The sequence below is a fragment of the Desmodus rotundus genome, chromosome 9 (genome assembly GCF_022682495.2).
Source record: "Desmodus rotundus isolate HL8 chromosome 9, HLdesRot8A.1, whole genome shotgun sequence".
Classification (NCBI taxonomy): domain Eukaryota; kingdom Metazoa; phylum Chordata; class Mammalia; order Chiroptera; family Phyllostomidae; genus Desmodus; species Desmodus rotundus.
In genome coordinates, this window is record NC_071395.1 from 2,801,703 (window position 1) to 2,860,287 (window position 58,585).

Sequence of the window (58,585 nt, forward strand, 5' to 3'; positions counted from 1 at the left end):
TCTTCTGGAGTGTGCCCATCCCAGAGTTTGTGGCGGCTGATGCCGGGGAGTGGGCCCGTCCTTGCGATCGATCCCTGATCAAATGGGAAGATCGTCTTTCACATAAACTGCCTGTCCCAGATCTGGGCAAGCAGGGTGGCGGTCAGCCCGGGATCTAGTGAGCGGTCATCTGCTTTCCCCACTTTTAAAGTAAATGCCCTCTGGACTCTCTGACTCCCTGGAAGAATGTATTATTCTTTAGTGCAGTCGCATTTTTGTGCAGCTCAATTCATGCAGGGTATTTCAAATACAATTTTTTCTCAGTTTAAGGGGTCTTCTATCTTTTTCTCTTCCTGCTCCTTCCTACAGGAAGTTTAGAATATTAGATAAATTACTTAAAACGTGTTCTGATGAATCAACCCACCACCAAGACATCCAGACACACTGCCCTGTGCCTGAAATCACACTGCGTCAACCAAGGATGTGGCAGGTTTTCTCCAGCAAGCTCAACATAGTGAAATAATGCAAAATCCAACGGAAAAGAGAAGCTGCTTTCAGCTTTCGTGACTAACAGTAGCCCTGAGCTTTTATTACGATGTTTATTGTTTACGTGAATAATGGGATGCACTCGACCCCCTACCTGAGTGCTCTATTACACATGGGAAATGAAAGACAGCCACTCCTGTTGAGGGAAAGAGCTAGCTGGTTCACGGATAAGGAGCGTGGCAGGTGTGGCCCCCTCACTCACTCTGGGCCTTCCTCTCTTGGGAACAGGCAGCTGTCCACGCATGGCGAGGCGCTCAGGACGGCGGCCTTGGGAAGGGGGAGGCCCTGTCTGTGCATTGGAGTCAGACGTGAGTTCAAGGCTCGGGTGTTTGACGCGACTCGTACTAGGCGACCGGCGTTAGAAACACTTTCTTTGAACTCAGGTTGGAACGGCGTTGTCTGGTCCCTGGAATCCTATGTGCCCTAATCCCTAAGCAAAATTCCATATCTTGGGGTGAACCCTCTGGCATGGAGATGGAGGAGGCAGCAGGCAAAGCCTAGAAGCTTCTGGCTGTGTGAGAGAGAGGCCGTTCTAACGCCTGTCACCATGGCGAGGCGACTGAGTGAGCACGGGGGCTGAAGGGTGGGGACCTGGGGTGGGCTCTGCAGCCCAGGGCCCTGCGGGCTTAACTCCAGACACAGCAAAGGACAGCGGGGATTTGGGCCACAGAGCAGGTGGGGACAGGGAGAATTCAGTGTCCTCGCTAAACGGGCCTCACTCCTTCTTGCTCAAGGCGGGTGGGGAGGGAAGAAATGACCCGGGGATGGAGGGCACGCGGAGCTCGGTCGGATGTGGGGTTATCACCTCACAGGGTGGGTGGTGCTGGCTGAACCGACCACTCAGGTCGGGCTGTGGCCCAATCGGTGGCTGCGGACGGTCGAGGAGGAGACGGTGTGCAGGTGCTGACGTGAGATGGGCCAGGGACAGAAAGCTCGTACGCAGAGGTGCGTGCAGGGCGGGCGGGGCTCGGCCCAGCCCGGAACCTGAGGACAGTGTCACGTGTGACCAATGCAGGCGTCCCCAGCCCCCACGCCGACACACGCTTTGCACAGCTGAGGGGCATGAAGAGGGAGGACCGAGGTTTAAATCGAAAAAGACATCAAGCTCTCCTGCCACGGGGGCCACACTAGCCAGTTCAATAGGAAAAAAAAAAGCCAGTTGCAAAACTGTGTACTTAGTATAATTCCATATTTGATCAAGATGAATAACAATAAATATGAGTTCACGCGCAGGGAAGAGGCATGGGAATGTAAACAGAGTTGCTAAGAAGAGTTTGCTTTGGGGAATGGAGTTAAAGCGAAGGTTCACGTTTCATGTTATGTGTTTCACTAATGCCGTTTTTAAGTTAACGTTATTTTAGGAATTAGGATAAACTATTTTTAAATGGAGGAGGGGCACCAGAGCCCTGTTCCCCGCTTCCCACAGTCCAGGAAAGAGTTCCCCAAAGGGGCCGTGGCCGCGGGCACGTCCTAATGCCAAGGACATAGAAGGAACAGATACGGGAACAAAGGCGTGGTCAAGGGCATCAGAAGAGTATCAAGAGCAAGTTCTCAACATGGGAAGTTTTGGGCGCACGTCCAACAAACTTTCGAAGTAAATTCCCCCGATTCCGTGGGGAGCATGGCCAGGGGACCTTTCCCAAAGGCAGGGCGTGAGGACCATCCCACCTCTGGTTTGACCTTTAACCCTGTGCTGGACACTGCGCTGTGCCTCTGACTAGCTGTGTGATTTGGGGGATGTTACCTAACCTCTCTGATATTTGGCTTCTTCATCGGTAACATGTGGGAAAATGACAGCATCTCCCTCACAAGGTCGTCACGTAACCCACACAATGCCTCAGTGTGGGGTGTGACTCCCAGCTCAGAGCCTGGCATGATGAAGGCTCAGGCATGATTTAGCACCATCTGCTGCTAAAATTAAAAAAAAAAAAAAAAAAACCTGTGACAAAAGAAGGTAAAAGAGAAACAAAACCAGAAATAACCACCAACAACCCTTAATATGCTAAAACACGAAAGCGTTAAATAAAGGTTTATTGGCATCATATCACAGACACATCTTATTACATGTAAACATCACAGCAAATTCTATATGATAAGCAAGGACCAAGCACGGTTGTCGTAATGTAGTGGGAGACACCATTCGAATCAAAACTCTACGTGATCAGAGGAATTGGCGATACTTTGTGAATTACTTCTCTTCTGTTTCTGCCCCTCCATATTTGTCCATGCCAACGGTAATTTGTTTATAAATGTCAAGGCCAAGCTTTGAAAATATTTTTAACTTCCCCCCACTTTCATCAATCTACTCTCCTGTGTGCTATTGCGGTGAAATTCTGCTTCACTTGCAAGCATCAGGCTCACACCACTCACGTGCAAGTGGAAAGATGGCACCCTGGAGCCAGACGCACCCACTTCATGCCCACCTGGTGGCACCTGGGATTTCTCTGTTCTTCGGGTTCTGCATCTGTTCAGTAAGAATAACGTGATGTCTTCATTTCAGAGTCGCTAGGATTGGGCAGCTGTATTTCTCGTGCCGGGCGCTCACTAGCTGCTGGAAGTCATTAGTTCCCTACTTTCCCATAAAGAATCTTAGTGCTCATCACCTTCCTCATTTTACAAATGCGGCCACTCAAGTCGCAGGAGTTAAAACCATCACCGGCCCACGGCCTGGGTCTACACTGTCCACTGCTGTCCTTGCTTGTTGAACTTCAGTGGAGAAAACTCAGTGCAATCAAACAGTATTCTTTTCCTCGTTCTAATATAGGTAAGTCACCAAGACACCTTGAAAGAAGGAGTGAGTTTCATGAGAGCTGTTAAGCAGTCTGCAAACTGCTTGAGGTCCTCAGGGATACTGAAAACTGAAGTTCTGTTCTCCCAAGATCTCCATGGCAGAACCTCAGCGTTCTGTGTGCTTTGGCCCCTGGCGCTCCTGCTGGGAGTATTTATCTGCACGGACACTCGGCCAGGAACAGGCACTTGGAGCGGCCAAGTTGGCTCAGCACCCAGCTCCCCGCCATTAGTCAACGAATGTGACAAAACCCAAGTCATTTAAATGGGGACGCTGTGGTCCTGCCCTGCTTTCCCATCTGTGTCATCTTTGTCCGTACCTGAAGATCACCCACGGGTTACCCATGAGAGACCATGACCGCGTGCGTGATGGAAAAAAGCAAAATGCGGCAACCCGTCATTTAGATGTTGGCCTCTTCAGCTGAGGAAAGTTCTTAAGCTCTACCTACTAACAGGAAGCGGGTTTTCCATACTACCACATAAAGCAGTCAGCCAAGAGTCTGTGCTCTCTTTAAAAACGTGTTTTTAAATGACATTTTAAAACTGGTTGGATATTATTTGGTTATTTAAGAACTACACATTTACTTGGTTTTTGCCCTCATTTGTCCACTCGCCTCCTTACCTGGCTTCAGGAGAGTTCTTACCACACTGAGAAAGAGCCAGAAACATTGAGTGTCGCTCCGGCGACTGTGGCCGCCATGAACCCGTACACCCACGTTGGAAACGGGCTGTCATGGTGACGGGTGGCCCTGGGCTGTCAGCAAATGCCCTGTCTGCTTGTCACTATGAAGTGGGCCGGCTGCAGTCTGCTAATTCTAGCCCCCGGAGTCTGCAGTGGGCCACGGGCTGGGCGGGGCAGACGCAGAGGTCTCTGGGACATTTCTGTGGTTCTCAGGGATAAGTGGCTGCTTCTGGAAACTGCCTGATGACCGGGTGTGTGCAACTCTCTCAGCCTGCGCGATGAAGGCGCTAACGTAGTCATTTCACTTCAGAGGGCTGAGCTGTTTCACAGAGAGGCCTGAGACTGAACAGCCAACCCTCTAACCCTACTATTGCTCACATACTTGATTCTGCTGATTACAAACAACTTTTCTCAGACGCAAAACCCTGTCAGAGTTGTAACTGAATATGGACATTCGGAGGTCTTGTCAAGTACATATACCTTAAACAACTGTGGACATACGCTGTGCTGCCCTGTTTATATAAGTTGGACGAACTACACAAAGAACTAACTCTCGACAAGACATGGATGTCTGCTTATTTCCAAACGAGGGCCATTTGATTGGGTGTTAATTTTGGCAGGTTATTTACACAAGAAGAGAGAGGTGGCAAATATTTTCTAATTGCTGCTTAAAAGCCACCATTCCGGGCAATAATTTTGGACTCGCAAACAAAGCAGCACATCCGTCCCATCTTAGCTGTATGATGGTTGTTTCTAGATGGTTCTGACTGGACCTCATCACCCACAGCAAGGACCCATCTGCTCTGCCTCCTCTGTTTTACACCTTCGTTGCCAAGTAATCGTTCCAAAGCCTGAAGTCTTGGGACACCCCGTGTGCAAGGAGGCTCCCGTGTCCCTTGCTCAAAGACTTTGTGCTCTCTCTTTCTACCAAGTTCCAAGAAATCCTTCCACTTCCTGAAAGTTCTTCCCTGTGGCCCACTGGATGATGAGCTATGTTTATCCGTTTCTGGCTTTGATGGGTCTTTTTCTGGGACCAACCACCTGTGCACCAAGCTCCTCCCCCCAGCACCGTGGGGAAGCAGCTGCCCCTCGTCTTCCTCAGCCACTGAGCAATGACAGTGTGGCCGTGGGCTCCAACCAGGGCCTGGCACTGGCCAGCCTCGGAGCCGGTTATTTTTCTGTGGCGGTGACCTCTAGCCTCCTGCGAGCGAAGAGTTTAAAACATCTCTGAGAGCGGCATAAGGGAGCTTATGACAAGCCATTCTAGTTAGCTTCCTCTCTCACCCTTGGTGACTGATTTTGTTTCTCAAAGGTCGAGGAGGAGGAAGGTACAATGTTAATAGACAGTGATCACGGTGACGTTTTCCAGGGTAAGGTCACAAGTAGGACAGATTCCCAAAGCTTCGTAAGATTAAGCCACGTTTGATCTCGCTGGCCCCTTAGTGAAAGAAATGAGATAAAACTAAACTTTTCCCCATCTACCCTCTGTGCCCTTCTTTCTTCCACTTTTTACCTTCAAACTAACAAAAAAAGCCCCAAGTCCTAAACTACAGTTTAGTTTTCTGGCCGGCACTCTCCGGGGGCAACATAGTGGTGAGTATGCTCTAGCACCACGCAGGTCCTGCAGACGAGCCCCCAGGATGGCCGAGGCCTGCCAGGAGTCACTTCGCTGGCCTGGGGACAGACCCCAAGGCCAGCTCCCAGCTGACCTCTCTTTGCCTGATGGCTCCGTATCAAAGAGGGAAGGCCATGTGGCAGGAGCTCCATAGGACCGAGTCCTTCAAGTTTGGTGCTGGTTTTGTTTGCTCTGCGTTGGCACCAACCCCTGAACAGACACAGAGAGGTACACTCGGGGTGACTCACTGTGGCTTCCTGAAGTGAACTGGGAGCCAGAAATCTGGGTTCTGGTCTTACTGGGCCTCAGTTCCCCACCTCAGAAAGGAAGCCATGGCCTGGCTGGTCCCTGAGAGGAGCTGGTTCGTACTGATAGAAGCAAGATGTTGTCCAGTCCCCTGAGCTGTACCCGAAACTGTGTATTCATCTCATGAAGGTGCCCGGACCTCCCACACTGCTAAGAACCATTCAGCTGATTTTAGACCCTGAAGGTCATCTGAGTGATGATTTTACTGAAGTCAGTTCACTTGGCTTTGCAGGTTTCCCAGATCATAATGGTTTCAAATGTATTCTGAGTTCCAAAAACACGGGGTGTTTACATCTTTCCAGCACTGATCCTCCGAGGCATGCTTAAAAATTAATCTGCATATTGATTATAAAGCAACTTAACCAAGAGAATTATCTGCTAGAATTTTTATAGATTCTGAATAGTTTGATTTAACAAATGCAGGGCTATCATTTCAGCAACTGACTACTGATCTTATAGCCTCAGGTTTGCACACACAAAGCTAGACTAGAATATTTTGTGTCTCTAAAAATAGCCATACGGTTTTTTCCCTACACGTTTGGAGTTATCAGTTGTAGCTCACACACATTTTCTTAAGGAAATCCAAAATGGTCTTTAAGAATGAGTTGCTATAAAGTCACCAATGAAAGTTTATTTCCTTTTGGAAAATGATCCACAAGTAACTCCCCCGCCCCTCCCCCGAGAACTGGGGATTTATACTCAGGTGAGGGTTTTGGAGTCCAGGCATTTCCACCACTTAATCTGTTTCAACTATGAGAACTCTGTTTTTACTTCTCTGGTCTTCCATTGATTTTTGCACCTGAAAAATGAAGATCGTGAACTTGAACTACGTGGGCTCAGACTGCTGCTCCTCAGTGATGCTCTGGGGGTCCCGACAGAGGTTCCCAACACCCTGCTGTCATCAGCTCAGACCCCTGGAGCCTGAAGGACACGAAGTGGTACTTCTTCACAGTTGCTGGCTCTGGGCCTTTTGTTAATTAACGACAAATCTTCTCTCTTGTCCTCAGTTCACCTGAATGCCCCAAAAACCTGAACACAGTAGTAAATGAGGGAGACTTATTTTCATAGGCTTTTTTCTCTTTTTGAGTGACAGAAGTTTCACAATGTGTCTTCAATTTCCCTATAATTTTTAAAAGCCAAATTTCACTGGTACACCTTGAAAGGGTTCTTGGATTTATCCAGACTGTGGAAGCCACCGTCGCGGCCAGCTCAAAAGTAAAGGCTCAGCGACAAGGACTTGGCCTGGCCCCCAGGATTCCTGAGTGTGCAGCCCGTGCCCTGCGGACGCTGCAACAAGTGACTCGCCCTGAGCCCTCGCGATCTGCACTCCGTGGGAACACGGCCTGTGCTCGCCCCAGGTGAAGGGTGGAGCCAGCACGTGGGGGACTGTGGAGAGGTTAAGGGCTACACCTGTCCCTACTTGTAGTTCCAGAAACACTTTCTAACCGAGGATCACAGAATTCTACCGAGAACAATGTCTTCTGGTAGAAGGCACGCTATAAAGCCATCTTACCCAAATGTGTCATCTCCTCATTTTACAAAAAGGGAAGGGAGACAGCAGACGGTAACAGGTCTTCCTGAAGTCACACTGCTTTGGCGACTGTAAGTTCCGGACACTTCCAAATCCTGGTCCAGGGCTCCGTGACACCGCGCATACGGAACCTGCAGGGAACGACAGCCCCAGAGACAGCCCTTCCTGAACAGCCTCTGAGACGCGGTCTGGGTTCTTCTTGGCCTCTGTTTTAGCTTTCGCCCAAATCAGTTTTTAAAAATTCATGAAAAAAAATCAAAGTTAAAAGAACCAGACTGTTAATGTTACGAAACAGCAGCTTCTGTTGTTTTCTCACTACTAATTACAGTCAGAGGGAAAACATTTGGAATTTCCCCTATTTTGTACCTAAAACAGGTCCTCGCTATTAAAGTGCGGGCTGTTCCAGACGAACTGTCGCACACTCACGGAGTGACACAGTCGGCCTGTCCTAGTCCGTCCGAACCAGCCCCCCGGGGGAGAAATGGGGGAGAAATTGGGGGAGAAATGGCTCCCCCAATTCTCACAGCAGCGAGCTGCTGGCTGTCGAAACGCAAACGGAATACCCGTCTCCAGTGCCACAGGGACTTCAGGGAGAGGGAGCGTGGCTTTTAACCATTAAAAAAGGGTCAGTGTCGGTGCCAACGTACATAATGGTGCAGTTTGGGGGACAGAATATGAATTGAATACACCAAGGTAGCTGCTTGGGAAAACAAGCCATATGTCATCTAATATCTTTAATTTTATGTACATGAATATCATGTGTTGACTTTGTACATGAGACACATACCGCACTTCAACATTTTACTCGACAGGTAAGAGTTCACAACATCACTGACTAGAGAGCTGCCCACTTAATATACTTAGATTAAATCTGCACTTGGACAGGAAAAGGATTTAATAGTTTACGATCATAGAAACACAGACATTTAAAACAAGACTTTATAAAATAATTTATATATATATATATCTTCTAGCATCTATAGAGAAGAATGATTTGCATTTTGTGGATGTGTGCAATGAATGGCATATTTTAAATTTTTAGGTAATAAAATAATTTAGAAGCGGTTCATGCAGTGGTCAAAGCAAGGGACGGCGGTTCCTTCAAGATGTCCTCTGTCCTCGACGTCAGCACACTGGGGCACGCTGGAACAAGTTCCCTCCGACCGGGACACGCCAACTCCCATGGACATGCTGACACCCTTCCTTCCACAGCATGGGCAAGGGCCCCGAGGCCTCCCAGCGTGGGGGGCTCGGGCCCACTCTCCACCTCTGCTGGCGGTCTGCGTCCTGCACCTCTGCCGCAGGCCCCTAACAGAACCTCCTGGTTTTCACGACCTTGCTCTGATACTTCACCGAGTGCCCCCCGTGCCCTACGACATACACGTCCAGCAGGTAAGCTCTGCCCGGCTGGAGGCCTGTGATTGTCTCTGTGGTCACCGCTTTCTGCAGGTTCTGACTGTGGAAGTACTTACAGAGGACCTTCTCCGACTTCTTCCTCGTGTCTGGCCCTAGACACTGGTTTTGTTCTCTTTTCTTCTGGTCTTCGTTGTAGCTGTCATCCACCTCCTTCTTGTAGATGCAGAACTTGTTCCTGTCCTGAGTGCCCAGCCAGGCCACGGTGGCCGACGTGCAGGTGCGCAGCTTGTCGAAGGCTTTGACCCTGGTGTCTTCGGGCAGCGACGGGAAGGCGTGCTTGCCCGGCCGCGTGCTCGCCAGGACTTTCAACATGGACGCCCCTTTCTTATTTCCTTTCAGGCGGACGAGATACTTGGCTTTGGGCTTCCCCCTGAGCAGGAACTGCCGGATGCCTTCCACGTTCTGGGACAGGATCAGTTTCCCATCTCTCCTCACCTGGACCTGCACCGCGTCCAGACAGGAGTGGACGAAGAAGGTGACCTTCTGGTGAGAGGAGACGGGAGCGAACCGCAGGAACTTGGAGCCCTTCCTTTTCACAAACACGTCCGTCACCCTCCCGTCTTTCAGCTCGACCGTCTTCTGCTCGGCCTCCTCCTTGGTCCTGGCGAAGGTGCCCACGTAGGCCGTGCTCAGGTTGCTGCGGCCGTTGGCCACGAAGACGTCGAAGTAGTACTGCGTGTCGGGCTTCAGGTCCGAGACGGTGAAGACGTTCTTGTTCCCTATGCAGATCTTCTGAATGTCGGCCTTGGGCCGCGCGTGGGCCGGGCGGCCCAGTTTGGGAGACGGCTTGGCCAGGAAGCCACGCTCTTTACCCAAATTATCGGACGGGAATCCGAAGTGGGCGAAGTCAAAGGGGCTGAAGTCCAGGCCGGGTTTCGGGGCCACCATAAAGGCGTCGTCCAGGCTCAGCTTCGCCTCCACGGCGCAGAGACTCTTGAAGTTGTGCTCCTTGTTGATGACCACGCAGTACTGAGTGGGCTGCCTCAGCAGGGAGGCCGTGGGGCTCGGCTTCCAGGCCAGCGTGACCGTGGTGCGCCCCAGGGACGTAACGTCCACTCTGGGGTCGTACGGTAGCTCTGGGTAGGGCTGGTCGGACTCCGGCGTGGTGGTGGCGTAGACTTTGAAGTGTGTGTCTTTCTCTGTGGACAGAAGCTCCAACTGGTACAGGCCGGAGGGGGAGCTGGAAGAGAGGAAGGCCTCCACATCGTTGCCTTTGTAGGAGAAGAGCTCCGCACCCTTCTCGCTCGTCACCTGCTGCCTCTGCTGGTCCAGGGGCTCGGGCTCACCTGCAAGACAGAGACGGGAGAGGCGGCGCGTCAGGGCAGAGGCCGCGGTGGCCAGGCTCAACCACGTGTGGGCTGCCCCTCCACTGTGGATACGACACCTGTGCCCGGCAGACGTGGGAAACGGAGAGGAAGAACCACCCACATTCATGGCCCACAGACTTATGAAGATTTGGGGTTATTTCCACCTAGTCTTTTTTTTTTCTTTTTGACATATTTTTACACAATTGATAGTATTCTCTCTCATTTTTCTTTGTAACTTAGTAGCATTCCTATTCATGAATATATGTATCTAGACAAGCCTCTACTTTTGAATCGTGCTTTTCTCCCTTAAGATGATAGCACAGAAATGAAACTACGGTGAGTTTTTGACCATTATAAATCGTGCAGTTCCTCTGTGTGGAAGGCTTTTCTGGTTTCAAATTATTTCCTCAGGACGGACGCCAGTGAGTGGACTTTTTAGGTCAAAATGGCAATCCCGTTAGAGAGTTAACCACCCCCTCCCACCGCCCCGTCAATCTGCCTACAGAAAGGATTGCATCTGTTGCATTTTGATGGCCAAGCATTTCGCTAACCTCGATTCTGCCGGTAGGACCAGACAGTCTCCTACAAAGAGCACCCCGTCTTCTATGGATGGAACAGGGGGAGTAGGGGTTGTATTGAGAACAAGCTCTCCCCATCTGTTGGTAGTGTGGCTATCAGCCATCACCCAGAGATCAGTGAGTGGGGACCCAGAGAAGGACCGGGTGCCGAGAGGGAGCCCACCTTTCCCAGCTCGTCCCTGCAGGTGGACAGGGAGGTACAGAGGATCTCATATTTCAGCCGTGAGACCAACACAGCCACCCCATGACTGTTCCTTTTCTCCCTCAGCCTCATCCCGCCCCCTACGCACTGTCAGTCTCTCCCTAAATACTCCAGTCCCTTGTCCCCTTCAAGCTATGATGCCTTTGCCCCCACAGGGAACGGCAGCTTTCCAGGGCGCCCTGCAGACCCCTCCCATTTCCAGGCATCTCGTCGTCTGCTTTCCATCACTGGCACCGTCTCTGAACGCCTGCCCACGCCTGCCGTGCCTTCCTTCTCATCCCGGCCCACAGTGGTCTCCCTCCTTGTTTCCACCCTTTACGCCCCAGCGATCAGAGGCCCTCAACCTTGGCCACCCGTCAGAATCACTGGGGCTGAGCCGGTACCAGCCCCGAGTGCAGACCACCCTGGGGCAATCAGTGAGGCCCTGGGAGGGCAGAACCCAGACGTCAGCGTTCTGTAAAGCCCCCAGCAGGGATTCCCACGCACGGGCAGGACTGCAAACCACAGCCAGAGGCACGAGTCCAAACTGCAACCTGTCTCCATTCCTTCAGCGCCCACAGCTGCCTCTCCTCACCTTTTCTTTTACCACGGTCACCCCCATCTGATGCCTCCCCCGTTTCTCTCATCGGCAGGGCAGGATCTCCAGCTGCACCTGGGCGCCCTGCTGACTCGAGGCTGTTCCCCCAGCTTTCCGCCACCCACGCGGAGGCCCGGACCCACACTGGCCACTGCTCACCTGAGCCCTCCGCGCTGGCCTCCTCCGGCAGCTCCTGTAGGCTCAGCTTCCACTCCAGGGGCGTGTCGCAGGGCGTCACCGTCACCGAGAGCGGGGTGTTGTCTTCCTCCACCACGAAGAAGTACCTGTGGGGAAGCACGCCCCCTGAGACCGAGACAACTCACCCTAGCACGCCCAGCCGAGGTGGACTGGGAAAATCACGTGGTTCAATGTCCATTCCTGTCACAGAGAATAAAACCGGCCATTCCACACACATCAGGGTGCTTCCCACATTCACCGAGCAAGTCCAGAAGCCCATGGCTCTGCGACCAGATTTGCCCACCACGCAAATAGGATGAACTGAAACGAGTCTCGGGGTGGTACAGGACTGAGGAGTCGGCACTGGCCTCTTTGGGTGCCATTTAGCACGGGCCTGCCACTGCTCAGTCCTCACAGCCGAGTGAAGTGTCCAGGCACGTGGCCCAAGAGGCCCTGCGTTTTCCGTCAACGTGGCGGTACCTTTGTCAGTTACCCCAAGGCCACTCCGACAGAGTCAGCAACTGTTTTAAAGGGTCCCTTTCCGGACAGCGGACGTCTAAAAGGCGTTAATGACTTCCGTTCACAGCGGTCCTAGTCCCTGTCTTTTTGGATAGAGGCACCTAATCCCATTTGAGAAGCATTTTTTTAAAGTAAAGATTCGGGTTTCAATCAGTGGAAAGACACATTTCTCTGTCACTAAGACTTCCCATTGAATTAAATAACCTAGTGATTTTAAAACAAATCCTTTTTTAAAAAATCAAAACATCCTGCTCTATGCTTTCCCTTCAGATTTTTTTACGGTGCCTCAAAAGACTTCCTAAGGAGGCTTAAAATGTTGCCTAACTATACATATTCTCCCTCTGAATAACCTAGATGGTTTCGTGGAATCGTCTTGCAAAGCCTGCGTCCTGCGAGCGAGGAGCCAGCGATTCAGTTCCGGGGAGCCCGGGGCAGCTCGCTGGCTCCGCGGCAGAGCATAGGGAGGCTCTACCTCCCGTAGGTCTCACCTCCGGGCATCTCTCCACACTGTGTTCTCGCCACAGCCACCCCACCACCCTCTCCAGAGGGACGACCCCCGTCTTCGACTCCATCCAGCTCCTCTGCGGCTCTTTCTCACCTTTGAGCACTGTGCACCCCGGGACGGAACAGGCGCCTCTGCCTGTGCACCTCTTCTCTGCCGGTGCTCACACCTGTGCGGCCTCGCCCAGGCTCCCTGCTCTCACCTCTTCTAGGCTACCTACTCTCAAATCTCAACCATCAGCCCGAACCCTGACCTCGACTTTAGATACAACTACCTTCTGCCATCTCCATCTAGATATTACTGGGAATTTAAACTTAAGGTATCGAATCCAAACCTCTGACTCTCACCCCAGATCCCCCTCTCCTGCAGTCTGCCTCTGCTCAGTGAATGGCAGCCGCCCGGCCTCCCAGCTGCACAGCACAAACTTCTTAGAGTCACTGCTGACTTCTTCTTTCTCCCCTGCTCCAAGTAAACACTGTTGGCTCTGCCTTTCAGATGTACCCAGAGCCCATCACTCTGCCCCCTCCTCCCTGCCCCCCCCCATCCAAGCTGCCGTCAACTCTTGAATCCATCTTCTGCTATTTGCTGCTACTCAACTTTCTCTGGAATTGTGTCTTTAGTTGCAGTATCAACAATGACTGTATAAATGTTTCACTCTATATATGTGTTCGTTTCTATATATGAACATAGAAATGATGTTTCTATCTTCACTGCAACTCTTTACTTAACCAGTGTACATTAACGTTCCACCTCAATGTAGATATCAAAGCCCTCAGTTACCAGCTGCGGGAAAAATGACAGAACGAAAGAATAAATAAAAGAAAGAAAAACCGAGGGAGCAGAGGAGCACATCTCACTGTTTTAAATGTCCTGTAATAAGAACATGTTGTTTTAAAGAAAAAATATGTAACCTAATTTTTAAGACCACTCTTAGAACCGAAACTTACTTAATGTTGAGAGACTGGAAGTTCACGGCTAAGCTACTTATTCGATTCGGTGGGACAGGTAAGCTGTATTTAAATAATACTGCAGAGTGGGACAGAGGCGCATGTGGGACATCAGAGTCATTTAAAAAAAATTTTTGATTCACTCAAAAATTTCAAGAGACAAAATAGTAAGAAAGCAAGTGTGTCCGGAAGCGGCAAGAAGTCAGCTGATAATAGGTCAGCTCCATGATCAGATTGCGTCCTATGGACAGGCCAGGACTCAGTCGCAGTGGGACTCGAGTCCTCCCAAGGTCACCGTCCTTGTATTGAGTGACTTCATTCTTACCAATGTCACTGAAAGATACATAATTAAGACTCTTCAAACATTTGAAGAATCACGTGTATTTGATGAATTTCATTTTAATCCTAGAGAGAGTCCTTCTTAGAGATTTCCCCCCGTCCTGAAGAAAAGGAAGTGGACATTCCAAAATGCAAGAAATGTAAAAATTGCCCTTCTCTACCCAAAAGGTCCTGGTGAGCAAGAAACAGAGCCCCCAGGTGAGGCTTGGGAGTGGCACCCCCATTTTCTCCTGTTGAGAGGGGACCTTCCTTTCGGAGAGGGGGGCATCCTGGACAGGGTTACTGATAAGGGAAGGGCTGAAGGGAGCGTACCTTTTGGGCGTGTCTCTGAAGAGGTAGCTGCTAATTTCGGCCCCGTCTGGAATCACTGAGGAGTCGTGGAAAAGCGCCTTGTCCCGGATCTGCATCTGGAAGAGCCCCTCATCGCGGGTGGGCAGCTTCTGGGTCTGCACGCCGAGCGCCAGCACCAGCCACAGCAGCCACCACCGCAGAGGCTCCATCCTGGGGGACACAGACAGGTGGGTGAGCGGCCCGTCTTCTAAAGGGGACACCCTGGCTTTGTTTTCACAGAAGGGAGAGCTGTGCTATGTATTTTGGATTGTGCGCATGATCCCGAAAACTTTGTGTTTTTTCTTTCCTTCAAGGTATGTCACGGAGTTGATAACGAATTCACTAGGACCTCGGATAAGGTAAAAGACTGTGAGAGAAAAGCCTCCTGGGGCATGGGCCTCCCTGGGTGCTCAGAGAGGAAATGCGCCCCGCAGAGCGGCCCCTGTGGGCACCTGAACACAAACGCTCCGAGTCTGAGCCCCCAGGTGAGGCAGAGAGCCACAGAGGGCGGGGACAGGATGCTGCACAGTCGTTTTCCTTCGTTCTCGAAATCTGACGGGAGCGTTATACCTGCACAGGAGGACCCTGAGCCCCACACTCAGACTTTCACAAATCAGGGATTTCTGGAGGTTACACAAGGGATAACGTTCTCATCGGTTAGCCCACATGTCCAAAACCACAAGGTGAGTTACTGGCCGAGGGCTACCTATCACCAGACTCTTGGCCACCAGGTTCACATGGAAGCCCCCACTGTACTGGGAATGGGCTTGGATTCCCCATCTGAGATCCAGGGAGACCACTGGGTGGCCATCGTGCCATTGGCCATTCATTGTCACTGACGCCCATCACAGAGCCCCGACACCCTTACGGGTCACTGTCCCCTGCACAGCACTGGAGAGATGTTGTCAGGGACTGACTTCTGCGTGCGGCAGTGTCCCCAAGAGAAGCCTCATGCCTCTCGCCGGCAAGTTCTTTTGCGTCAGGCTGCGCTTGCCCGGCGGACTGGGTGCCACTCCCCCACCCCCACCCCCACCCCCGACAGAGCCAGGCCAGCACGGGTCTCGCAGCACTTCACCGACAGCGCCCACCGGCAGCAAGCTGGGGCTCGGGGGGAAGGCACCGATTTCAGTTTTAAGAGCTTTAAATAGAAAGTCAAATGCAAATACTTGTGATAGTTTGTAATGAAGCGGAAGCCAGTTTTATTTCTGAAGTCCTGGCTCTGAGGTCACCTCCACTTAACCCGTCCTTTGACTTTACTTTCATCTTTCTCTCAGGGCTATTAAAAACACTTTTGAAGTGAATAAACTTTTCTTTTTGATGACAGGTGCAAAGTACTTTTTTCACAGCAAGCTTGCTCAACATGGGCTTTAACTTCTCTTTCCCAAACGGTTTTCTCGGCCACGTGCTCTGCAGTCTCTAGATCAACATCTCTGCAGTAATGGGGAGTTGCCCATGCAGGAGGAGGTGCTAAGTTCATTCACTGCATTGGTACGTCTAGGGCTCAGAATGGCCTTGAGAAGTAGGTATGTTCTCATACAGCAGTAAACCTCCCCCCGGGCCCAGAGTCCAGTTGGTCAGAGCACCTTCCCGACACGCCAAGGTTGCGGTTCGATCCCCAGTCAGGGAGCACACAAGAATCAACCAATGAATGGATAAGTGGAGCAACAAATTGATGTTTCTCTCTCCCTCTGCCCCCACCTTCCTCTCTCTTTGAAATTAATCAGTAAATAAAAATTTAAAACCTCCTTGTACGTAAGCACAGAGCAGATGGAAATGCAGCTGGAGCTCAGTGAGCCACTACCAGCAGACCAGCGTCCTGTCTACCAAAAATGGCTGGAGGAATCAAAAGCAAGCAGGCAGTGAACCTCCTTGAAACAAATAGGAACTAAACTGGATGGGACCTCCACACACAGCCTTAACCCCTGAGTGTGAGAAGCCATCCCAGGCAGCCTTGCCTCATCAGGCCCCATGTTCGCCCGTAAAGCTGACCAGTGCCCAGTGCCACTGGACAGCTGAGCAGGACAGACTGCCCAGGGCCCCAGCATACTGGGATATGTAGGTCAGCCCCAGAGTTAGGAGAGCAGCTAGTTCCGACTGGTGGGAAATTTCCCAGCATCCTCAGCTGCTATGGGAAAAACTTCCTCTTTACTAAATCACCTCATTACACTGATGCATTTTGAGCTAATACCACGAACATTCATACATCATGTTGCATGCATGCTGCGTGCCAGCCGGTCCTCTAAGTGCCGTGCACGCAGCAGCTCAGGCAATGCCAGCAGCAGCCCTGTGAAGCATGCACTATTATTTTCCTCCGTTCCCAAATGGTCAGACCGAGCCACAGGCAGGGAAGACCCCAGAGGGGATGGACTGCAATGTGAGGACTGCTCACTATTTTTTCAGGAATTACTTTAAAAATACGGTAAGAATGAGTATTACGTATCCCCCTCATGAGCTATGTAGCAATTCAGTATTGAGTGAGGGGACCAGCTTCAGAGAGGATTGGGCAGAGCAGGAGCTGAGGCAGCTCCCCACGGTTCTCCCTGCTGGCTGTCGCACCTGCTGGGAGCAGGAGGACAGACTGCCGTTGCTCATAGTGAACCGCCCAGGAAGATGAAGCCTCTGCGGCAAACCATGGGCATGAGCCCTGCCCGTCATTAAAGGTCTGAGCTCCTGGGCTCAGGGCCCCCCTCTCGTAAGGGACCCCACCAGGTGGGCCCTCTGCATCACCCGTGGGAGCTGGGAGTCAGGGGGCAGTGGGAGAAGGTGCAGACACTGTGGATTCTGCCACTGCTCTGAATAACGAAGTCCTTTATCTCTAACCCAGGAGTCTTGGGCCATCCAGCATCCAAAAAAAAACCAAACAAGGCACGTTAACATGTTAGCTAGCAAGTGGGGTAACTTCTCAAATGCTCACAGTTCTTAGCACTGAGCATTTACTCATTGAATCTTTACTAGTTTATCAACTGTGCTGGCTCAGGTGGGCACTTGTATTTAGATTACCACCCACAGGGAACAGACTCAACCTTATCTTCTGCTTTCTTTCCATAAAATACCAAAGGTCCCCAGCTAAAATTCTATCGGTTCACGCTTTTTGTCTCTGAGACAATGCCAACCATTTTCATTGTCACAGCAATTATGGGCAGCACGGATGCTTTCCAGAGAACGTGCTTTAAAGTGAGCAGGATTCCTGGTGTCCTGTCCTCTCTGTTTTCTCTTTGTTGTGTCTGTGGGAGAAGACGTGTGCTAGCGGGGCCTGCTGTGGCAGCCACTGCAGTATACACTGTACTAACAGTGTTGTAATACCTGCAACATTACAGTATGCGTACGTCAGACCATCACGCCGTGATGCCCTAAACTTAGTGATGTACGTCAATCACTGTTCAATAAGACTCCAAGAAAAAGTAGTATAATCCCAGGTTCGAAGGTTCGTATCCTGTAGGGTTATAGCTTCCAAATGTTATCTAGTAACATTCATTTGTTGTCAGGTATCAGAGAAAGTTAATCATTTATTTAACTTGATCAGTTTATGGGCCACAATTTTTGACAAAATGTATTTGAAAGAAGCCTAGGATATAACGAATCAAAAACTATTGTGCAGACATATTGTGCATATTTTTAGAACTTATATCCAATGATTCAAATTCAAAGTTTTTCTTATGTATTCTTAAAGGATGCGTTTAAGATTGTATAGATTTTTTTCCTGACCAATAAAATATTTTCTCTCATTCAGCTTAGAGACTTAGTCACTTTAAATAATTAACTGAAAATACAATCTTAAGAATAAGCCTGGGGTAAGCCAGTCCGTCAGAACAGACTTCTGTTCTAAGGTTACAAAAGTGCCCTCTAATGGTATAATGCTCCTCTCCTTCCTTCTCGTGGCTTGTAGGTATCCAGAGCTTCTCCAAAGGTTAAGTTAAATAGCGTTTCTCAGAGTTCCTCTCTCAGCATTATCTCTTTGTCCTGGGTATCTGGTGGGCCACCTAGCAAACAGGAAGAAATCTTGTTCTCTTCCTACACCCAAGGGTCCAGTCCCCCAGACGTAGAAAGTTGCTGGGCTGATCCCAAATATTTCACTCTGCCGGGCAGATCAGGTGACATGGCGCACAATCACTCCCCGCCCGGAAAGGGGAAACCAAGGCACTGCCGAGGAGACTGCTCAGACAGTTTCAACCGGGGCGTTCTTGTCAGTCAAGTCTGCAGGTGCCAACCTACAGCCCTGACCTTGCTCCGGCCCTCAGGGGCCATCACCTGGGACACACACCTCCAGAGGCTGCTGAGACAGAAGGGAGCAGGGGAAGCCTAACACCCCTCAGCCTGTAATCCAGACGGGTTGTAATGTCGGTGACCGGTGACACCAGTCAGTTTCTTCCGCCGGAATGCCAACGTGTCCTAGATTAAAGGGGCTTTTGAAATGTAATTGTCCAAAGATTGACCAGAGGGAGAGACAGTTTTGAACACTGAAAAGTAAGTAGCTTTAAATGCAGTTAGTGTGTATGATACACACACACATTTAAGGTCAATCTATTTAGAAACGTTCTATAAGTGCAACCTGTTGGTGTGAGAGAAAAGGTAAGTGAGCAGTGGTACCACGAGAAGACGCTTTTAGGTGCAAATGTTCATTTTTATATTTGCTGCCTGCTCTGTGGCGAGCGGGGAAACACTCCGGCTCGGGGGCGTGGACAGAGTTTTGTTGGAAATCTCTTGGACTGAGGACGGGGCTGCTTCTCCCACTCAATCTGTACCTTCCCTGCTGGGCCCGCTGGCCCCTGCCCCACGGAAAGAGTGGACACCCACGGACTGCAGGGGGCTGCACAAGGATGGCCACAACGAGACGGAGCGGCTTTACTGCTGCCCGAGAGGGGTGCTGGGCGGCGGGAAACATGCAAGTCACCCTCCGACTTTCCATACTTGCTTGAGCTTTTTAGCCTGCGTGGCCCGTATGTAGCTAAAGCAGTCAAACTGGGTGGGCAGGTCCTTTCCCCACAGACCCAAGAAGGTGTTTGAGAACCGTAAAACGGCCAGCTGGTAGGCAAGAACAAAATTAAAGGAGGCTGGAGCCATCCACCAGTGTGTCAACCAACACCCAGGGTGACTTCCAGGCCTCAAAAAACACAAAACACCTGAAGACAAATAGAACCTGCCCCAGAGTGTCCACAGCAGCTGCACTACTGTGGCACGTGTGCGCATGCGCACACACACACACACACACACACACACACACACACACACACGGTCTGTCCAGAAAGTGTCCGGCCATGTACTATGAAAAATAGAGACATTTATTGAAGATACAAGATACAAGAAACATTGTACAGAGGACAATGATACCTCGGTCCCCTTCAAAGTAGGCACCTTGGGACCTCACACAGTTCTCCCCATCACCATCAGCTGCCCTGTCATATTTTCCTGAATCTCATCAATGGTCTCAAATCTCTTCCCTTTCAAAGGTGATTTTAGTTTTGGGAAAAGCCAGAAGTCACAGGGCACCAAATCTGGGCCGTATTGGGGCTGAGTCACCAGGGTGATTTGATGTTTTGCCAAAAAACTCTGATGAGATGTGATGCATGAGTGGGCACGTTGTCGTGATGAAGCTGCCAATCACTAGTTGCCCATAGCTGTGGCCTTCTGAGTCATCTGAATAGTTTTCACAGAGGAATGTTCAAGTTTAACACAAAATTAGATGCAGATTCTTTGCTCTACTCACTCAGTTATTTTGAATGTGACGGCCACACAGCACACACGCTCACTCAGCAGCGTCTACCACCCCCACTGACTAGTACAGTGAGGTCATCACTGTTCACACACGCACATTCCAGTCCGCTCTCCTTGGCCGCCAGGTCACATAGATGCCGCACAAAGCGTTCTCGTTATATTAGCAACGGCTGGACTTTTCCTGGACAGACCTCGTATGTGGACTGCTATTTAGTGATACTATCTCACCTATGTAAGAAATTTGCAACTCTGGTGGATAAAAAAGTCTTTCATGTTTTCATGTCACTGCACAAAGCTCTCTGGCTAGACGGTGTCTCCCACATTGAGACCCGTGACCTTTGCAGCCTTCGAAGCCTTCAGACCAGATGGGCACCCAACAGCCCGCCTGCCTGAGCATCACGTGATCAAAGCCGGCCCTCCCTCCCTCTGCACCAGCCTCCAGGGCCCTCAGCGCCCTTGCAGAAACCTGTGACCCTCTCTCTAAAAAGTGTCATCACACTCCTGCCGACACTGCATGTTCGCAGGATTTAACAGGGTCAGCGTCATCGGTGTAAGCATGCCGCACAAGCGTACAATTAAAGAGAAAAGGCAGAGTGGCATTAAGATTCACTTAAAAACCTGTCCAATGTCCCCCACCCTGTGTAGGCTACAGACATGAAATAAATTTACGGTGACCCAAAAGAAGGGTTCCAGGTGCACTGGAGGGAAAGGCATCTGGGATAAATGAAATCTAACGTTTAATTACAGAGCGCAGAAACCGCATGACTATAATTCAGTGAGGATCCTTTCAAGGACCAGGCTGCCACAGACATTTCTGTTATTTTCTTGTCCTTTTTAAGTGCAAATATTTAGTCTTTTAACTCTATTTTTAAACTCAGGGGCATTTGTTTTTGTTTGAATCAGCCATACCACATCTGATAATAAATCTGGAGCATTTGACCTAACTGTAGAAGAAAAGTGTCGCTTTAGTGGGGAGCCCCCACCCCCGGGTCTGCCGCACCCTGCACTGTGAGCCACGGGCTGACTGGGCACTTCCGTACTAAAATGCCCGGTCACACACACCCAGAGTCCCTCCAGGCAGAAAATTAGCCATGGGAGGAAAAAAAAAGCTGAATTCCCAGAAGCTGCTGTGTTTTGTTGCTTTTTTGCAAACAATGAAAATGTTAACTGAAATTAGTTGGTCGTTCTTATAAATACAGAAGCCTCCTCTGCTGAGGTTGAAAATTTGGGGAAATGGAGCATATTGTGGTTTGGGCCATTTCCATACTGAAGTGGGTGAATAAAGCAGGTGGCAGAAAAGGGTGAGAGAAGCCCCTAAGGAGAGGTCCCCTGCCTGGGCCGGCGAACTCCTGGCCCACCCTCACCGCAGAGTGTGGCCGCCCCGTGCCCACTCCCACGGCCCGTGACGCACAACAGCATCGGGCTCAGGGCCCAGGGGCCAAAGCTCTGCAGGGCCGCCATGGCAGCGTGGAGCGATGGTTAAGGTCTGTGGAGTTCATTACGTCAACCACCCACACGGGTGCCTTCCCGTATATCTCAGCTGTAGCAGTTCCAACCTTCTCTACCACTTCTCTGCAAGACTGCCCATTTCCATTCAGGAGGGAAATTAAGTTAGAATGAGAAAGTGGGGTAAAATTGAAACCTGCCAGAGATCCAAACACAGTTTCCATTCTGTCACCCCTCCCTCCCCCTGGTCTCAAGGCGTGTGGCTCCCAGCTGGGCGGGCAGGGGCCAGGGCACGCCTGTGGTAGAAGGTAGCCAGGCCTGCAGAAGAAGAACAGTTTGAAAGAGGATCAGATTTCAGTAAGTCACCATCATTAATGCCAAAAAAAAGAATAAGGAACAATAGGCAGGGCCAAACTAAATTACAGCAATAGTTTGATCCAGGAAGGAAGGAGCAGATCTAAAATGGGATGAAAAGATACAATAAATTCAGAAGCAATTTAGAAGATAACGCAACATAAAACTGGAACAAAACGCTGAATATCTTCCTATCAAAATTTCCTCTGTATGCACAACCAACATACTTGAGGTGACCTCCACCATCTCAGGGGAAGCCCACGAGCCCCGGAGTAACGAAAGCCCCGAGGGGAGGGATGGCAGGCTGGGTCGCTTTTCTTACTTTAGTTTGGCAACTAAGCCTTATTTCCTGTTGATCTGCACCCAAATGAGCATGACTTCCTGTGCACTGTCCCCCAAAGCAACTAGCAAACTGCGCGCCCCACCCTCTCCCGGCACTGAACTCGGAGGGCACACGGCAGCCTGCCAACGGAATCTAGCGACTGCGTGGTCAGCCTACACGGCGAGATCAGAGTGGTCACAGCCAACAAAGACCGGGCCCCTGCTGTGCGTGCCACGCTAAAAAGGTACCGAAAGTACAGAGATACGTAATGGGGACCCACACTGTCTGCAGCTGAGTTGAGTGGACATTAACTATGCATGAAAGTACTCCACAGTGCGAGATAGCACCTAGCAAGAGGCAAAGGGCAGCTGGGATACTAGCGCTGAACAGAGGTGGAGTTAGCAGAAGCATCGCCAAGCGCTGGTGAAGACAGAGCAGGACTCTGAGAGCAAGGGGGAGAAGCAAGAACGGGATGCGGGGAAGGGAGATGGAGGTGGGGGGCCCAGAGAGCCGGGGCAGAGACAGGCCTGCATCTGTAAGAGTTAAACCAGTGCAAACTGCGCGCCTGCCCTGTGCTGGGCGCTGAGCAACGTGCCAGGGATACCAGACGTCCTCTCTTCCTGACCTATTTACGGTCAGAAGACACATAAGAAAACTCCATTGACTGGCGTTCATGCTACTTGGAGAATTAACACGGGCCTGCGTGAGAGCGTGGCAGGGGCCACTGTGGATGAAATGTTCTGAAGAGGTTCCTTGGAGGAAATGACATTGACCCCGAGACACGAACAAGAGGAAGCCAGTGGAACAAACGTCAGGGGAAGAGCTTTCCTGGAGAGAAACGGCTCATGCCAAGGCCCTTGGGTGGCCCCGGGCCCGGGCACTGCTGAAAGGGAAGGGTGTCAGTGTGGACCAGGTGGGTCAAGGGCGCAGCAGAGGGCAAGGGCAGAGCCTCCGGAGTGCCACAAACTGTCCGCAGTTCGGCTTCCATTCTGAGTGGGAGGGAAAGCCCCTTCAGCAGGGCAGCCCGGGACCTGACCTGAGTCTTCTAGGGACGACGTGGGCTGTAGAAAATGGGTTTTAGAGGAGGGGAAATGTAAAGGGGAAAACACTACCATCTTCATCAAAGAGAGAAGAGCAGACGAGGGCTGCTGGGGTGCCCATGGTAGGCAGGTGATGCTTCAGCTTCCTGCAGGAGAGGGAGAGGGATGGAGCGTGGGGGTGTGTTACACAGACGGAGTCACCAGACCGGGGCTCTAGCAAGTGAGCTGGAAGCAGGACGGGAGGGAAAGAGAGGCCTCACAGACCAGCCGCGGGCACATGAACACGGGCTCTGTAAAACGACAACACGTAGGGCACGGAGAGATGGAGGAAATCCGAGATGACGAAAATAGTCAAGTAGGCTTTCCAGTCAGTAGGCTTGGTCTATCACCTTTACAGAAAAACCCTGCGTACTCTTCTGCTAAAAAAAAAAAAAGTCAGATGCTTCCCATGAACTAGAGGAACAAGTCCATGGCACTCGAGGTCCTGTACCTCCAACCACAATGCACTGTCCCAAGTTCACATCCTACAGCCTCCCCTCTGCTCCACGTCCCCAGCGGGGACCCCAGGCCCCAGCCAGGCCACCTGTGGGCCAGGATGTCTCTGCCACTTATCTGGGTGGCAAACTCCTCTCCTTCCTCCTCCTCCATGCCCGACCGCTGAAAAAGCGGTCTAGGCTCCCACGTCAGGTATGGACCATGTAAACTGTCTGTCCGTACTCCTGAGATCCCAGGGTAGGAAGGAAACCCTCTTTACCTGCAAGTTATATGCAGGCCACACAGCCCAACGCCAGGCGCCCACTCATGAACATGCTGTGGATGTGTAATGAATCAACGAAAATAATAAATTTGACAAAACAGTACATTTGGCTAGGGGCTGATTTGGGAATTTGTTTCACAAGAACTGATATGAGCTAAATGGGAAACGATGGTTTCAGAGGTGTAAACTTCTATAACAACCTGTGATGTGGCACCTGAAAGTTGGATATCATGGCTGTCAGCGGCGTGGCTGCCACAGACAGGGGTGTGCTGGGTGGCCCAAGGGCTGGTATAAGGACGCATCTCTTCTGTCCTTAGGAACCCAAAATCGCCCTGGTAAGAATTACACAGGGCCTCTTTCCTCTGAAAACGTGTGAAACCCGGATTGGATGGGATGCCCTCTGTCCCGAGCACAGGAACGGTGTAGGTCGGCGCCTCTCACACCTTGACGTGCATGCGGATGGCCGGCTTTCCTGCCGGGACGCAGGCTCTACCCCAGAGGGCCGGGCCCTGAGCCGCCTCCTTCCCAGCAAGCTCCCCGGAGCGCAGTGGGGATGCTGCCCCTCGTGGACGGCATGTGGCGGAGCCCTGTGTCTTCCAGGCCTGTGGCCTCCCATCGGTAACCGCAGTGCCATATCTTCACCTCCAGGACGTCTGTTGTTTGAACTTCCTGATTTCTACTTTCATTCCTTACCAACGTTTAACATTTTAAACACCAATTTAGGGAGAAGCATTGATGACCAGTCCTTTGAGAACTGTTATTATACCCACGTTATTTCATAGCTTTCTCTTCACTCTACCTTCTCCACGTAAAAAAGAAGGACATGCAGGTGTGTCCCTCGGGGGATATGTTGCCCATCTCAGAGCCCAGTAACGAGAGCAGTGGAGACTAGGAGACTGTGACAAGATTCCAGTTGCATCAGAGTTTCTCCCTTGTTTACGTGCTTCACGGAGTCTGCAAACACAGCGCGAACAAGCAAGGCGCTATCCAGAAATCACTCGTCCCCACTAGAGAATAGTCGTAGACTGAAGAAGTGGAGTTTGACACCACGGGTGGACCAGGACTCACAATGGTCCAAACACGTGCTGGTCCTGAAGCTTCCCCTCCCCGCTGCCCCCCACGTCACGTGACATCCCCACAGCCATCTGCTCTCAGAGTGTCTGAGGTGGCCTCCCTCGCCCACCACAGGGCGACATCAAAACCGTGATTTAAAAGTAGCCATAATCGAGGTAATGCGCTCTGAAGATGGGTGAGTGAGATGGATACACCAGGGATCTTAAGTAGTTAAAATGGCTAAACCCTAAAATGACTCTTATTTCCAGAAAGAAGAAAAGGGGGAGGGGTATCACAGTACATAGTTGTCTTGTTCTTGAAAAAGGAAGTTAAAGTAACAGTTTTTGAATAGGTACTTCTTCTACCATCTCTCTTATAAAACCCAAGGCCAAAAACAAGCTCCCCAACTGGGAGGAGCCACACCTTTTCAGAGAAGAGATAATCTTCTCCAAGGACAGTGGCTCCTGACAATCCGGAAGCTCAGAGAACAGAAACTGTAGCTCACGTGCCTCTTCCCCCGTCTTCCTTGGTCTGACCTCCGTCCCAGCTCGCATTCAGGGCTCCCTTCCCACGCCCTGGGTTCCTATCCGTTCAGAGCTGGAGTTTCTTACAAACACTTGAGTCTCCTGTGGCGCGTTCTTTACTCTCTTCTGTCCTCTACTGTCATGCAATCGGTATGAGTGTGCACGTGTGCACGTGTGTGTGTGCGCTCGTTCCAGCTCTGGGACAGTTAAAAGGCTGCCAGAGTGAAATAGACTCTGATCACTGGACTCAGACGAAGACTTGAGTTGAAGAAGTTCTCACTGGGCCATCACAGGCATTTACACTTTGAGGGCATCTCCTGATCTCACTGGGTCTGAACTTCCGCATCTTCAACATGGAGGCAAGAATCCTCAGGACTGTTGTGAGATTAGACATAGTGGATGTGATTTTTAAAAATTAAAAAAACACAGTGGATGTGAATGCTTTTTAACATTAAAAAAAAGTTTCCATTTACTTAACAAAAAGTATAAATCACCTTCTCAAAGTAGTTGCAAAATTTTGTTCAACAGCAAACGACACACATTTGACTCGCTTTTACAACAGAGATCGGAGAAGGGGTTTCGGCATCAGGCTACTCCACCTTCCTTCACCCAATTGACCAGGTAAGAAGTTAGGTCGCTGTTCGGCTAGAGACTGACCGGAAACCCAGAGGAAAGGCCAGCGCGCTGGGTGTTTAAAATAATCACCTGACGGCAGAACACTTGCACACGCTTTTTGTCAGCCTCCAGAGGCAGGATCGGAGGACGCCCACGTTGTTCAGTCCACAGCAGCGGACCGAACCCGCTTGCACGCGGGCGAGCGCAGCTGGCTCTGCACTAGATCCGGCGGGGGATGTAAGGTGCACGTGCGGTGAGGAGAGAGCTGAGGATTAGGCCACGTTCCTGGGGTGCTCTGCGTTACTATTTCCGGATTAAAAGATGATGAAAGAGCAGGACACACGCAATGCAGACGATACGGAGAGACCCCACAGCCACTTTCAGGGACGAGCCCGTAGAAAGTGACGATGACATAGCCCGAGCCTGTACACCCACAACAAATACGTGACAAACCACGAAAGATAGACGCACACGGGAATTCGGGCCCACAGTTATGTCCTCCCTTTCCCCACAAGAGGAAGACATACAATGGGGTGTGGTTTTCCTTTTTAAAAACTATCGAGGGGAAGCGTTTCAGAAAGGCAGCAGCTGGGAGGGTCGCAGGTCACAGGTCCAGCGGCCATTACCCCGGGGCAGCGCCTGCCAAGAGGAGAAGAGGTGTCCAAAGGGCCTCTTTGCAGTCGTTGCCTTGTAGGTGGGAATGAACTTGAAACGTTGAGATTTTTTCAGTAACAGGCTGTATTTGGTGGCTGAAGTGTTAAGAGTAGTGTGTGAATATAGGCTCTTCCGCTATATAAACTCACTCACTCCTCATCATGTTTTAAAGGGCTTTCAACTCTCAGGATACTTAGAACATCACATCATATGTCAGAATCTCATTTTCCCATCGCAATGTACAATTTCATCCAATAGAGAGGTAAATAAAATGCCGTTTATTTTTAAAATCTTAGAACTGATCTTACTTCAAAGCTTACCTCTCAAAAGATGCCACATCATTAATGGAAATGGAATAACTGTAGAGCTGAGTCACGATGCATCACTACTCATTGAAAAAGGGGTTTTACAGTTTTAGTTTGGACTCCATCATACATAATTGGAATATGTTTCAAAATCATAGTGGGTTATACGTCTCCAACAAACTTTAATTCATTTTTGCAAGGAAATATGTTTTATTACTTCCTTTTCCAGACAACTTGTCTCCAAAGTATGTTAATGGCTTTCTCTATCACACACACACACACCCCTGACTCGACAAATGGTGTGACTCAGGACATTTGAATGGCCAGTCAGTTGGACTAATACAACCAGGGCTGCGGAAAGGAAGGGAGGTCTGCCTTCAGGAGTGGATCCCGTGGCTACTGGAGACTTATTCAAGCGAAGTGACCCACGAGGGTACCTTTTGGGACGGGGGTAGAATGTGTGGGACTGGCGGCTGGGGAGCTGGGGAAGGGCCACGCCGGAGCCTGCAGGTGTTCAGAAACTGACACTCCTTTGACTTCCAGCAGTGTCCACTCTCTGACAAGTCTTCAGCCTCCCAGCAGGACAGGTGTGGGCATTATTCATCTATTTACCACCGCTAGTCCTTCATACTGTGTTGAACCAGAGTATTTTTACTCTCGAAGACAAGTTGTTTAGGCATGACTATAAATACTAACTCCAATAAGATAACCGTTGCAAAAACAAACACTCACACATAAGTAGCCTACAATTGAGGTCTTGGGGAATTAGACTCAGTTAATGATATTCTTGAGTCATTAAATTATTTTAAAAAATGAAGTAAATTGGGTCCTTGCAAGTTAATTTAGCAATTAATCTCTATTTTAAAATTTTAGACATTTCCATCCATTTTACTTTTGAAATCAGAGAGTTATCTCTTTAATTTAAAATTTCGTGAGTTGAGCTGAGTCTATGGAACCAGGCCGGCACTTCTCGGGAATGGAAGTGTGTAATATCGTCCTCACTGGGTTCCTGCGGAGATTAAGGAAAATGAAGGGCACGGAAGTGCCTTGTAAACAATGGTGGGTAACACACAGTTAGAATTAATAAACAGAATCATTTTCATCCACAGTGTGAACTCCAAAGCACAGAAACGTTTCCAATGTAGGTTAATAACGGAGAACGCTACTGAAAATAAATAAAATTTCAAAACGTAATACAATATATGTTGTTATGAAGGCGTTAAGAAGGTTGGATAACATTTTTTAATTCGTAAGATACTGAAATTTTGGAGCACGGTGGAATGTAACAGGTGTGCACGGGTAGCTGAGGACTTGTGCGATGCTTATCCAAGTAACTAAGAATGCCCTTGAAGACAACGGGGCGGAGGGGATTTATCTGCGGACCCCGTCAGCTTCCTGTCCCCTCCTTTCAAGAACTCGGACTCTAACGCATTGTCTCCACATCCCCCAGGATGGTGACTGTAGAATATTTGTGAGAAATACATATAAATCGCGGAAGGCACTCTGTACTGGGATGCCGTAGTTTATTACAGAGGATGAAGTTGTGTATTCAGATCGGTTTCTGGTTAATTTGCGGGCTGGGGTGACTTCCCGTCAGGGGTGATTACAGTGTCATCATTTTCACCTTGTGTTGCTTTTACTGAGTAGGAGCCTCCCCTGCGCCACTTTTTACTGTTCAGCGTCCATCCGAACTCTGAGTAAGGACGCCGCTGTCAACAGATATTACGCAGCATTAACCAAGCTTGCTTCCTCCTTCATGCAGGGAAGTAACTGTGGGTCGACTTCCGGGGGCCTTCGCCCTTCGTCAGAACAAGAGGTCTGAGCGCCACCACAGGGCACAAGGACAGTCCCTTTGGAGGCTTCTGCTCCTCTGGACTGACCCTCTCAGAAGCCGGCACCTACCTGTGCAGCATCATTTCAGAGGCAGTGGGAAACCTCCACCTCAACTGCTTAAGAAGATGACCTCTCTCTCACTTTACTTAAAAGTCACATTGTTAAAGACAAATATTCATTGGACCCAACCTTGCAAAGATACTCTCAAATGTCCTTTCTAATCCCTCGACATCAAGACTCTGTGTCTTGCCCTGGCTGGCGTGGCTCAGTGGGTTGAGTGCCAGCCTGTGAAGTGAAGGGTCACCGGTTCAATTCCCAGTCAGGGCACATGCCTGGGTTGTGGGCCAGGTCCCAAGTAGGGGGCACGTGCGAGAGGCAACTGATTGATGTATCGCTCGCACATCGATGTCTCTCTCCCTCTTCTTCTCCCTCCCTTCCTCTCTCTAAAAATAAATAGATAAAAATATTTTTCGAAGACTCTATGTCTTAAATTCACACCAAGGTAGGCTGGAGGTTAGGTCCATGACTTCTGGGACTCAGGGCAAGGCCTCAGTTCAAAAATGAAGATGCCAAGACGGCAAAGGCAGAGCATTCAACTCCGAGCGAGACTGTCCGGGCACCGCCCCAGGTGTAACTTGTAATCAAGCGCAGACACTGCAAGTCAAAGATCGGAGGAACAACAAGCAGGTGTGTGCTAGAGGCTGGCTGTCCAAAGGAGGCAAGGGCAGAAGGGCAGAGACACCTGGCAGCCCTCTCTCAGAGTCGGGCTACAGCTAGCCTCGCTGCAGCCTGGCTATCTCTAGCCCACAGGGGGCAAACACAGGGCCCTCAGGCCGAATCCGGCCCTCCACCTTGTTTATCCCACCCGGCACCTTGTTTCTACCTGGCGGCAGCGCCGAGCTCCTTGCCCCTAGTTAAGGAGTAGTTACATTTATACAGTCCTCAAACTACATTCGGCCCTTTGAAGGCAACCTTGAAGCTGACGTGGCCCCTGGTGACAGTGAGTTTGACACCCCTGTTCTAGCCAGTAACACCTCGTAAAAAAAAGGTCAGCTGGCACCACCTTCCCTGGTCCCCCTCCCAGGGGTGTCTCCAGGTTTCTAGGGGGCACCGTGAAACACAAGTGAACTTTGAAAATGGAAACTCATCTTTTTCGAGTGGTGTTCCAGTACCAGGAAAGGACCCCGGTGACAGGGTGGTGAGCAGGTGGTGTCCCCAGGCCCTCTCAAGCCATCTCCCCTGAGGCCGGCCTGTGAGTTCATCTCCCGGTGCGGGTAGTCCTGCCTGCATTGCTGGAGGGCCACACTTTTCCCTCCCCCTGGGGAGGCAGCTGTTTTCCCACAAAGAGGAAATACGTCTTCATAGCACGTGGAAGCCTGCACGGAAGGAAGCCCGGAACACCGGAGCTGTCTGCCACTTGGGGGGCCAGGGGAGGCGCGACCGCCAGGCGTCTCTGCTGGTGCTGGGTGACCGGTCTCTGTCACCACTGTCAACAACCAATGCCCCTGGTCAATGACTGGGACCAGTGACTCCTGGCTCCGCCACAATGCCGAGCTTCTGATGCCGTCAGTGTGCTTTGGGGACCGCTGTAACCCAATACGAAATTACCGCGTTCATTGGGCGCTAGCAACATATGAATGTTGATTAAAATCTAGAGTGTCCTTACGGGTGAAAAGGGTTCTATTTTTGTCTTTCAATGTATTTTAAACTAGGTAACGAATGGATTAAGTTCATTTATGTTTGTGTGTATTTGTCTTTTTTAGGGTTGGGGTTTTTTGTTTTGTTTTGTTTTGGTTTTGGTGTGACTGATAATTTATTCAGAAACACATTTTATTACAGGAATAAAATGCTTAACATCACACTTGGCACCACGGGCTTAGAGGCCACGTGACCCAAACACAAGTGGGCAGGCCACGGGGACGGCTGTGGCCGGCTCCTCACCGCCAGGCACTGTGAGCTGCGACCGTCGACACGGCGGGGACCCTGATGCTGCAGCGCCGAAGTTGGAGAGACGAGTCCTAGAGAAACCAAGCCCTGTGACACTAGTGAGTCCCTTTTAGACATCCGATTTTCAAGTACGTGCCACGGCGCTGCCCCTCATTTTGTTTGCCAACTATCCGGATGTGGCACCGTCTGCCTTTGCCCGCAGACACTCTTCAGTTGCCGTATGATAACTTAGACAACAGTCGTGGAGATTTAAAAAGTGCCACCCTCTGTAAATCCCTCCGAGTTCAGTGGTTCCTGTGTATTTGATGAGTTTGTCTCAGATTTTACCTGGATCTGTGCCTATCGGGACGTTGCCTTGGAGAACAAGAAGGATTTTTAGTTGTGATAAAGCACCCTTTGAATGCAGTGCCTGTTTTTTAGCTCTGCCTTTGGGTTGTGGAATAGAGGCTCGCTGAGCACACAGCTGGAGGGAGAGGGCACTGACCTTGACTGCGTGTGAGCGAGAAAAACACTAACAACCAGAAACTTGCACAGCTGCCCTCCCTCGCTCAGTCACCGCTGTATGTGACGCTGGCTGAAGTCATTCCCACTAGCAAGCGGAGGGACGCAACAGCGGGATGCTCACTCGCTTCCCGTTACCGGTGGCTGCCTTCCACATCACACCGCGGAGGCCAGGGCCGAGAGTTCCGCTCGAATAACTTGGTTCCCAATCGTGCGTGATCATGTTTTTACTGAGTCCCTTCCAAACTTCATGCAACCCTGCCACTTCTAAAAATTGGTTTTTTTTCTCCTAACTATATAAAAGGCAGCTAATTCTTTGAAAAGGATAATTAAGAGAGACATCTGAGACGTTAAGGATACACATCATGCCAACTTTTGATTTTAAAGGGTCAGAGTTTTCACAAGTGAAACTAAAGATAAAAACTCCGGGGAAATGGATGAAGCAGTGAATGCACATTCAGATCGGCTGCAGGAGAACACTGACAGATGAAAACCAAAAACTATTCACCAACTTACTAAAATAAATCCCTTTCCAAAGGACCCGGAAATCATGGGGGCACAATGACATGTCACCTGGGAAGTGTCTACGCTGGCAAACGAGGTCTGCGGGCTTCAGAGTCCAAATCCGGTCGGGCTCAGTGAGTTCTTTAAAAACAAATCGACATCGTAGCAGGACCCGATGTCCAGCTGTCTGCGGTCAAACCAGTCTCTTCATCTCAAGGGGGAAATCTGCAGAACCACATCACTAGTTCTCTTTCATCCTATACGGATCTGACACCTTACTCGCAATTTTTTAATGCAATAAAGCAATACTTCTTTTATTTAGGGTGAGTTAACATTATATATCTCATATTTTCAAAAGACTAAAATGCATGAATGCAGTTGTTAGTAAAATACCAGCAAGAACGGCGGAGGTGTGGGTGCAGCGTCTTCGGGGTGAGGAAGTGGGTTTGGGGAGGACGCAGCCAAGGAAACACCCCATCTGGGCACTGACTTAGGCACTGGCAGCCCACAGAAGGGCAAAGGTCGGGGTCAGTCAGACGTGGCAGCAGACACGTGCATCTCCTCCCACAGCCACACAAACACAGATTCGCCCGACAGCACTGTGGTTTTCCCAGGAACCTAACGGGATTTATAGTCAACATAACCACGGTGCGATGCAATGAGGATCAGCAGTTCTGTTTCTCCCTCCACATTGCGCGATACTTTCCTGACGACATAAAAACCGCCGCGAAAACGACCGTGCGGAAGCGTGACCCCTGCCTCCTGGTGTCAGTCCTCATTTGTAATATCCGGGGAACACAAAGCAGAATTCAGCCTGGCTTTGGGCTACACATTGCAGACTCGCTTTAAGTGGAGCAAATACTGCAGGACTTTGTGAAATCGGCTTCAAAGCAAACATTTGGGTTTACTACTCAATTATAACTTGCTTAGCTCTTGCTCCTGCTAAATGATTGTGAGCCAACAGGAAGGAATAAATTACATTTTTCAGAATAGTCACTGCAAACTAAATATTTAGGGATTCTAGACATTGTTTCAAGGTCAAAGGAATAATCTGAATGGTTGTCTGCAGGTGACGCTTGCCTTTGACCCAGGGCAGACGCCTCTGGGACAGGCCCAGTGGCTGGCTGATGGCCGCGGACCCTGGGTGCCTGGCTCCCCACAGCGGGACCGGACCCCCAGGCAGGGGGACAGGAAAGGGTGGGAGCGCGTCTCAGACCCAGCCTCCTCATCGCTGGGAGAACCAAGGAGGAAGGATTACAATAATTTTCATCAGTGCACCGACTCCTATGCTGTTTATTCAGACATAATCATTCCCTTCCCAGTACCTACTCCGCCACCAGGCAAGCTGAAAAATGGAGTTCCGTCTTCACAACCGTGACAACAAACACACAATCCGTTTTAAAATAAAAATTCTGATCTCTGGCTCTGCTGAATAAAACTACTCTAGAAATGAACACAGGAAGACAACCGGCAGATACACTTTATTTCTACCTTTCCCCCTTTCATGTCACCTAACTTGTTAGTTTTACAGCACAGTTTTTGCCCTCCGATCTCGGAGTCTGTAAATCCAAGTGAGAAAACTGGGCTCGGAATCACCAGGTTCACAAAGCCAGTTGAAAGCGTCACCCCATTAAGTTTTCTGAAGGCTGACCCACTGCGGCCGTTCCCAAGGCAGCGGGTCCTCAGCCCTCAGCCGGCGTGGCCAAGGCCACAGCCCCGTTCCCCCGGTTGCTGCCTCTCAGTGACTCTTCCCTGCACGGCTGTTCCCCAGACGCAGGACACCCGAACTGGCGGTGGGGGCGGCCCTCCTCCTCGGAAGGATATTTTTCAATTATATATTTGTAACGTCTTAAGAGATAAAAGCTGTATCTGCAAGTGATTAAAGATGTTTTATATTCATTGTTCCATCTCTGCTGAAGTAAAGGCGTGATTTAAACCACACACCATTCACAGCAATTTGGGCCCATTACAGAGTTCGAGCTTCTTTTTACGATAGTTACTAATTAAAACAGTGTCCCGGCCGCGCGCAGCCTGCGACCTCGACGTGCAGGTTTAATGAATAAAAGGTCCCGACATGAAAACGAAAACAGTCGTGCAGACAAAGCTGCAAGCCGTTAGGTTTCGAGTGTGGGGGGCAGATGACGGGCGTCCACTGAGGTGAAGACGTGGGCAGGGGGAGTACTTGCCGTTTCTCTCTTTAAAGGAAGAAATAAAGGACTTTTGGGAGGAATCTGAAAGATGTCTCTAACTTCCCGTTCCCAGCTGACCCATCCCCATGAACCTCAACTCATCCGAGTCGCTTTGAAAGGATAAGTGGTGTGATATTTTAATACAATTCTGGATATGGGCTTAGATTGAAAATGGGAATTGGGACCATAATTAATTACGTTGCCAAGTTTTTCGAACTTCAAGAAGCCAGATGGAGGCAAATGAGGACGTTTCACAAGATGCAACCTTCTGAAAGTTCATGGGCTGACACTTTAATAAAATGACAGCACCTTTTTGACATTTGATTCGTCCCATACGCGGAATGAGTGTAAGTCATTAATACTTTCTCTGAAAATTTTCCCCTTTCTGAAACCGCTGTAATAAGAGACGGACATAAACCACAACCAAGTACCAGCACGGTCGGCCAGGGTTCGGGCCTTACTATCCCCCTTAATGAGCAATAACGAATCAGAACACCGTCTCCCTGAACGCACTGGGCTGTGCGCGCCTGTCCGCTCTGGCGTCCGTCCCTCCGGTCTTTGGGGACAGCCACACTCAGTGCCTCACGCCCTCACAGCCCTCCGCGCGAGGAGCCCCCGGCCCCAGCGCAGGGGGCGGAGAAGGGAGCGGGTCCTATTGATTTCCATTGACGACGCCCGGGCCCTCGCCGGCGCTGGGGGCGGGTGGGAGGAGAGGGGTGGGACAGTCCCCCTCGGGAAGAGAAAGGGATCGGAAGCCAGGCGGGGGGAGGGGATAGACGGGATGGGGGCAGGGTGTTGAGACCGATCCGCAGCTACAGGAATAAACTCTCCTTTGTGATTTATCCTGATGGAAAGATAAGTAAACAAATTTTACCAACCCAACTAAGTTTATCCAAAGAACTTAGTTAAAAAAAAAGAAAAATCAAACCCAGAGACATTCGCTCAGGTTCATTTCCAGCGCCCAGAGGAGCCAGGAGGAGGACCGTGGCCCCGCTGCAGGACAGCTCGGCCGGGCGCGGGGGCCGCGGAGTCCCGGGCGTGGAGCGGGACTGCGGGCTTCGGGGCGCGGGGAGGAGGGTGCGCCCGGGGCGCAAGAGGAGGCCAGACCGCACGCTGAGCGAAGGAGCCTGGATGTGCCGGAGGGCGCAGCTGGCACCCGAACCGCCAGTCGGGGTTGCCGAGCGCCCGGGCCGCCCTCAGCTCGGTCCTGCAGGCTCGCGGACCAGAGAGAACCCCGACTCGCGCCCGGTCCTTGCTGGGGCGCGACTCCCGTCACTCGGTCCCGCCGCAGCGCTGCTCTCCCGGCAAAGTGGGACCCGTCCCAGGCCAGCCTGCTCATCTCGGGAACTTTCTCGACGCTCGCCCACCGCGCTCAGGACTAGAGGGGCTGGAGCGGCGCCGCCCAACGTCCCAGCGCCCCGGGTGCACCGTCCAGAACTCGCGTCCACCCTGCCGCCCTCACCCCTTTGCGTCGCGCACGCGCCGGCCCGACCAGCCCGCAGACGGCGCTCGGAGGGCCGGAGCCCCAGGGAGCCGCAGCCCTCTCGCAGGTCAGCCAAGCGAGTGCCTGGGCTCCGTCGGGGCTTCCGCAGACCCCGGGACCCCTCCTGTCCACCCCGCCCGGGCCGCCCCACACAAGGCAGCTGCGGAGACCCGCCCGCGCCCCTCGGGCCCGCAGCTCCCGGTAGCGGGAGCCCTCGCCTGCGGAAACCGAGTGAGGGGACGCGCGTACCCCTCCCAGCGGGCGGCAGCCCCCCGCGCGCGCGTGTCCGGGGAGGGCGAAGGCGCCGGGCATCGGGGGTGGCTTTCCTCTCCCCACTCACCTGGAGAAAATCTGCAAGTTCTTCCTGGGGGAGAAGAAACTCGGTCCCCGCGGTGTTGGCGCCAAACGTCTACGTCCTGCGGCGGCCAGATGCTGAGCCCCGCGTCCCGGACCCGCGGGGACCGGGCGGAGGCGGCAGCAGGCAGGAGAGTGCAGCTGCCGGGGCGTCTCAACTTTGCGGGCGGCGCTGCGAACTTCAAAGGCGAAGAGGCTGCGGCGCGCGGCCGCCCAAGTTGCTGCGAAGTGGAGCGGGCGGCGCGGGGCCCGGAGCGGGGCCGGAGGGCCGGCGGCGGCGGGAGGTCCTCGGGCCGAGAGGGTGCGAAGGATGCGGCTCGCGAGCGGGCGGGCGCGGGGGAAAGGGCGCACGGGCGGCGGCGCGCGGCTCAGCTCGCTCCGCTCTCTGGCGGCTCCGAGCGGGGAGTGTGTGCTGGCTGCCGAGTGTCACCGCTGAAGCCCGGAGCCCTCCCAGCCCGCCGCTGCCCGCCCCTCCCTCCTCTGCCCGCTGCCTCCCCGGGTCCCTCCCCTTCCCTCCCCTTCCCTCCCTCCCGCAGCGCGCCACCGTGCGCGCGCGCGCGCGGACACACACACACACACACACACACACACACACACACACACGCCCCGCCACCCTGCGCTCCCCAAACCCGGACCCTCGCGAGCGGCGTCGCCGGGGCAGATTGCGCTGCTACCTCCCGCGAACCAGGGGAAGCAGAGGGAGGCCCATGGGGACCCCCTTCAAGTCACAAAACCCAGGGCGACGCGGCCGCGGGTCGGTCACCCCGTCTGGGAGACTCGGGTTATTTGGGGGCGGGGTGGGAGACCAGCGAGCCGGAGGGGGTCGGGGGCCGAGGCAGCAGGCAGAGGATGCACCCCGTTTCCGCGGGTCCCGCGGTCCCCCGCCCGCCTGCCCGCCGTGCTGCCCGCGCGCCCGGCCTCCTCGGGCTGGGACCCAGCCGCTGTTTTAACGATCGAAAAGGGCCCTCGGGAACCTGGGAGAGACGGCGCAGAGGGTGTGAAGCCATTAAGGCTGACTAGGTAATTATGATAAGAAGTCACCTAATTAGCAACCTGGCCTGGGACTAGGAAAACCAAAGAAAAAAGTACGGAGTGATTTAGTGATCTCATTTTCACAGCTGCAAACCTAGTTTTCGGCAAATCTGGTTTTCAGACTCTCGAATTTTAAGTTTTCAGGGCATATACTTCATTAAGACACAGTGTCAGTATTGAAAGCGTGAAAAACACTTGCCTTCTTCCCATCACCGCAGCGAAATGAGATAAGCTGAAATAAATAAGCTGAAAACCCACCTCGCCAAAGTCACATTAAAACCTGTGGCCTTTGTGTTAGCCGGCCACAGGGGCCACCCAGTGAGGCTCCCGCAGCTTTGCAGCTCCCTGAGCTCTCGGCTGGAGGTGGGTTTAGGAAACTGTCGCTGCTTCCCGAAATCGTTACTAAAAGCCACAGAGCTCTTCCTGCAAGAGACATTGACATCACCGTGCAAACCTATTTTTTGCAAGATGAGACAATGACATGGGAAAAGGAGGCCTCGGGGTCTCTGCCCAGAAGGTCTGGAGAAGTGACTCCGGCCCTTAGGAGGTATGACCCAGAGCAGGTCAAGCAGGCCATTTGAGTGTTCGTTAATGTTCATGAAGTGCCTGCTGTGTCCCTTGTCTGTCCAGGTGCTGAGATTTCAAGGTAAGACTTAGTGCTCTCCTCTGAGGATTTCCCAGCCTGGTGCGGAGGAGACAGGCAGAAAGGAGAAGGGCATCGCAGCTGTCGTAAATGGTTTTGCCTGTGCTGCAGAAGCATGGGAGGGGAAGAAAGCGGCCCGAGTGTAGCAGGCACCCTGCGTACAGAGTTGAGTGTGGGGTTTTGAGCTCAGTGAAGGGTGTGGGAGACAAGGCCAGGCAAATAAGGGCAGGAGAAAAGGGCATTACAACCAACAGAGAGAAGTGAGGAAAAGGGTGGGGACACGTCAAAATGCACAGTGTGTCCGGGGAACTGGGAGGTGGCAGCAGACAGAAGCCAGAGCAGGCAGCCCCAGGTTCGACGGGCCGAAGAGCCAGAACTTTCTCCAACGTGGTCTGTGTTTGGGAACCTGTTAAGGACTTTAAACAAGGACGGATTCTAAGGTTTTCTTTTAAAATTGATTTTATATCCTCCTTATACACCACTCCCACCCCGCCCCCCACAATCGCCACACTGTTGTTCATGTCCATGAGTCAGTTTTCCTTTTGCTCGTTCCCTCCACCCCTAACCTCCCCAACCCAGATTTTAAGGTTTTTAAATGTCATCAGATAGGTTTCAAAAAGCTACGTCTGGCGTCATCGTGGGACAAAGGGGAAGAGAGCGCAGTGAGGAGGTAATCTCCGGAGGAAAAACTTGGGTGTGCACTGAGGCAGTGCCCTTGGGGGGTGGGGGGTTGTTGTAGTGACCCTGAGGGAGTACTGTGGGGCACAGCTGATGGACAGATGTGGTGGGTAAGGGAGGCGAGGAGCCAGCTAGGCTGACTCCCAGGTCTCTGGCCGGGGCAAGAAGGCAGGTGACGGTGCCATTGGCCAAGGGAAACAACACAGGAGCGTTTGGGGGAGGAATGTAACGGGTCAGCTTTAAATCTGTTGAGTTGGCGGTGTGGGGTGGGGGCGTCTGAGCGCAGCACCTTGTAGGTGGCAGGAAGGAGAAGAGCCAACTGCAGGCACCCGTCGGGAATCATCCACATTCGGGCATCGCTTGGAGGCCAAAGGGGAAGAATGAAGGATGCAACATGGCAGAAGCGCCCGCCCCCCCGCCCCGGGCTGGGTGCATGGAGCGAGAGCAGGACGTGGCAGAGGGAGATGGAGGCCAGCGAGCCAGGAGGGCGCTCAGGGGAGAGCAGGGCTGGTGAAGCCAGGGCTGGAGGGGTGGGGGGCCAGGGTGCAATGAGGCAGAGTGATAGGACCGCCAGGCGGGGAGCCGCCATTCCTCCGAAAATGTCTCTGCACCCCTAACCTAAGCAGTTGTGCTTTACTGTGTGTGTGTGTGTGTGTGTGTGTGTGAAGGAGCCAGATGATCACAGGTGGAGAAAGTGACATCGTGGGGACACAGAGCATGAGCTCGTTCACCCAGCAGTCGTGCCCTGAGGGGAGGAGAGGCTTGTGAGAGAAGCGTTTTTGTAGAAGGTGCACTTCTGCCTTTCTTACCTGAGACACCAGGTCTTCCCTGCGTGATACTGAGGCAAAATCGGATGGGGAGGGGTGGCAGAGAAGTCTGTACAGGTCTTTCTTGCAGAGTCAGCTTCCTCCTGGGCACAGTTGGGGCCACAGCTTCTACCCGCTGAGCCCCACAAGGCTGGTGGGGCGTCTGGTAAACCTGGGTTGAGACAGCCCTTTACGTTTCACAGGGAGAAAAGGAGCGGGACAGACATCGCAGTGCCGCCTTAGTCGGGGGAGACGGGCTCCCGGAAGAACTCCTCGAAGGGCATTTTTATGAAAGTTCCTAAAAATAGCCCTGAGCATCAGGATTTGCTAATATCAACATACCTGTCTTCTACTCCGCTCCCCCAAAAATACACCATTGGTAAACCCAATGGCAGGGAGTGTGTACATTTAAATTTACATATGTAAATGTATTCAATGTGTTTGGAGAGACTTGGGCGACCTGCCACACTGGACAGAAATGCATTATTTACTCAGGCGGACTCGTAATTATTTGCTGGGAGACAAAGAGGCCAACCTCACGGAGTGCTTTTTCTTCCGGTGTAAAAGGGGAACAGGTCGTAGCTGAGGTACAGGTGTGCGAGGATTAGGTAGTGTATCACAGTCAAGTGTTTGGCAGAGACTTGACTATTGACGTCTGAGTTTACTTTCACACTATGAGATGCACAGGTAGTCAACCAGGGAACACAGACAGGTAAAAACCTACTGTAAAATTAAGAGTGTAATTCGATTCTGCTGAAGAGAAGTCGGGCGCGAGTCTGGGCCCTAGGGCAGCAGCGCTGGCGTGTGGTCCTAGGTCTCTGGTCGGGGAGGCCCCACGGCCATCATGGGCCCCCATTCACACGGGACGGTCACCTGCCGTGTTTACGGCGCTGACCTCGGCACTGACCTCGGCACTGTGAGCGCAAGAGCAATGGCAAGGGCAAGGGCCAGCCCCTTAGCGCGGGTCCGGGCGGTGACGCCGAGCTGTCCCCATGGGTCTTGTCATCCCCACTGCCACAAAGGTCCATGTCACTCCAGATTGTCTTTGATGAGGCCGTAAAAAGTACTCATTTTGTTAAATTCCAGCCCTTGGCGCTGCCGCCTCACTATTGCGAGCAGTGAAGGGCGGTGGGGAGGGGGGGACCAGGGCACACGCGCCCCTTGCTGCTGGCTTCCTGAGGACCGGGTCTGTCCCCGGTTCAGACTCTCGTGGGACTGAGGTGCCAGCGGAACCAGCTGCTTTGGCCACAAATGTGGCTTGACGTGAAAAAACAGCTGACAGACGAACTTTGGGTCTTTTTATTCAACAACCAAAAAAATTGGAGCCTGTCCCATCAAGGTAAACAACGGGAAGTATTTATTTCCAATGAAAAAGTTGAGCTTTCAAGTACAACGCACATTGTTTCAAACACTTGTAGCTGCCACCATGAACTTGAAGCTTCCCAGTACTTAGTCTTTCCTGTTAAGACAGTGATCTTGTTAATCAACATGCTGTTTTGATATCGTGCGATGGGGGGTGTTGACCTGCGGAAGATCTGTGTAACTCAGGGGTCCTGTGTTTGGCGAGTGACCGGTAACGTAGGATGTTATAACACCACGCCTGAGTGAAAGGCCCATTCAACGTTCAAGGTAGACCAACGGATTTTAAGTTACCAGATGCCATTTCCTATTTCACGTTGCAATGATAAGGTCTAAGAAGCTAGCATTTGCTGAGTTTTACTGTAGCATAAAGGACTAGCTAGAATTATTTGAAAAGCTGCATTATTTTACAGAGCAGCGTTATTACAATGCTGCTTCATTTTCCAGCTACGAATCTGGGTGAGCCCAGACATCCCTCGCTTACTTCAAACCCAGCGGCGGTGCGGCGGATTGAAAACAGAAGTGATAGGAGAACCCAGCTGTCCTCTGCAGAGTCAGATGGTGGAGAGTCTCGTGGACGGGAAAACGATGCCACTCTTCTCACTAAATGGTTTCCCTGGGAACATAGAGTTATATTCAGAAAAAGTGCTGTTATTTATGTTAACATGGAGTAGGTATAGTAGTATAGTTATTTTTACATGAATGGTTTTGAAACTTCCGCTTTAATTCCTAATATAATGAATGCTGGTAGAAGTAACCTATATGTACAAAAGCTGCTTAGGATCCTCCAGGATTTCAAGATTGCAGAGGTCGCCCGAGGAGCCCCCCACTACGGAGTAGCACTGGTCACGGAAACAGACTGAACGGCCCCCGGGGCCAGGCATCGCGTGCTGCCCAGAGAGTGCCCGCCTCCCCATAAAATAATAAATGCCCCCTCTTCCATAAAAGTCCCTGTTTGTTTTACTTCGAAGTATATATCTGCTCATTCATTGAATTTGCTGTGAACGTTTTTACTCGTTGCCTTATTACACTTTGTCGGTTATGTGATGGAGAAACCACCGTGTTTTGGACACACCCAGAAAACATTTGCTGAGAGCCGCCCAGGCTCTGCGGCAGGGGCCTCAGCCCGCGGTGCCTGCCGCTCCCCTGCGGCCCCAGGCCGGTGTACACGTCGGCGTGGCTGCCGTGTGCAGCTCGGTCTCCGTGCCAACAGGTGGTGCTGGCAGCCCTGGCGTGGGGACTGGCTCTGGGCGCACACGAAAGTGAGCAGGCGAGGGAGACACCAGGCCCTGTAGCATAATCGAGGGTGGGAAGGCTCTGAGCTATAACAGGGAGTCAGCGAGTGCGCGATGGACGCACGCCTCGGACTCGGGGCCATCTCAGGGCTGCCCTGTCTTCTGCGCCCTGTGGCTTGTTGGGGGTGCCGCCAGAAAGCCAGTCTTCCCTTCTTCCCTTTGGGCATCTGGCTCCTGAGCCTGGTCATTTCGGGCCAGTGAGGTCATCCTGCCCCGAGGCCTTGGGACACAGAGATGCTCATTCCTCAGACGCCCCGAGTGACGTCAGACAGAGTGGGAAGAACACGGGCTTCTGGTCAGAGGTCCCGCACAGTTTCCTACATCACCACTTAATGAACGACCTGGGGCCTCTGCGGAGAAAGCTACTTACTGCCTCCGAGTCTCTGTCTTCTCACCTGTAAAATGGGGATGGTTAGGGGCTGAATTAAACTGTTTGAATGCGTAAAGTGCCTGATACACCACCCTTGCTCCCACCACTCAGATGCCATCGGTCAGGGACAAACGCAAAATGAACGGGCTGCTCAGAACCTGCCCACAAGGACGACCGGAAGGAGCGATTTCACATGTGATGAAATAAATGTACGACTGTAGCCGATACTCTTCCCTTCACCGGTTCTGCCCCGGTCATCCCTCAAACACCCAGCGGGGAAGCCACGAACTTGCACGTTTCTGGGAGGAGGAAACCGAGGTGTGGAGACGTGAGAGGCCAGGCCGGGCTCTGGACCTCCCTCCCTCTGTCCGGCCGGCTCCCAGGCCACCGCACAAGTGACTCAGAACCCCCCCATCACCCGTTCTCACGGACCCCCTTTCTCTTCCCAGCACCGTGTTACCGACGGGAACTTCCCGCAGGAGGGTTTCCCCATAGACCGTGTGCGGTTCGGTGGCTCCTTGCCACGCTGCGCAGTCCTCGGTACGGGTCCTTCCCTAACGGAGGTTAACAAATCGGCCCGCCCAGAGCAAGCCGTGGGGCTAGGAGGGCCAAGGCAGTTTCTGAAATCTGAACACGTGCTGCTCAGAAAAAGTAGAGATCGACTATGTGTATCTTTGATTCGGCCAGTTCCCGTGTTTCCGTTACAAGGAGCCCTACAGCTCCATTACTCCAAAAATAAAATTAAATAAAATTAAAAGGGCCTCGCTCGTGACCGCTTGGCGGTCCAGTCCCCGTTTCTCACCCAGGGGCTTCTGCGTGCCCCGTTCTGTGACCGGCTGGGGGTCCCCCCAGGAGCAGCTTCGGCGGGTCCCGTTCGGAATCCCATTTCACCGGTGAGCCCGCTGAGGCCACCGGAACCGTCACATTTCCCGCCGAGAAGAAATTCGAAGCGGGCCCGTGGTTTTCTCCCTGTAACGCTGCCCCTCCCCTTTTGGAATGGATTCATAGTATCCCTCGCAGATGTGCGGAATGAACTAAAAAATTCAAGAATGAACCCAGTCCAGCCACATCGCCCTCCATTTTTAACTATTTCCTCCTCGTTTGGCATATAAGAAAATTTCCCTTTGAGAAAACAAACTTGTCTTCAGTAGGACAACATTATTTTTTAATTCTGTGAACCTTCTCAGTGTGTGTTATCAGACTCAAATATATTAAATTCCTTATGGGAACAGACCCGTTAACACCAGCTTTTGTCACATTTCTGCTTTTCAAACTACGCCTAGAAAAGAAGTGTACTGAGACGCACTTCACCGCGCCAAACCCAATTCCTCCACAGAACTAGACCAACGTGAGTCACCGCCCTGTAACATTGAAATTCCTCGCGTGTACGGTGATGAGGAACAGTTGTTCTCGTTTCTGAGCAAAACTTCTCAATTCTCATTCTGCTCTGTTGAAGAAAAGAATTGCATTACTTCAGGCCATTTAACAGGAGTCAAGCCTTTGATTCTAGGTAATACATTGTAACTGAGTCACGGGGATTATGGGGGAACCGGCTCCCACTCCAGCAGAGTCCGGTGTGTCTCTGGCCACACGGTGTCACCAAGGGAGAACTTGATTTTCACTGATGTAGGTGTAGGTTACCTAGTCTAGATCCTCTCCATTCTTTCAGCTCGACCCTCGTACGACATTTTCTCTCCATAAAATATAACCAACGTAGAACCTTGAAGCTTCCTCTCTTGTCTCCCCACCATTTCCTTCCTTGCTCTCTACAGTCTGAGTCCATGAATGTCTAGAAATGCAGTCATCGAGGTGTTTTTCTGTCACTTCCAATCCCCAATCCTTAAACTACTCCGTTGAAATCTGAGGGCAGTCCTGTTGTGAACAAGCCACAGATTTCAGGGTGGGATGATCTTCTGCAATTAGCAGAGAATAACAGCATGAAAATTCAAGGAGGCGGGAACTCAGAGGTCATTGGAAACCCTAAACTCCCAAGAACTCATTTGTATATCTGTCAAAACATGGGGAAATCATTTGATTTTGAAAGAACTTTTCCAAGACCTCATCTCTGTGGGAAAGTGCACACGGATCTATGAGGAATATGTAATTTATGTTAAACAGAGCGTCTCATTCAAGAACTAAGAATAATCTCACATCCGATCAATTCTAGACCAGAAGTTGTGTGATTTCTTTTGAGTGAGAATGTTCTTAAGGGACTAAGTCGTACAAACCAAACAGGGCCCACGGGCAGGGAGAATGTCAGAAATGCCGAGATGTCTGCCTCGCTCCACCTTCACACGCGCAAACCCCCTTCCAAGCCTCCAGAGCCCTTCCTCTGTGCACCAAGGCCAGTGCGGCAGACACAGGCGAGGGGACAAGGCCAACAAGAGGGAGGCGAAGGGCGAGGAGAGGCGGGGGGTGGGAGGAAGGGGAGGGTGAAGAGGATGAGACAGGAGTTGAGGACTCACAGTGGAGAGACGGAGAGGTGCAGGTGGGCCGTGACTCAGCACCAACTCTAGAGGTGACATCCTAAAGGCAATATTTACGTGGCAGCAAAATGAAATAGAGTAGGGACAATGACAGTTACGGGGGGGTGGTCAGAGTGGCCTATGTCCACAATTTCCACGTCACTGCCAGCCGGGAGAGCTCCAAGTTCGAGTGAAAGCAGGGAGCACAGGAAGCTGAACCGGGAAGGGTCTGGGAGTCAGAGGGAGCCCCTTGGTGAAGGAGGGGAAGCACCTTGGATTGTGCGTGGGCACCAAGTGGGACCCGAGCCAGCACGCCTTAGAGCGGAGTTTCCCCGAAGTCCCCCAAATTTAAACACAGCCTCTACGATTCCTTACTTGATTTGTTTACACTGTAGACCTTCTGTTTTAAAATAGCTTATTTAAAATGGAAATTGACAACCTAAACAGTAATATCTGTTTCACGTGCTGGTTTTTTTTCTCATACACATTAAAATAAATAAAATATTTGCTCTGGACCCACTAGGATACTATTGCGTGCCGGTGCTGCTGTCCCTGAGCCGGAGGTGGGAGGCAGGAGGGTTCCTGTCTGATCCGAGGGGGTGGAAGCCCCTCCGGGACCCTAAGGAGGCAGGAGACAGGAGAGCAGTGGACAGGGGTGCAGGGGCCCACCAGGAGGGGGCAAGGTGTGGGCTGCCTGGGCCTCCGAGTCTCCCTGGGCTCAGACGCAGCCGCCCGGACCTGTGTCTCATCCAAGGAGAAGGAGGCGCAGCTGCACTGAGCTCCTCGCACTCCCAATTCAAGCCCCTCCATTTGAATAATGTCCCCCCTTCTCTGTGCCCAGCAGAGCCCGCTGCTCTGAGGCCTCAGCGCTCCCTCAGTGTGCCCTTCTACCTCCCCCGGTGCCTGGTGACACCAACTTCTTGTTTAAAGAACAGACTGTGGTTCCGCCTTCTGATTGGACCCCGACTGGCACACGGTGTTTCCTGTTTGAAAGAAGTCCCAAGTGTTACATGGCCCCGCTCTTACTGAAGAAAATTGGTGATCGAGCAAGGAAAGAGTGACAAGGATGACGAGGTAAGAACAGGACAGCTGTGCTCACTTGAAGTGTAGGAGGCACCTACCCGAAGGCTTTAAAGAGACGCAGTCTGTGAGAGATTTCTGGGCTTGCGACACACACTCGATAGGGTTTAAGTTCAGAGAGACTCTGATATTAAAATCACACACCGCACGTAGCATGGACTTTCCCCTAAAGGTGTGGGATGCTTTGTGAGGTGGGCACCTTCAGCAGGTGGGCACAGGAATCCTGGGACTGTGTCGGATGTGAACATCACACGGGTTAGTTAGCCAAAGACCAAGAGTGTTCCGAGTGTACTGGTTTCGAACAAATACGGGGGAAAATCCAGATCTTTTCATACGTGTCCAAGTTGAGCCAGGGTACGTGGAAAGTAAAAGTAAAACCCCTGGTGGCCAATGAATGCAGCGCTGGTGGGAACGTGGGAGATCAGGGACCATTTATTTCTCACGGTTCTGAGCAGATGTCGCGACTTTGGCCTTGCCTGGACCCTGTGCTCCCTGGGGCCTGTGTGCGGAGAACGAGGACTCTTTCAGACCCGTGACCGAATCGTCCTCCGTGGCTGAGGGTCTCTCAGTAGCAAAGGCAGTGAACAGGGAGAGTAGGCCAGCCGTAGCGTCGGCGTCGGCGTCGGCCCAGGGGGCTGGCTTTCCGGGTACTGAGTGGGACCGGGGGCTGCAGGAAGGCGTGGGCCGTGTGAATAAAAGCTCCCTGGTAGATGGCATTCGAGCACCTGAGGATCCCTGGTTGGGGCATCTGAGCGACGGGGCAGGCGTGGGGAAGCGCCCGCCTTCCACGGCGCAGCCGTTCCTGTTTTCTGAATTTCCCAGAGTCCGTGTATTCCCCACCCACAAGGAAGATGAACCAGCGCACCGTTCTTCACCCCTGCAGCACCCCTACGGCTTCCAGGGCTGTCGCTGGCATGGCCCCCCCACCCCACCCTGGGAGGCCCCGGGCAGGCAGGCCCTCCTGCTTTGTGCACCAACGGCTGAGGGTGGGAATGTCTGCCTTCCTGGGCTTCCAATCAACAGAAGCTCAGGGTGAAAACACAGTTTTCTTCATCCAGACAGTTCTTCCCACCACTGCACACTGCCCGTGTGTGCTCAGGACCTTGAAACCGGCTGGGCCGAAGGACTCGTCTGTCTTTCTGAGACGGAACTCCCAGGCCGGGCTCTGGGCCACGGGCCTGCCCCTGCGGGAACCCACCCTGGTGGACAGACAGTCTCTGAGCCGTGGAAGCTCCACGCACTAAAGAAACAATGCCTTAAACAGCGATAGCCCTTCTCTGCTCGCCCAGGGCCCCCTATACACTGTTTGCAGTCTTACCTGAAGCATCACAAACGGGTGTCCTCCCCTTTTTGCAGGGTGCTGAGGGTGAGAGGCAGAAAGGCTCCATAACCAACATATTAGTTCACAAGAATTAGAAGGCTGCGGTTTGTCTTCAGCCTGCCTCGCCCAAAGCCCATCCTCTTGTTACAGCGCTGGGCGTTTGCTGCCGTGGATGCGTACGCAGGCGAATAACAGAACGGCTGTCTCACACGGGGACATATGTGTCGTGGGTGTGGAGAGCAGTGGGTGGCGGGCAGAGTCAAGTGCGGAGAAAACTGTTAAACTGGTGACCCTCAGTAGTCTTCCCCAAAAAAGTCTGAGCAACGTGTCGCGGAGGGGTAAAGAGGTGCAGAGGGGGCACACACTCCGCCTCCTCCGATGAGCTGGGTGAGGCTTCCTGAGAAAGCTGGACTCGGCCAGGATGGGGAGGCAGGAGGCGGGAGGCAGGAGGCTTGGCGTCCTGACTCAGGGAAGTGAAGCCCAGCAGGTGGAGTGTGTGTTCCTGAAGGGCCAGTGTCTGCTGCAAAAACTACATTCATTTAAAAACCTCGCCAGGGGACTTCCCCGGGTCGGCGAAGTTGTGGGAGCTCTAGCTGAGGAGCTGGTCACCAAAGGCCCTCAGGGGGAAATAGCACTAACTAAACTTTTAAGATTTAATTAATCTTAAAGATTAATTAATTAAAATGTGTTGCACGAATGCACGGAAGGTGACGAAGGAGGAAAGAAAGCGTGAGCTGGCTGAGTGCTGAGTTTATAGTTTCATCTCATCTCCTTGTAGTGACTATTTGGCACCTGACCACGGTTATAAAACACTCCGGGCCATGAAGATCGCGAAGTGACCGTACCAAGTTAGCGGTGGGCTGCGCGCTCGCGCTGCCAAAGGTCCTCGCCGCCGGTCCGGAGCGGTTCTCCAATCCTGCTCGCTGGGGACTTTGGACCTTCGGACAGGACTCGGGGCCCCACAAACAATGGAGATTGAAATTGCCCAGAAAACTGATCCACTGGTTTTTATCTGTTTTTTTAATGTTATCACTCTGGGAAAGGTTTCATTTTTTAAAAGTTTTTCACTGTCCTAGCTAGACATTGTGCATCCTTGAAGTGCGCTCTCCATGTTCCAAGACCCAGAAATTCTGAGCCAGGCTGGGGCGGGGGGGGGCTCACAGCCCTGTGAGTGACGGACAGGAGGCTGGCTAGCCACGCCGCGGTGTGACGAAGGAAACTGGGCAGGAAGTGGGATAGTGGGTCCTCCTATGATCCCCACAATCCTGCTGACGGGTTGGAGGGTTGTCTCTGGGGGCAGGGAGGCCTGAGCACTACAGCCAGCCTCTCGGGTGTCTGCTCCCTCACCTGTGGGCTGGAGGAGCTGGAAGAGATGCCTGGCCTGCTCCAGCTGGTGCCAATGAGACGCTGAACTCTCTCTAGGACTGAGGCTCACGGGGTGTGTTGATTTCCTGCCGTTAGCCATCTGGGCAGTTAAGGATGTTACCGTGGATGTGAATCTCTAAACTCAGCTGAAACATTGATTCACTCCAAAGTGTGAGTGGCTAGAATTGCCCAGCACTAAGTGAAGTGATTCCTCCAGTAGTTCAGTAAATACTTACACTGGCTCAGCTTACGCTCACGGAACGGGCAGAACTCCCCCTGGGCAGCTCATTTACTCTGATCCTCTGAAAGGCCTGGGCCGATGCCCCGAGGGCTGGGTGTGGCTGTCCGTGCAGGAATGCCCACCGTGGCTCTGTGGGAGCCCAGGGTGACAGGACCGCCCAGAACTGCCTAAGCAATCACATACATATCACATATAAGCAATCCCATACATTGGGCTTCCTCCCAATATGGTAGGTTTGGTTACTTTTCAAAATTCATGTGCATTACATACGTTTTGAACACCTCTGACCTCTCTCCCACATAGTGGTCGCTACGTGCCGGGCGCTGTATTAGATGCTGCGGTTACCAGGCTGTGCACAAACCAGACACGGTCCTTGCACACTAGTTCACCAGCACGCAGGTGTGCAAACAAGCAGGACCAGTCAAGTATGATTTACAAAGTGTGCGATGCTGCCGGAAGCTCCTAGAACAAATGGCTGCCTGACCCACGTGTGCAGTTAGTGAGACCCTTCGGCTGGGGGGGAGAGATACATGTGAGCAGAGAGTCTTGGCAGATGAGGAGTGAGTCCCCCCATGAGGCGGGGAGTTGGGAATAGGGGTGATCTGGGCCCCAGGAGTGGCATGCGCCACAGCCACAGGGTGAGAGATGCGGTGGGTAGAGGGAGCAGAGTGCTGGAGGCTGCTGTGCCGCCGCGTTTGAAGGGCCAGGTCGGGGGCAGCAGCCGGATCCGGCGCAAGGTTGTCAACCACCTTAGGAAGCCGGGCTCTGTCCTGCGAGTCACTGGGGGGCTTGATGTGCTTCACGGGGGGTGATCACACTGGTGTTTGCCAGGCTCACCCAGCCTCCAGCGTGGAGATAGGGTTGCCCAAAACCCAGACTGGAGCCGAGTGACAGGGTAGAATATCACAGCAGACACCCAGGTGGGAACTTAGGGTGGGCTTGGCCACGCCATGGGTGAGAGGCTGGGGAGGCAGGCCCCACGCAAAGGCCCCGTGGCGGGGACAATCCGCAGGACCCCACACTTGACTGGGTGTCTGGAGGGAGAGGTTGGGGCGGTGGGGGCAGGAAGCTCTGGTCTCCGACTCCGGAAACTGGACGGATGCTGCTGCCTCTCAGTCCATGAGGAGCAAGCGCCAGGCGGCAGATTTGAGTGGAGGGAGAGCACCTGACACGTCCGTCAGGGGACACGCCGTCAGAGGGCAGGGGCGCCATCCAAACGTCTAGCCGGCGGCATCGTGTGGGACTGAAGCTGGAAGACAAGCCCACGCGCCTGCCGCTGTGGATCGGATGACCGTCCAAGGAAGGCGGCAGACGCAGAGCGGAAGAAGGCCAAGGGCAGAACTCGGACCGATGTCCATTTTTAGGAGGGGGAGGGAACCCAGGAAGAGGAAGTCACAGCTGTTCAAGGGAGGAGGCACCGAAAGAGGAGAGAGTGGTCCGCAGTGTCGGTGACGTGGGGTGGCCAATGAGGAGAGGCTTCCCAGTCTGCCTGGGACTACAAGACCAGGAGGCCGTGTGTCCCTTGTGGGAACGGTCTCCCCTGATTGACGGGGATGGAAACCAGGTCACAGAGGGCTCAGGGGCGGTGGGAGCCAAGGGTGGGGGGACAGCATGTGGAGAAAACCCTTTTAAGCAGGAGGGCTGTTCAGGGGAGAGAGTGTGTCAGGTGGAAAAGAAAGGGGGAGACACCAGCCTGTGTACCTGCTGATGGGGAAAAGCTAACAAAAAGGAGAGAAGCCAGAGGCCGGGGAAGAGGGTGTGAGAGGCTGTGAGGCCTTCACCAGGGAGAGGCGGTCCCTCCAGGTCACAGGAGGAAGAGGCAGTGACAGGTTGGGTCCCAGGAGACAGTGTGATAAGAGCTTTCAGGTGCAAAGGTGAACAAGTGAGGTCCCGGCCCCTCTCAGTGGGAGGGGGGAAGAAATGTATCACATGGTTCCATTATGAAGTAGAAAGCGCCCAGGACAGGAGACACTTGGGAATAAAGGGCAGTGAACGGTCGCTCAGAAAGGCTGTTTCCGACCCGGGTTGCAGGACAGTCTCTTGCGGGTGGTGAACTCAGAGGTGTGGAGGAGCAAGAGAACAGGCGACGCAAAGGGAAGACACCCGTGAAGTGAAGGTGATGTGCGGGGAATGGCGCGCAGCTGCAATCGGAATGAAATCTGAGCCACGTGGAATCACAGCGATGAATCTCCCTGTGAGCTGCGGGGAAGCTACGTGTATCAGCCCACCGGCTTGCCCTCGGGGCTGTTTTCCGTATGCCTGGGGGAGTTCCAGTTTAAACATAACGCATTCGGGAATCCAACTAGAAAGGCATGACAGCCTACTAAAAACAAAGACATGGAGAACACGGGTGCTAAAAGTGCTCCACAAGGCATTTGCTAAATCTTGGTGCGTGAACGCAGGGGTGATTGGGTGGAAGGACAAGCAAAGGCACGCACATTCGTTCCAGCACAGGGATCGTTTGCGACTGAGTCACGTGGGGGACCTACCTCACTACCACCTGCACCGCTCCCTGCACCGGAGGGACCGTGTGCAGTCCCTCCCACAGCTAACCACTAGCTGTAGGACTGCGAAGTGAGATGCAAGATGTTCCAAAGGACAGAGATTGTAGAGGTCATATTTACAACGCTTTTGTATTTGTAAGGACAATGTGATAGTAAATGAAACCCTAAGGTCTGAGACTTCATTTGACAAGAGACTTAAAGGAAGAACATGAAGTTACTAGTCTTCGTTCTTAAGAAACTAATGTGTTCGCTAAATCTTTCTGTTAAGTCAATTATGTAAGGAAGAATACTTACTCCCAAAGCTTTAAAAAGTATTTTTTGACTGAAGGCTTTGAAAAAATGTAAGAAAGTATTATAACTATTTCCATTTAAATGTTTACAACATCTCCCTCAGCTTTTGCAGAGCAAAAAAGATTACTACATTTTGAATGACATCATGGTGACTCAGACCGGCTCTATGAAACACACACTCTTTGATATTCCCAATAAACATGTCCTCAAAGGGTTTGCCAAGGGAATGATTGATTTCTCTTCATCAATTGTTGAAAGCAGACGCTTGCAGGAACCCAGAGGGGAGCTTGTCACTAAGTTGGCAGTTTGAAGCCCCCGAGTTACATTGTCATAACTTTGCTCCTTCAGAATTGCACTTGCTAAAAATAAGTTAATCATTGCTTCCAATGCCTGTTTAATTGTAACACATAATAGCTCTAAGGCATTAGGTTGATACTTTAAAAGTATTAGTCATAGACTCATAGTAACAACAAATAATTGCGTTAGACGCTGCCTTAAGTATACCAAGGGCAAACCGTGATAAATTTTAGCTAATAAAAAGAATTTTTATATTCCTGTCGGCAACCTCAACAGGCCTGGAATGGAATTTGCTACTTTACTGTGCTGTTTGCATTAGCAAAGAGGTAAAATATGCACTTGAAGCGCAGTCGTGTGTGCGGGGCAGACGTGTGTGGATACACAAAGATACTGTTTCTCAGAGAACTCGGCAGACATGACTAACCGACATTCCCCGTCGGTGCAAAAGTTTTCAGAATACGTAGTGTCCAATGGCATACATTTTAAATGCTAGTGTCATTTATATAAAAAGAAACGAGTTGGGTTTTTTTTTTAAGTTTTTAACTCTCTAACTCCCAGGGGGGGAGTTTTTATAAACAGCCCCCAAAACAGCGTCTCCTTCTTTTGAAACAATAGCTCCATCTAGTGGACGTTGCTAGATTACTCCATCTAGTAAGATGACTAAGACACAAATCTTTGATTCCAAATATTAAGGCTTTTTCTTTTAAGGGACTCAGCGTAAAAAGAAAATGACAAGGACAACAGCATGTTTCCATGTAGACCTAGAAATGGAAACGAGTGCTGCCCTTGACCAATCACAAGTGGCCTACATATTTTAATCAACAATTCTGGCTATTAACTCATGAGGAAGCGAAGCAATCGGTCAAGAGGCAACATTATTTCAGGCCCAGTAAGGAAAGGTGCTTTCGAGCTGGGTTTCTAGATTGACTGGAATGTTACACAAAGAAAACATCTCAGGCACTTTCTGGAGGCACCCACTCCCAGCCTGTGGCTGCACCCCGGGTGCTGGAGCCCTGGGGGCTGGAGTCGTGCTCTGCTGTAGACAGAGGTGGAGGGAACGGGAAAGACCAGCTTGCGGTATTGTGGGTACTGTGGGTCCAGCTTTCGCAGGAAATGAAGGTGCGGGCCGTGGCTGTGCACCCCTTGAGGCACAACCCCTGCTGCACGTGGTGAGCCCCGAGGGCCACGCGGCCTGTGGGCAGGTCGTCAGCCTGCATGCTATCCTCCCAGGAGGCCCTTCCTGAGACAGGTGTGCTGCCAGGGGCCTGTCCACAGGGACCACTCCTGCGAAGGCTGCACTCCAAGCACGGGGCGGAGATGTGGGGATGGGGTAGAGAGGGCTTGGAAAGCCCAGGGCAGACAGCAATGGTGAAGGTGTCACCTTGCTCACGTCAGCCTGGCTGTCTGTGGTCTCTCACTCTCGGCCACCTCGACCCTCCTGCACGGGTAGATGCTGTGTTGAAACGCCCTACTCACAGGGGACTGGCCTCCTCTCATCCCGTCGTGGGCCGGTCCTGTCACTGTGGGTGCTGTCAGCTGCATTACACAGATGCCGCTCAAAGGCAGAGACAGGGGACTCAAGCACCACTGGAAGGAAACTAATACAAAAACGGATCGCGCGGACAGCAGTGGACGACTAGAGAGGAGCACACAGGACCGAAGAGCCTGGGAAGAGCTGACCACAGGACAGGCACTCGAGATGTGACCTTAGCAGTTCGACAGTGACAAGGTCAATGTCGAGTGAATAAACAGCAGAAGAAAAGGCGGCGAGAGAGGCTGTAGTTAGAGTTGACCTGAGAGGATTAAAAAACTCTGCTTGCCCTGGCTGGTGTGGCTCAGTGGACTGAAAAACCCAAAGCGTCTCCAGTTTGATTCCCAGTCAGGGCACATGCCTGGGTCCCCACTAGGGGGCGCACAAGAGGCAACCACATGGATGTGGTTGCTCCCTCTCTTTCTCCCTCCCTTCCCCTCTCTCTAAGAATAAATAAATAAAATCTTTAATAGGACCATTCTGAGGGAGAGGCATCTCCAGTCATGAAGAAGAGCCCTGCAGATGAAGAGTCTCATTTTCAAAACGTTTTAAAAAGCGCCCCACCCATGGGTTATTTCACGGGAACCATGCTTGCGCCGCACGTCCACACCGTGTCCGCCCTTCCTTCTCAACGGGCCTTTCCGCATCAGAGGACATGACGGATGTGTCAAGATGGATGTGGCCAAAGGCTCACAGAGGGCGAGGTAGGGTCTTCGGTCCCACCCTTTGTTCAGACCCTCAGCAGCAGGAGAGCCCGCTCTGAGTTTTGCATTAACGCATCTCTGACGAGCGCTGTCAGTTGGAAACAAACACAGAGAGCAGTGCAGCCCTGGCGTCCTGGTGACGTCCACAGGAGGGCCTGGGAACCCTGCGGATCTTAAATCAAAAGGACCGCCACCACGATTCGGCCAGCCACAGCTCGCCCGTGCATTAGTGAAGCCCTCCTAGAGTAAGGGGCTTATTTGGCCACAAATAAATCACCGAAATAATTGGAAACAGCAGTAGCTGTTGCACGCTGTCCTTCTTTCTTCAACGGCCGGACACGTCTCTTCAGGACACCGTGCACCCAGCGGTTCGGGACTGCTGAGGAGTACGCTCCAGTTGGTGCCAGGTTCCCCATAGCCATTAATGGGCATTCCTGACTTAAATCGGTGTGTTAATGTGTGACCTTCAATCTGCACGCTAATTTGGGGAAACCGTACGCGATGGGTTCCTCTTTCAAATGGGCCAAGTTTAAGGTGATGCTGTGACTCTGAAAAGTAGCTCTCGGGTCTGAAAATGAGGCTGCCTGGCCGCTGCCCAGCACGCAGGAAACGCTGCTGGCCTGGTCAGGAAGCTGGGGGAGGGGGGAAGACGGGGGGGGGGGGGGGGGGGGGAGGTGCCCGAAGGGGCAGGGGGGGCTCTTGAGTCGCTCTCAGCTCCTCTCATTAAAAGGGACTTAAGTGCCAAGTCCTGGCTGTGAAGGGGCGGCCAGCTGGGCCGGTCGAAGGCAGAGGCTTCTGCTAACGAGGCCAGTGTGGGGCTCACACAGACCATCCGCAGGATCCACTTCCTTTGTTGCTTCTGTGCCCACTGCTATCCAGGAAGGGGGCCCTGGAGGGTTCCTTACGGGCGCCCCTCCCGAGGGGCCCCAGAAGGGGAGCCAGGTAGTGACATGCAGCCTGGCTGAGGTGGCCGGGTCACAGCCCCGCAGCACCTGCAGTGATGGCTCCATTGCACAAGTGAGGGGCACACTCGAGGGGTGCACGTGCCCTGGATGTGCCTGCGGACACACAGCGTGCCAAGACCCCTGCAGAGGGCGGCCTGACGGAGGCACCTTGTCTGGTGCTATCAGCACTTTACCGCCGACCGGTCTGCACCCTGCGTGTGGGCAGAGCAGGTACGGCACGTCCCCGGTGGACAGAGCGGGAGAGACTCGCTGGAGCCCATTCCGGTCAAGCGGCTCCTGTTCGTTTAAGCCTTTAACACATTCCCACATGAGTCCGTGAGCTCCCCCAGCACAGAGGGCAGCCGGGTTCCCACAGCTTGCTCCCTCCTGCCTTCCGAAAGGGTGCTCACCGTCAGTGTCCAAGGGGATAGTCACTCCTGCAGGACAGTCTTCAGGAGGGAAGTCCGGGCGAAATCACGCACACGCTGGTTTCTCCCCTTCAGACCACGTGCTGTTCTGAAAAGTAGGGGAGGGCAGAACCAATGACACAGAACCTGGAGAAAAAGCTGCAGGATGAGGGTCCTCGAGGTTGGAAACGGTGCAGGCAGTGACGGAGGTTTGCAGAGAACCACAGCACAGCTTCACAAGCATGTTTCTCTGAGATGATTCCTGGGACAGGTGTGCGTGTGGCGTTGAAGGAAGACAGCTGACTTCGCAGCGTCGCTTTCACCCACACCAACACTGGCTCTTCAGCTGCCGAATGCCAAGCCTTGCGTCTGGTCTGCATCTGCAGGGGAGCTCTCCCCGCGTCTGGAGCAGTGCCAGGGGCTCCGTGGTCTGATGCCCACTCTTCCGAAGGCCCTGAGGGTCCTGATCTGGGTCCTGGTGGTCTGGGTACTGCGGTGCCCACCCATCCAACGTGTCTCCCCTCTGCTTTCCTTTCAACTGCATTTCAGGGAACAGCTTATTGTTAGTGCGGCTTCTTTGCACTGTTTAACAATCCTCAGCGTCTTGGGGGTCGTCTGAGGAATTTCATGTCTGATTGTTCTGTGAAAGGAGCGATAGAGAACCGCAGCCGTCATTGCTTTCACTGCCCAGAGAGACTGCTGCTCGAGGCATCGCGGGGAGTCTTGCTCTGGACAAAACTAACCATGTGAAAACCATCACCACCACCAACAACAAAATACTAGCAAGGGACGGGGAGGTTTCGAGATCATGAGCGAGAAATAAGCGAGGTACTCCAGTAAGAGGATTCTGGAAGGACTGAACACAAGGGATTAAAACCACCACCACCACCACCTTGGTTTACTAAATGCACTGCCACCAAAACTCCCATCGAAGCGCACACACACACGCCTCTTATTTCCAGACTTCAAATTCTCACTCTAAGCAGAGCGATCGTGACTGTTTATCGCCAAAGCCATTTCTGAGGCCATCTGAAAAGACTTTGGGGCGGAGTCTTTACGAAGGGAACATACGAAATCAAAACATCAGGATCACAGGGTATCGCCACGTGGTCTTCCACAGATTTTCTCCACGTGGTTTCGGTCAATTGTCCGGCACAAGCTGGACCGGGGAGCCCTTAAGCCATTGGTGGATGGGCACGCACAGCCCCTAACCTTCTCCAGCCACCAACGGCCCTTCGCCCTGGTGGGACTTCCGTGGAAGGAGACACAGTCCCAGCTGCAGGCCCGTCTGAAGCTCTGCTCCCTGGGGCGTTGGTTCCAAAGGGGCCGAAGTCTGTCCCGACTGTTACAATAAAGCACCACAGACCCGGTCAGCTTCGGGACAGCAGAACTTTTGCTCTCACCATTCTGGGGGCTGGAGTCTGAGATCAGGGTGCAGTGTGGTGGGGCTCTAATGAGTGACAGAGCTTCTGCCTGCTTGTCCCTGTGCCCTCCATGGTGGGCGGGCAGGCTGGCGCTCTGGGCCTCTTTCATTAGGGCCCTTGTGCCATTTAGAAGGTCTCCACTGGTGACCTAGTCACCTCCCAAAGCTCCATCCCCTGGGGCATTGCGTTTTCAACACACTGATTGCCGGGGGACAGCGATTCAGGCCACAGCACCGGCGTGACAGTACCGGCGTGTCTATAATCCAGAAAGGGACACTGTCATAGACTGAATTGTGTCCCTGCAAACTTTACATGTTGATGTCCTAACAGCCAGCCCCTCACCACGTGACCTTCTGTGGGGACAGCGTCCCTGCAGATGGAATTGGTTAGGTCAGGATGAGCCCACACGGCAGTCCCAGGGACCCCTAATCCAACAGGACGGCGTCCTCAGAAAAGGAGAACTGTGGCCACAGCCACGCACTGAGGGAGGGTGCTGCGTGCAGGTGAGGCCGAGAGGGAGCGAGTGTCCCCAAGGCCCGGAATAGCAGCAAGGGCCACCCACCCCCAGAGCTGGGGAGAGGCAGGGAACAGCTGCCCTCCTGCCTCAGGAGAGACAGCCCTGCAGATGCCTGGACCCCGGCTTTCCAGCCCCGGAACGGCAAGGCAGCATGTTTCTGTTGCTAGGCCACTGCACGGTAGGACTTTGTCACCGCAGCCCTGGCACACTGAAGCAGGTGCCAGGGGCCAAGAGTCGGCCTTCACCCACCCTGACGCCATCCTCGGGATCGTCGGCCACACTTGTCTGGACCCACTCTGCTGACGCCCGTCTCACCTGGGAGAGACGCCCTCCGCAGCTGGCGCAGCTTCTCCGCCTTCCCCTGGGTCAGGCCCAAGCCTGCGGGGAGGTTTCTGAGGCGACTTCTCAGAGGACGTCCCCTCTGCAGGTTCTCGTGCTGCCTGGCTTCTCCCGGCGGGAAAACCCCCTCGAGGGGCTCCGGGCTGTGCTGTTTACCAGGCCCGGGGTGTTTTCCTGGGTTCCTTCAGCCCCTGGACTTTCCCTGACCCACAATGAGGCGGGCGCCCAGCGCAGAGGCCCCAGGTGTAGGAACATGTGCGCACAGCTGGGAGGCCCTGGCGCGGCTCCGTCACTTCAGGCATTTTCGATTAAATACACATTTTCCTGCCTTCGCGTCCCGCCCCCAGACTAGCTCATCGAAGTACGGTGTCACTTTTCCAACTAGACAAAAGTTACATGGAATTTGATTTGCTATGGAAACATACTTACCTCTTAAATATTAGATTCATAGCACACTAGAATGACTTAAAATTAACGTTAATGTTACAACTATTAGTAACAAAGTTCCATCCTCCCATATTTATGCCGTGGGGGTAAGGTAGGTTCTGAGGCTTTGCTGAAACACATCTGCTGCTAATAAGGACGGTTTCTGGAATCCCTCCTATGTGCCAGGCGATTTACACACGTTATTAATCCCCCCCAAACTCTGTCAGAAGTACAAGCCTTGAAATTAAGACATTTGGACTCTGGCTCAAAACACAAACAACAAAAGCCCACGTAAACCGCTCGAGACGGCCCAGCAGCACATGGCGGCGCTGGGCTGGGACTCAGGCCTGGGCGACTCCAGACCCCGCATCTTCCACCGCAGCAGGGCGCCATTATTTTGTTTTCTTTAAGAAGAAGAGGTCTTTATGTCAGTCTATTTGGGAACAACCCTGTCTTCTTAATGTAAAACCTTGCAAAGCCAAACGGGACGCCGCTACCCCGGTAGCACGTGCGGAATCCCAGGCTCCAGGAGGAAGGGCGGGGTCTCCGCCGCCGGCACTAAATGTCGCAGAGACATCGTCACAGCACTCGTACAGGAGGTAACGTCTTCCAG

At 52.4% G+C, this 58,585-nt stretch overlaps 1 protein-coding gene across 1 annotated transcript; it reads right to left on the reverse strand.

Moving 5' to 3' along the window:
* Nucleotides 1-5,967: 5,967 nt before the first annotated feature.
* Nucleotides 5,968-36,320, reverse strand: NDNF (neuron derived neurotrophic factor). The gene is made up of 4 exons (XM_024568613.3): nucleotides 35,920-36,320; nucleotides 14,323-14,511; nucleotides 11,686-11,810; nucleotides 5,968-10,148 (listed from the first exon to the last, which is right to left on the reverse strand). Exons 2-4 carry the CDS (start codon nucleotides 14,508-14,510, stop codon nucleotides 8,755-8,757), a joined length of 1,707 nt encoding a protein of 568 aa, XP_024424381.2. The 5' UTR covers nucleotide 14,511; nucleotides 35,920-36,320; the 3' UTR covers nucleotides 5,968-8,754.
* Nucleotides 36,321-58,585: the final 22,265 nt, after the last annotated feature.

What these genes read in the sequence shown, in the direction of transcription:
- NDNF (XM_024568613.3), bottom strand. Translation starts at nt 14,510, where the DNA reads ATGGAGCCTCTGCGGTGGTGGCTGCTGTGGCTGGTGCTGGCGCTCGGC. An exon ending in TTCAGAGACACGCCCAAAAG is followed by an intron (nt 11,811 to 14,322) that starts GTACGCTCCCTT and finishes GCTTCCCCACAG; the next exon opens with GTACTTCTTCGTGGTGGAGG. An exon ending in GGCCAGCGCGGAGGGCTCAG is followed by an intron (nt 10,149 to 11,685) that starts GTGAGCAGTGGC and finishes TCTGTCTTGCAG; the next exon opens with GTGAGCCCGAGCCCCTGGAC.